The 72,089-nt window shown below is 37.2% G+C and overlaps 6 protein-coding genes across 6 annotated transcripts; 4 read left to right on the top strand and 2 right to left on the bottom strand.

The window, feature by feature from the left end:
• The first annotated feature begins 18,344 nt into the window (after positions 1-18,344).
• On the top strand, positions 18,345-22,548 carry LOC105055748 (uncharacterized). The gene is made up of 2 exons (XM_010937715.3): positions 18,345-18,628; positions 22,168-22,548. Exons 1-2 carry the CDS (start codon positions 18,500-18,502, stop codon positions 22,267-22,269), a joined length of 231 nt encoding a protein of 76 aa, XP_010936017.1. The 5' UTR covers positions 18,345-18,499; the 3' UTR covers positions 22,270-22,548.
• Positions 22,549-24,209: 1,661 nt separating this feature from the next.
• Positions 24,210-25,352, top strand: LOC105056790 (chitinase 2-like). The gene has a single exon (XM_010939105.4). The coding sequence runs from the start codon at positions 24,222-24,224 to the stop codon at positions 25,164-25,166; it is 945 nt and encodes a 314-aa protein (XP_010937407.3). The 5' UTR covers positions 24,210-24,221; the 3' UTR covers positions 25,167-25,352.
• Positions 25,353-25,883: 531 nt separating this feature from the next.
• Positions 25,884-27,341, top strand: LOC105055741 (chitinase 2-like). The gene has a single exon (XM_010937703.4). The coding sequence runs from the start codon at positions 26,267-26,269 to the stop codon at positions 27,176-27,178; it is 912 nt and encodes a 303-aa protein (XP_010936005.1). The 5' UTR covers positions 25,884-26,266; the 3' UTR covers positions 27,179-27,341.
• Positions 27,342-28,488: 1,147 nt separating this feature from the next.
• Positions 28,489-42,468, bottom strand: LOC105055717 (uncharacterized). The gene is given in 16 exon segments (XM_073251977.1): positions 28,489-28,959; positions 29,112-29,383; positions 30,450-30,662; positions 31,020-31,277; positions 31,461-31,628; positions 33,561-33,626; positions 33,703-33,722; positions 33,822-33,881; positions 36,370-36,430; positions 36,514-36,690; positions 36,814-36,871; positions 36,967-37,084; positions 37,218-37,256; positions 37,367-37,436; positions 39,845-39,947; positions 41,301-42,468. Coding segments are annotated over 16 exon segments (1,920 nt in total). The 5' UTR covers positions 41,393-42,468; the 3' UTR covers positions 28,489-28,814.
• A 361-nt stretch (positions 42,469-42,829) lies between these two features.
• LOC105055732 (pentatricopeptide repeat-containing protein At2g42920, chloroplastic) lies at positions 42,830-44,469 on the bottom strand. The gene is given in 2 exon segments (XM_010937691.4): positions 42,830-44,434; positions 44,437-44,469. Coding segments are annotated over 2 exon segments (1,638 nt in total).
• A 3,869-nt stretch (positions 44,470-48,338) lies between these two features.
• On the top strand, positions 48,339-55,696 carry LOC105055709 (GDP-mannose 3,5-epimerase 2). The gene is made up of 7 exons (XM_010937650.4): positions 48,339-48,478; positions 49,734-50,150; positions 54,014-54,107; positions 54,217-54,346; positions 54,466-54,598; positions 54,912-55,119; positions 55,228-55,696. The coding sequence occupies exons 2-7, from the start codon at positions 49,735-49,737 to the stop codon at positions 55,381-55,383; spliced, it is 1,137 nt and encodes a 378-aa protein (XP_010935952.1). The 5' UTR covers positions 48,339-48,478; position 49,734; the 3' UTR covers positions 55,384-55,696.
• The last annotated feature ends 16,393 nt before the right edge of the window (positions 55,697-72,089 follow it).

Genomic DNA, 72,089 nt, shown 5'->3' with positions numbered 1-72,089 from the left:
ATCCTTTTGGGCGTGAGAAGAGAAGGGGCGTGGCTCTTTGTGCGTGGAAAAAGTTTCACGAGAAACCTTTTCTCGTGTATGTAATGTGGCGCACAAAATGGATAAGGATGAAAGGGCAAGTGATAAGTTATCCATTCAAATTCAAACATGCTTTGAATTTGAATGGCTAACTAATTATTTTATCCATCCATATGGTGCACAAATGAGGACGTGGGGAAGGGTTTTGCGTGAGAAAAATTTCACGAGAAGTTTCTTCTCGTGAATTCAAATGGGTGCAAGGAAGTTGGGTGACGCAGGGAATTTAAAACAAGGTGGTTTGATTCAAATTGAGCCAACCTAGTTTAAAATAGGTTGAGCACAATTAGACCAAATTAAACCCAACATAATTAGACTTAATTAGGCTTAATAAAATCCTAATCATATCAGAAATTAACTAAACCTAACCCCTGATCAAATCAGGGACTAAACCACCTTAGCGATTAGATCAACATTTAACCTAATCGGGTCAATCCAAACTGAATCCAATTCAATTGGACTTGATCCAAAAATAATTACTTAATCAAATTGAGTTAATTAGTGATTAAATCACTAATTAAACTTCTCATAAATATTGAGTCCAAATTCGATGGGCAATCAGGCATCAGAGACCATCGATATGAAACCCTGATCAAAGAGTTCAAATTTCAAATTCAAAATTTGAAATTCAAAATTTTGACCCCGGTACCCAAAATGTGTGGAACTCATGATTAGAGAATCCTAATTCTCAATCATAGAGTCCCAGATAGATAAGACTCATAATCAGCCATCAGATCAGAAAGGAACCTCTAATGTGTGTGACCCCGCAGGTTCGAACCTAAGCCGGTAGCACAGGAACCAATTTTTGTACTAATCGAAGTGACCATCTAGCAATGGTACCCGACGATCGGATAGGTTGAATAATCGCAATCGCAACATTCAGAACCTACGTGAATATGATTACCGTATAATTCATCCCTTTTGACCCCTGTGTTTAGGATGACTCAGGGTTAAACTGTCAACCCTGATGATATCATCCGAATCGTGCTCAACTCAATTAGTCCTGTGACTCCTCACTAGGACTACCCTGGCCAAGGTTTTGCTAAATTGAAACACGACTGTACACAGCTCCTAAACTGGAGTGGTCAATCCCATCTTGACACACGCACCGACAAGTCAAGTACTTGACTACACCCAGCAACCTTCCATCACTGAATTAGAAATTCAGGTAGTCCAGTGCCTAAGTGCAGTGAGTTGCTTGCAAGTCACCGTGGCGGTCTCAGGTCGGAGGGACATTTATACCCATATCCCATCGGAGCAAATCTTGACAGCAGAAATAGCTCCGGAGTTGGTCACGTTCAGTGCAGATGTATCATTACATCTCACCTGTATGCCATACCAGTGTCTCCACACTCTTTGGTTATGAGGACAACCAACCCATATGGCACACAACGACCTATGCTCGATAAATGTTGTCGTCCTTGGTAACAACGTATCATTTGGTCGCGAACATGTTTAAGGACTAAGCGACAAATCCTCCTTTGTCGAGTCTAAATAGTCCTAAGGACTTCACCACAACACAGGAGTTCATTAGAAGATGAAACATTTATGATGAAAAAATACCAAAATAACTTTTATTTATTTATAATTAATGTACTAATACAAAAGGAGCACAACCGTCAACAGGCTGACGATTGACTTTGGGACACTATTCCCAACAATCTAAGTGCGAGGTTGGTGAGGCTTGAGTAGGGCCAACCATAGGGGTACCTATGGTGAAGTATGAATCGAATCTAAGTGCTCATCGTCCCTGTAGAAGCACAACCACAAACTAAGAAAAAGTAACCTATCATTACTAAGGTACGTTGTTACAAAAGAGAATGGGTGAGACTAACCTAAAAAGTATGCTCGGATAGGCCTGAGCAACATCTACAAAAAAAAAAAAAGAAGAGATGGAGAGAGAAAAAAAAGAAGAGAATGAGAGATAAAGGCTACCTAAGGCCTAACCGGCAGTTTGGAGAGCGGGTTTCTCCTCATTGATAGCGGTTGGGGTCGGGGTGACAATCTCAACAACCTCCATGGCCTTGGCCTTGATGACTTCTCAGGCCTCGGCCTTGGCAACAGCCTCCACCTTGGCCGGCTCCACATTGTTGCTATCCACCTAGGGAGAGGCACTGGACCCGAGCCTGGTAGTCCATCACTCTACAGTGAACTCGGCCTTCTCCTTCTGAAGCTCGACTGATATACAAAACTCGACAACCACCCACCTCTTCGCAACCTAGAGCTCCTCCTCTCACTTGACTACGGCACTATGGAGGGCCTCGATGACACAGCCCTCAGCCCGGGCCGCCTTCCCTTCAACTTTATTGACCTTGATCTTGAGGTTACACACCTCCTGGCTAGCTTTGAGGAGTGCACTCCAAGCTTTATCCTTAGCCACTAGTGCATCAGTCACCTTTACCTTAATAGCTTGGGCCCTAGCCTTGGCCTCCTCCGTGGTCACCCTAGACACCTTTAGCGACTTGACAAAATATTCGAGGTAATGGATGAGTTGAAAAAGAAAATGAGGTCAGAACACAAAGACAAAGGAAGAGGGAGATATGTCAGACTTACTTGAAGGATCAAATTATAGGAATCTTTAATGTGGAACCCTAGCTACTCAGCTTTCATGAGCTTCACATCGGTTAGAAGAACAGCTGACCGAAGAAGCTCCTGAGCAATCGTGTAGTCTTGCAGACCCGATCTTGAACCTTGCAACCCTTGTCCGACCTTGGTAGGTGCCAACTGAGGAGTTAACGCTAGGAAGCCGGCCCGACAAGGGGAATGATTAGAGGACCCCCAAGGTCCTGCCTCACCTTGGTATACTGAAAAAGAAGCCCCCTGAGCTAGGGGCCATGATCCTAGAGTGACGACTACTTCGAGGAGCCTAGCAATTTGGACCTCTGATGATGAGGTCCCCCTCCTCAGTGCTGTACCTCATCTCAAAGTGCAAGAGACCTCGACAGCTGACTTTGCTAGGACTGCCTCGATCTTGCCCCATTTGGATACCAGGGACTCGATTACGATCTTCTTCCTCTTTTGGGCTGCACATCGAACCATCTGAAGCTGCTCGAGCTTCATATTCAAAACAAGAAAGAAGAAACCAAGGTTAGAAGTCATTTTATTCTACATGAGCTAAGAGCTGAGGAAAAACTATACTATTAACGAGCTTACCACTAGGATCGGTAAGGCTCAAGCCAACCTTGAAAAGGGTCTACTTGGAGAAAAGCTCCTGTAAGGTTGGAACAACACTCCCATAGATAACCTCTAAGGATCACTTCTCGAGATCGGATAGCCTTAGAGTATTGCTCAGTAACCTTCGAGGTTGATGCCATGTGGTGTCGAACCCCCATGGCTATCAGAAGAAACAAAGAAGATATGCTCCTTCCATCCATGGATGGAAAAAGGAGCACCTCGATGAGATATTTTTTCATTCGAGGAGAGATGTACCACCAGCCGATCTCCGTGGGTGCTCTTTAAAGATGAAGCATGTCTGAAAGAGATGGATGGTCGGATTGACTTCAAATATAAAATAGTGGGAAAGGAAGGTGACGAGTAGCTATCATGAGTTTGGTGCTACCGAACACAGAATGATTTAGAAAGACCTAAAAGTTTCTATGATGAAATGATAGAAGGGGAGCCTTAGGCCAGCCCTGAGGGACTCCTCATACATCCCAACCTGACATGGAGGGGGCTCGGCCATCCAGTTGTCAGAACTAGCGAATGAAGGTGAACTTAGGCAATTTCATGCATGTATTTCAAATTTTTTTCGAATAAATTATCGTAAAAAGTAAATAGATTAATCATATTAATCTAACATGTATATGATCAGATCATTAAATCAACCTACTCTAGGATCTATGACATAATATGTTACATATAAAATTTAAAATAATCACATGATAAAATCTGCATGCATGGATGTAAGCAGTAGATCACATCTACTTCTAATCTGAGTTCAGAACTCGATACCTGAGCACGGATCGATGATCGTCGCTACTGAGAGATATGGTAAGAATGATCTTTGCTGGTTGCTCGTAGCTGCATATGCATCCAGTCTCTACGAAAAATCCACTCAAAGCTCCGATCTGATCGATCTTCTCGGGAGTGCTAGCTCGCGTGAAGACTTTCTTCTTGACTGATTTGAATCTTTTCTTCAAATCTTTAAAAATTTTTTAGAGATTGAAGATGGACTTCTGAAGAAAAAAAAGAGGTGAAAGAAAGATGGAGAAAAAATTATTTTCACTCTTGTTTTTCTCTCTTCCCAAACCCTGAGGTAGAAACTCTAAAAGATTAGATTTTGCACACACCCCAAGGGAGAGGACTCTCCTCTTTTTTATTCCAAGAATCACACCCAAAGCCCCTCAATATGGAAAACTCCTTCTTTGATCTCTTACACGCACAAAAATGAGAAATAGAACCCTTTTTATTGGCATGTAATAGGGTTGGATGAAAAGTCCTAAGAATCTTGGACTCTTCAAGATATATCGCCCTTCCACAAATTTCACACCCCAAAAGAAATAAGGGACTCCCCTTCCATTATTTTTTCATGTGAAATCAGATCCTAATCTGATTTTTCATGATAAAAATCCTCCTCAAAGTGTCGCATACATAAGGAGAAAAAAATAAGTTGGTGTGTGAAGTAATTTGGATAAGAACAAATTCTCTTAATAAGAAATATTTTGAAATTTAATTTCAAAATCTTTCTTTTATCAAAACCAAATCAGACTCAGCATGGAGAAAGGGAGGGTGGAGGACTTCTTTGGCATAGAGAAATCTCACACAAAATAATTTTATGTGTGAGGAATGTGGCATCCAAAACTTGATGGCACATGGGAGGAAGAGTCCAACCCTATATGGACTCTAGATTTTCTTATTTGAATTCAAACCAAATCACATCTGACTTAGCCTAAATAAAATATATAAAATCTAATCTAATTAGATCATAAATTTTTGATCAAATCTCAATCAAATTAAAAATTAATTGAACCAAAATTTTGATCAAATCAGGGATATTTCTCTTTTAGCGATTAGATCATCTCATAACCTAATCGGGTCAAACCTAATTGAATCTAATTCAATTAGATTTTATTTAATCCTCTTTGCTCAATTAAATTGAACTAATCAGTAATCTAATTATTAATTAATTTTTTATTAATTTACTAATACTTGGTGAATAAATTTATTGTAACTTTTGCATAAGGTTAACCATCAATCGATTTGACGATTAAGCCCTTGAATGATTCTCAATCGTTGATCAACCACATGATCAGTCAAAAATTTTTTTTGAGTGTGACTCCATAGGTTCGAACCTAAACTGGTAGCACAGGAATATATTTTTGAATCAATCGATGTAACCATCTAGCAATGATAACCCGACATTCGGATAGGTCGAATGATAGCGAAGCAACATTCAAGAATCTATTAATGTATAGTTACTGTATAATTGATCCCTTTGACCCTAATGCTAGAGGATGACCTAGGATTTAACTGTCAATCCTAAATAAGTCATCCACATTGTATTCCAATCTTTCAAATCAATTACATAGATTATCCGGACTCAGATTTTGCTAAATTAAAATACATTGATACATTAACTCCTACTAATTCAGAGGGGTCAATCCCATCTTGACTCATGCACCGACTGGACAAGTACTTGACTGTATCCAAAAATCTTTCGTTACTGAATTTAAAACTCAATTAGTCCAGCACTAAAGTATAGTGAGTTACTTGCAAGTCACCATGATGATCTCAGATCAGAGGAACACTTACACCCATGCTCTTCGTGAGCTACTCTTGACAGCAGAGTGCTCCGCAGTTAGTCACATTCAATGACGATGTACTCCTATATCTCACTTGCATACCATACCAGTTTCTCCATACTATTTGATCATAAGGACAACCAATGCATATGGCACACAACGACCTACACTTGATATCGCTATCATCCTAGTGTTGGGAATAGTGTCCCAAAGCCAATCGTCAGTCTGTTGACGGTTGTGCTCCTTTTGTATTAGTACATGAATTATAAATAAATAAAAATTATTTTGATATTTTTTCATCATAAATGTTTCATCTTCTAATGAACTCCTGTGTTGTGGTGAAGTCTTTAGGACTATTTAGACTCGACAAAGGAGGATTTGTCGCTTAGTCCTTAAACATGTTCGCGATCAAATGATACGTTGTTACCAAGGACGATAACGTTTATCGAGCATAGGTCATTGTGTGCCATATGGGTTGGTTGTCCTCATAACCAAAGAGTGTGGAGACACTCCTATGGCATACAGATGAGATGTAATGGTATATCTGCACTGAACGTGACCAACTCCGGAGCTATTTCTGCTGTCAAGATTTGCTCCGATGGGATATGGGTATAAATGTCCCTCCGACCTGAGACCGCCACGGTGACTTGCAAGCAACTCACTGTACTTAGGCACTGGACTACCTGAATTTCTAATTCAATGACGGAAGGCTGCTGGGTGTAGTCAAGTACTTGACTTGTCGGTGCGTGTGTCAAGATGGGATTGACCACTCCAGTTTAGGAGCTGTGTACAGTCGTGTTTCAATTTAGCAAAATCTTGATCAGGATAGTCCTAGTGAGGAGTCACAGGACTAATTGAGTTGAGCACGATTCGGATGATATCATCAGGGTTGACAGTTTAACCCTGAGTCGTCCTAAACACAGGGTTCAAAAGGGATGAATTATACGGTAACCATATTCATGTAGGTTCTGAATGTTGCGATTGTGATTATTCGACCTATCCGGTCATCGGGTACCATTGCTAGATGGTCACTTCGATTAGTACAGGAATTGGTTCCTGTGCTACCGGCTTAGGTTCGAACCTGCGGGGTCACACACATTAGTGGTTTCTTTCTGATCAGATGGCTGATTATGAGTCTTATGTGTCTGAAACTCTATGATTGAGAATTAAGATTCTCTGATCATGAATTCCACACATTTTGGGTACCGGGGTCAAAATTTTGAATTTTAAATTTTGAATTTGAAATTTGAACTCTTTGATCAGGGTTTCATATCGATGGTCTCTGATGCCTGATTGTCCATCGGATTTGGACTCAATATTTATGAGAGGTTTAATTAGTGATTTGATCACTAATTAACTCAATTTGATTAAGTAATTATTTTTGGATCAAGTCCAATTGAATTGGATTCAGTTTGGATTGACCCGATTAGGTTAAATGTTGACCTAATCGCTAAGGTGGTTTAGTCCCTGATTTGATCAGGGGTTAGGTTTAGTTAATTTCTGATTTGATTAGAATTTTATTGAGCCTAATTAAGCTTAATTAAGTTGGATTTAATTTATTCTAATTGTGCTCAACCTATTTAGATTAGGTTGGCTCAATTAGGTTCAAACCACCTTGACTTTCTCCCTGCGCCACCTCACTTCTTCTGTGCATATTTAAATTCACGAGAAGCAACTTCTCATGAATTTTCTCTACGTAGAAGCCATCCCACGCCCACCCTTGTGCACCAAATATCTGGATAAAAATAAGTTGGTTGGCCATTCAAATTCAAAAGAAAGTTTGAATTTGAATGAGCAACCAACTAATCCATGCGCCATGGTCTTATCTTGTGCACCCCATATTTTACACGAAAAAATATTTCTCGTATAAACTCTCCACGCACAAATCAACTCACGCCCCTTCTCTTCTCACGCACAAGTGGATAGGGATGAGTTGGTTTTGCATTTGAATTCAAATTTGATTTGAATTCAAATGTGCAACCACTTATTTTTATCCTCTCATGCGGATAAGACACGTTCGACGTTGTTTTAAAAAGAGAAGAAAGGTGAGACGTGCGTAGAAATTTTAGGAGAGAAACTTTGGGGCGTGAGGAAAGTTTGTGCGCAAGGTGAAGGTCCAAAACCTTTCGAGAGAAAAAGAAAGAAAAGAAAGAAAATTGAGCGCAGGGTTTCTAGTGTGTACCCTAGGGTTTCAACCTAGGTTTTGGGAAGTGAGATTGGTGTGCCACGAGTGTCGTGAGTCCACCAAATTTCAGGAAGAGATCCATCAGCCTCTCAAGCAATCGTGCAAATGATCCAGAGCATCCGAGGAGTCGGTACACATTGATCGAAGGAGTTCGATCAATATCTGCCATCAAAAGGGTGAAATCACGAACTAGCATTCATGAGGAGCTGATCAGACGGGAGCTTCGTGTGGATGATCCGCAAAGGTCAGACATTTGTGTGGCTGTGACGTGACGATCAGAGTCCCCCGACGGTGATCAGATTACGGTGATCGACTACCCGCAAAAGGTGATGTGTTCTGAACACAGTACTGTAAAAGGTTTACTGATTCAAATTTGAATTTCAAATTTAAATGCATGCTGTTGTATCATATTTAGATCCTAGTGTAGGATTAATTAGTATTAATTAATGAGATTAATTAATAATTTCGCTGTAAAATAGTAATTTTGAAAAAATTTTAAAATTACCATTTTGCCCCTGCACAAAATTTTTGCTACACCTAGTAATAGCATATCATTTGGTAGCGAATCAATTTAAGGACTACACGATAAGTCCTCCTTTATCAATCAAAATAGTCTCAAAGACTTCATCACAACATAGGAGTTCGTTAGAAAATGTAACTTTGTAATGAAAAAAGACCAAATAATTTTTATTATTTATCAATTCATATATATTTTTAATTAGTACAATCGTCAAACGATTGATTTTAGGACATATTTTTCAACAACTCCTATTTGGACTAAAGTCAATCGATATAGTATCATATATCCATCTTTAATTTATCATCTTAGAACTCCTAAATATCGAGACTTTAGTAAATAGATTGGTCAAGTTCTCCTTTCCGTCAATCTTCTAAAGATTGACGTCACCTTAACAAATTTCTTGAATAAGATGGTAGTGATGCAAAATGCTTGGTAAGCTAATGGGACTTCGACTCCTTGGCATGAGCTATGGCTTCGGTGCTATGCAATACAGTAGGATCATCTTCGGAGGGTGCCACTCCTAACTTGCCAGTGAACCTGTATAATCACATAGCTTCCTTGCAAGTATCGAATGCTGTAATATATTCTGTCTCACAATTTGAATTTGGCTATATTGCTTTGCTTGAAATCTTTTCAGTAGATTGTTCCATTATTTAGGATAAGGATATATTCCGACATGTTCTTGCTATTATTATATCCAACTAAAAATTAAAGTCATACTCTACAAGTTTTAAGTCAGATTCTTCATAATTGAGTTACTGATCCTTAGTATTTCTCAAATACCTAAGGATGTCCTTCCAGTGATTCTAACTCGGATCTTGCAGTTATCCACTCACTACCCTAGTGAGTATTCCATATCCGATCTTATATATGGTGTACATGATAGAATAAATTTTCTTCGTAAACACTCTATGTATGTTGGACTGAAATAATCCAAGCAGCCTCTTAGATCTATCTCTATAGATCTTCATCTTTAAGATGAGGGATGCTTTTTTCAAGTCTTTTATGGAGAACAATGATAATAGTGAAATCTTTATTCCCTGTAATATAAGGAATGCCATTCTCGATTAAGAGAATTTTATTTACATACAAAATAAGAAATACACTCATAAAACTATTAATCCATTTGTATTTGCAACATTCTTCTTCATTCTCAACGAAGTTATGTGTTTTGATCACTTATCAAAATGTACGTTCCAACTTCGAAATACTTAGCATTGCCACAGGAAAAAATATCTCTCTATGGTCAATACCATAACATTGACAATATTCTTAGGCAACCAAATGGACTTTGTAGATCTCCATCTTCTCATCTGTGCTCTTTGATCCTATTGAAGATCCAGTTACACCATATGGGCTTTTTCTTTTCGAGTGGATCAACAAGTATCCATGCACCGTTGATCATTATGGACTTTATTTCAGACTCTATGGCTCCAAGTCATTAATCAGAGTCGGACCTCTGCATGGCATCCATGTAGGTGATCAAATCTTTGTTATTCTCATCAAGTTCAACAGGATGACATCTTGAAATTAAAAATCGAAGTATCTATCTGACGGACGTGGTACTCTACCGGATCTCCTTAATGATACCTCTACAATGGGTTTTAGGTTTGATCTAATCAAATCTGATTCTATGGGTTTACTGAATTGGGTCAGGTCTTCTATCTATCGAACTTTATAAGTTTCACATTAGAGGCATCAGTTCCTTCACCAAGGTATTTTTTTTAAAAAAAAAATATCAAACAACTTTTATTCTTTAGCATAGTAGAAGTTATATCCCCTAGATTCTTTGGGGTTACCCTACAAAATAATATATATAGGATCGAGATCTAAGCTAATCGATCTACAAATGCTTGATATAAAACAAATACTCCCAAACCCTAAGGTAAGAAAGTATCAGCTTATGCCTAGTCTATATCTCATATGGAGTCTTTGCAACTGATTAATTCAGAATCCAGTTCAGAACATAATAAATAGTCTCAAGAGCATAATCCTAAAAGGAGACTGACAGACTTGTAAACCCCATCATGGATCGAACTATGTCTAACAAAGTTGATTCCAATAAGAGAGAATATTATTCTCTTCTAGATATGTCAAAAACTCATCGAAAAGGCATTCTTCTCTTTGGACTGATCAAAGAGTTTAAATACTCTTCTCAGTTCATTTTTTTTATCTTATTAAGAAATTATTTAAATATTTTAAATTATTTAAATTTATGACAAATATGTTCGTAGATCCAATACATCATTATGTATCAGATTTAGAACATCATTAGCTCGTTCACTTTTTCTAACAAAAGGTGATTTGGTCATCTTACTAAAGAGATAAGATTGACAGATTGATAATGATTCACAATCATTGACTTTGAGAATTATCTCCTGTTGATCATATTCTTGTTTATATGATCGAGCCTAAATTGCCAAAGATAGACTTTCATGACATTATCTACTCTAAGGAGTTTGTTTATTATATACAGTATACTAACAAATTATGTCAATATTATTTCTTAGTTATCTATATAATTTTGACATCATTCATAATGATATCACAAAATTATTAGACAATAGTGACAATCACTAAAACAATATTGTTAGAATTGAAAATAGGCTTGATGATTCCTAAAATCAAAATTAGAACATAACTTTCATCTTTAATGTTCAGGAAGCTCTTGCTATTTTTAAACTTTCTACTAACCTGATGTCATTGCAATAATTTGCATAGACTTTTGATATCCAATATCTAGGTAGTAGTATCACAGATAGAGAAATCATAAGGTGTTATCATATAAGTATCTTATCCAGCAATCTTTTACTGATTTCTCTTTCTTAGCCTGTTCAGATCGAGGAACTTTGTCAGATTAGGTTAATCTTAGACTCTTTTGTCAGTTCGAACTTATTAGCCCAAACGCGACTCTTTTGCATCTTCTTTTTCTTTTCTTTTTCAAAGATTATTGTCCATCGAAGATACATCTTTAGAGGTACAACTCCTTTAATATTTGAAAAATTTTCTCCCTGAGTATTATCAAATTTATAACTAAATTCATTTTCTTTACTGCTCTCAAAAAAATACCACATGATGATATGGTCATTTGGCTACTTCTGATAAATGTCTTTGATCGCATCATGTATATTGGATATGAGAACATCAGGTACTGAATTCATAATCATATTTAGGATCCATTCGTATTTTAGAACTATTTACAACTTTCGATACCATCTATTAAAATTGGGTCCTATAAATAAATCACTGTCAAACAGTGAATGAAGCAACGGATATCTAGCTATAACTGAAAGAAAAATACAAGACCTCAATATTTATGAATTGATTAAGCCTAAAGATGATTTGGACTTTAGTATAAAGATTCTTTCACTATTTTATACGAATTGATAGCCTCTATCTCCAATTCAAAAAATTACTTTAATCTCTTAGTGGGTACTAAAATCTACACAGACTACATATAGGCCCGAGGATGGCTCGATCAACCCATATGTACCTATGGATAGTTTCTCAATCAATTATTTTTTTAAATAATTTTTAGTAGTTAATTTAGTCACAGATTTTATTTCAGTAGGTGATGGACTTCCATTGAAAGTTTCGATTACGTCAAACTATTAATATGAACCTACTCAGTGATTCTAACCAATGAATGATCAGGCCCAAGGATGGCTTGATCAACCCAACCATCATCAAATGTATAACAGAATCATCATATGATGAATGATAATTTCATCATTCAGAGAGAATACTAGATGGATGGCGCCTGCAATATCAATAAAAAATAATAGACCCATTATAATTCACCTTAATGGGAGGCTATGATCTACTTATCCTCATAACTAGCTCATTTTATGAACCTAATAATTTAAAAATTTAATTAATTTAGAGAAAAGAGAAGAAGAGATCAATCAGTAGACCACAAGCCTTTCACTGACTTCACCAAATCACTTAATCATATTAGGATCATGCTGATCGAATTGGCACCTAGATCAATCACACTGATCAACCTTAATAGTATGGATCAACTCGAATCACTTTGCAGTCTAATTATAACCTAATTTATCAAATTGGCCAGGTAAGTGAGATCGATGGGAGGATCTGCTAAGCTTGCCTTAGACACCATCAAAATGATCAGATAAGCCGCTCCTAATTAAAAACCATCGATCGAAATGCCAAACTTATCTTAGACATCAATTGATTAATTAGTTTCGATTTGACAAGCCTAATGATTCAGATTTAACCATTGAGCTATAATCAAGGTCTATTTTGTCTAATCAAAGATATGGACTTGACCATTTACAACTATTATATTGGTTCTAGATAAATTTTGATTTAATTTAATTTAATATTTGATTAGATTTAATCAATTTCTTTATATAGTCCATTAACTCTTTGATTCTAATCTTGGGTCTAACCCAATTAAGAGGATCTGATTTGAGCTAACCCATACTCTCATATTTTATGTGAATGACATTATATTTTTAATTCATAATTTTAGATTTAATTGATTCTACACTTAATTCTTAATTAAGTTTCAGCATCAACATAGATTTAGATTTAGGTTTGAAATAATTTCAATCTTTTTTTTTGTAAATAATTTACAATAAATTTTATGCAAAGATTTTCTGTTCAAAAACTGGATCGACTCAATTAATATTGAGCCAACTACACAAGAAGACTGGGTTAACTCAGTTTAAAACTAAGTCGGCTCAATAATTATACAAACACGATTCATGGAGTTTTAGATCATATCTAAATTTTTTTATGATTCAAAATTTTATTTTTTCATAATTAAAATAATTTTAATCATATAGATTAGATATTTTATTTTTCATATAATTTTGTATCAAATACAACAAACTTAGGGTTTCAAGATTTAAGATTTTGTAAAAAAATAAGTTCTTCCTTTCGTATTCTTCTTCATGAGATCTAATCATATGGCACTCCTACATGCCATAAGAGCACTCCATCAGATGAGAAATGAAGATCTTTAATTCTTTCTTACTCCTATGATCGGACGGTCCGGTGATCAATCCAATCCAAGTACTTGCTAATCGGATCATCTAATCTAATCATATATTATATATGTTTGAATTTAGATCTAATCTAAATTATATCAGATCTGATCATAATCTTAGATCATATCTAAATCAGATCATAAATATCGTATGTAATATAAAAAATCAGATTTTATCAAAGATTAGCACAAACTAGGATAATCTTTTCACTATAAGGGATAAATCCTACGGTAGGATAATCTTGTATCAGTTTGTGCGATCAACCATTAATTAAATTTAGATCAAAATATCACATATCAGATCTAAATAAAATTAAAATTTAAATTTAATATACACATATAATATATTATAACGAATCTAGGCTCTGATACTACTATTAGTGAATGTAGGTGATTTCATGCATGTATTTTAAAATTTTTTTGAAGAAATTATAGTGAAAAGTAATAGATTAATCATATTAATCTAACATGCATATGATCAGATCATTAAATTAATCTACTCTAGGATCTATAACATGATATGTTGCATATAAAATCTGAAATAATCACATAATAAAATCTACATATAAGGATGTAAGTAGTAGATCACATCTACTTCTAATCTGAGTTCAGAACTCGATATCTAAGCATGGATCGATGATCGTCGCTGCTGAAAAATATGATAAGAATGATCCTTGCTGGTTGCTCATAGCCGCACATGCATCCGACCTCTACGAAAAATTCACTCGAAGCTTCGATCTGATCGATCTTCTCGAGAGTGCTAGCTCGTACGAAGACCTTTTTCTTGACTGATCTGGATCATTTCTTCAAATCTTTGAAATATTTTCAGAAATTGAAGATGAACTTCTGGAGGAAAAGAAAAGATAGAAAAAAGATGGAGAAGAAATTATTTTCTCTCTTATTTTGCTCTCTTCCCAAACCATGAGGTAGAAACACTAGAAGACTAGGTTTTGGGCACACCCTAGGAGAGAGGACTCGCCTCTTCTTTTTCACGTCAAGAACCACACCCAAAGCCTTTTAACATGGAGAATTCCTTCTCTGGTCTTTTATATACACAAAAATAAAAAATAGACCCCTTTTTATTGACGTGTAATAGGGTTGGGTGAAGAGTCCTAAGAATCTTGGACTCTTCAAGATATGTTGTCCTTCCACAAATTTCATGCCCCAAAAGAAACAAGAGAGGCCACTTCTTTTATTTTTCTATGTGAAATCAGATCCTAATCTGATTTTCCATGATAAAAATCCTCCTTAAAGTGTCACACACGTAAGGAGAAAAAATAAGTTGGCATGTGGAGTGATTTGGATAAGAATAGATTCTCTTGATAAGAAATATTTTAAAATTTAATTTCAAAACCTTTCTTTTATTAAAACCAAATCAAACTTGGCATGGAGAAAGGGAGGGTGGAGGACTTCTTTGGTGTGAAGAAATCTCATGCAAAATAATTTTGTGCGTGAGGAATGTGGCATCCAAAACTTGGTGGCAGATGGGGAAAGTGTCCAATCCTATATGGACTCTAGGTTTCCTTATTTGAATCCAACTCAAATCACATCTGGTTTAGCCCAAATAAAATATATAAAATCTAATCTAATTAGGTTCATAAATTTTTGATCAAATTTTAATCAAATTAAGAATTTATTGAATCAAAATTCTGATCAAATCAGAAATATTTTTTTCTTAGCGATTAGGTCATCTTATAATCTAATTAGATCAAACCTAATTGAATCTAATTCAATTAAATTTTATTTAATTCTTTTTACTCAATCAAATTGAGCTAATCAGCAATCTAATTACTAATTAATCCTCTATTAATTTACTAACACTTGATGAATAAATTTATTGCAATATTTGTATAAGGTTAACCATCAATCGAATTGACGATTAAGCTCTTGAATGATTCTCAATCGTTGATCAGCTACATGATCAGACAGAAATTTCTTTTAAGTATGATCTCATTGGTTCGAAGCTAAGTTGGTAGTACAGGATTAAATTTTTGAACCAATTAATATAACTATCTAGCAATGATGACCCGACATCCGAATAGATCGAATGATAGCGAAGTAATATTCACGAACCTATTGGTGTATGGTTACCGTATAATTCATCTCTTTGACTCTAATGTTTGAGGATGATCTAAGATTTAACTGTCAATCTTAGATAAGTCATTCACATTATATTCTAATCTTTCAAATCTATCACATAAATTATTCGGATCCAGATTTTGTTAAATTAAAATATATTGATACATTAACTCCTATTAACTTGGAGGGATCAATCCTATCTTAACTCACACACCGACTTGACAAGTACTAGACTGCACCCAAAAATCTTCTGACACTGAATTTAAAATTCAGTTAGTCTGGTATTAAAGTACAGTGAGTTGCTTGCAAGTCATCATGATGATCTCAAGTCGGAGGGATACTTATATCCATACCCTTCGTGAGCTACCCTTGATAGTAGAGTGCTTCGTAGTTGGTTACGTTCAGTGACGATATACTCCTATATCTCACCTGTATGTCATATTAGTGTCTCCACATCATTTGATTATGAGGATAACTAATGCATATAGCATACAACGACCTACACTTGATATCGCTATCGTCCTATTAATAGCATATCGTTTGGTCGCGAACCAATTTAAAGACTATGTGATAAATTCTCCTTTATCGATCAAAATAGTCCTAAGGACTTCATCACAATATAAGAGTTCGTTAGAAGATGTAATCTTATGATGAAAAAGATCAAATAATTTTTATTATTTATCAATTTATATATATATATATATTTATAATTAGCATAATCGTCAAATGATTAGTTTAGGACATATTTTCCAACAGCGAGCTCCAGCTAGAACCCAGACCTGAAATCAGAGGCATACAACCTCCAAGTCCTTGCGAGCAAGAATGGATGCTATCCTATAAGGGTTGAAGGTCGGCCCCACTCTCACCTTGGAACCATCCGAGGTGGCATTATGGACCTGAGCTGCGGAACCCTAGTTGTCTGATGAGCCATGGTCAGAAAATCAACTTCCTATTGAAGTACCAAATCAGGTCATCTCTATTGAGGAGAGTCAAGGAAATAAAGAACTCTACAGACAAAAATCTATAAGAGTCAAAGCTCGGAGCTAACCTACAATGGAGAAAGCCAAAAAAGAGAAGTGAGCGAGCAGCTCGGGGTGGTTGACCTCGAGTTCCAACCTCAAGGAGATCAGATCGAATGGAGCTCCAGTTGAGGTGGTCGATGGTGATCACTAAGAACCCTCATGCCAAAGGCAGCGTCTCCTCCCAGTGAAACAATAAAAGTGAAAAATGAAGGGGGACTAGCTATTTATAGGAGCTCAAACACCTTCGGTCAAGTGACAATTAATTTAGCCATCATGGATGGCTGCCAAGTGGTAGCTTGAGAATGGAGCACATGATCTCCCATGGATCACCAGCATCAACGACCCAGATCAGCAGAAGCAGCGACTTGGACGGGCAGGACCATGACATGTGGCACCCACTCTTCACTTTGCCATTTCACCCATCGAGGTGCATTTATTATGGTCACCCCATCTCCGAACATGGCTCGACCTCCGTCAAGATCTAATTCTTTTTGCTCAATCTCAATTTCAGCTCAGACTCAAGAGTCGAGGACAAGTGCTGGGGATGTCACCCAACCTTGGTTAGAGCCGAAGCTCCTTTGAGCTCGGTTAACATCGAGGACATGTGGTCTGACCTTGCTGACTTAGCCTCCTCAATCGAGGTCGAGGAGGAGGCTGCTCGATTGAGGAGGAGGCTGCCCAATTAGGCAAGCCTCCTAATTTAGAAGGAGATCAATGTTCTAGACACAGTGCACCAAATGAGATAACCATAACCACGTAGGAGCAGATCCATATGATAGTCAAGCAACGGCTAGCCTGCTGGGATGCGATTTTCTTCAACATGATTCAACACCTATAACAGCCACCACTCAAAGTGGGAAGGGCCGCTACTCCCTCTCTATAAATAGAGGGAAAAGGGGGGGCTAGATAAGTCTCAACCCCTTATGAATATTTTTTTCTCTCTCTCTTCTCTGATTATCCACTGGCTTGTGCTTTAAAGGGTCCTTTCTGAAAATATTTCTCTAATTAGGAACTTTGTTTGCAGGTTCAATCTCTACTAGTCGGATGCATTACCCACTTTGGCTCACTCCAACCCGAGCCAACATCAATCTCAGCTCACCATCCATCAGATTCAATAACCTTAGGATCAACTCGAAAATCTAGTTTAATCTCATCAGAGGGAAGAAATAAGACATCTTGATTAAAAAATAAAAAATATTTCACAACTATAAATTTTTTTCATTTATCATGTTCATGTGTATGTTACTCATTATTACAAAAATAGCGATCGTTGTAAACCAAATTGGTTTTTGGAGGTTTGGATTATATTTTTTTATTTATTTATTTTTTTTATTTTGTTAGATGGCCCTTATAATATTATAATAGCGCTTAGTTTTTTTTTAATTTTTTTTTGTTAAACAATGGCTGGTTTTTTAGTTTGACGTATTATACCGGGCATTTTTATTAGACGGCATGTGATTATTAAAAATTTATTCATAAAATTATTTGAAATTTATTAATTATATTATATTTTAATATAAATAAATTTTAAAATTTTGTACTATTATATATTTTATAAAATTATTAAATATATTATTTTTTAAATAAAATTTAAAATTTTACTGTAATCAATAAATTATTTTGAGTTAGGAGGATGCAGCATATGTTTTTGAGAAAATATAGCTGAGAAATAATAAGGAATCGGCAATTTATATAATTAAGTCGCTTGGCTTTGGGAATTGGGCGGCACATAAGCATCACCCCGCGGTTCCGGGCTTATCCGCAAGGAGACGACCCAGATCGGCGGTGACCTGAAGCACTCGAGAACGGCGGTTTCTGGTTGCGGGAGGTAGAGTAGAGCGGGAATAGCGGGATAGCGAGGAGATGTCGTCGCTGGGGACGTCGAGAGGGTTGTTGGAGATCGGGAAGTTCGCGGTGTACGTGACCATCCCGATCGTTCTCACATACGCCGTCGCCACCGACTCCAAGACCCTCCACAAGATCATGGGATTCGTAGGCCACCCTTCTCTCTCTTTATTACGTATATTTCTATTCCTCTATCTGTTCCAAATTTATTCTGTTATGGTTGCGGGAATAGGTACTCAAAGATGAGATCGGGGGTTTGGAAGAATGCTTCAGATTTTAGGGGTTGGAAAAGCTATGAAAAACAAATAGTTGTTAGGATGGGATTCTGGGAGCATCCCACTACCTTATAGTGCATACTTATGGTGGGTTCATTCGTTCTACATTTTTTGATATGTTCTCCGTTTCTCTCTCTCTTTTTTTTTTTTTTTTCCCCCAAAAAAGAAAAAAAAAAAAAAAGAAAAACAAAAGAAAGAAGAATGTAGGCACTTAGGGTTCAATCGCATTCCAATCGTTTTTGAAAGGTTTGTTTGAATCTGAACTGATTTAGCATGAGTATTGGGGACTTTGAGGACTGCCTTTGTGGGTTCGAGAAGTAAGAGGGGCAAGCCGCGCACTCAGTATATAAAGTTAACGAATGAAAATGCTGAAGGAATGAGAAAGCGAGTTTTATTATTATTCTTATTATTATTTTAAATGAGAGAGCTAAGGAATGATCATGAAGAGGTTTTGCCTGATGTCAATAGCGTGGAGACAAAAAAAAAAAAAAAATAGTTGGATGATGAATGATGAAAATACTCTGTTCCCCTCCTTCGTGGTGGAAAATATCATGCGGTATACCACTGTAGAACTAATTTCTTGAAAATATTTTGGGGATGTTAGCAGGAAACAATAATTCTGGGGATCCAACTAAGCACAGTAGAGCTAGATGGAAAAAAAGATTCGCATGTAGGAGATCTGATGAAAGAGAGTCTATTGACCTTGAGAGTGAGTCTGAGGAGAATAATGAGGAGATTGTTTTTGGGATGGAGGGAGTCGAGAACTGTACAGGCCTAGACCTGATTGCTTCTTGATGATGTTTGATAGTTTGAGTATTCCATCAGAAATTATAAATGATATTTGTTTGTTTTTCTTTTCCTTCCTCTTTTGATTATGGGATCAATGCAATTCTTTTTACCTTGATACCCTCTTGAAAACAAGAAGGGTCAAAGAATTTTACTGTTAATTGGCCTGTTCGAGGATGCATATAAATTATTGTGTTGGACAACTGCCCTTCACTTAAGGGAGTTCACAAAACCTGTACCATACCATCACCCTACCTAGTCAGATGAGTATTGATGTTATTGCTATGGAAAGACGGCAAACTAAGAGCGGGGGAATTGTTCCAGTGGGGAATGTTTGGACGTCAACTTTGCTGATTGGATGTCATTGCTACAAAGTGGAAAGAAGAAAAACTAAGAGTGTGGATGCTTTTAGGATTTCTGTAACTGAATTCTCCTTAACCCTCCAATTATATCTGATGATCCATGGTGGACCTGAAGTCAACTTTGCAGATCAATGTGTCATCTCCTGCCACATCTTTTGCTGGAACCCTCTTTCCTTATATATATTGTTGGACTTCTAAGTGGACTAGGTGATATCTTTCTTTCTCTTCTATTTACCTTGTAGCGGCCCTTTGCACATTACATTAACTCCATCTAATATGCTTAAACCTTAAGATATATAATAGACCAAGTATTTTCCATAAGAAAGTAGAACAAGCCATAGGATGTAGCACATATCTATCAATGGGGAAGGAGATTTCAGTTACATGACATATGTGTCAATGAGGAATAGGCCTTTGTGAGATAGCATTAACAAGTATGAAAATGGCTAGATAAGATGTGGTGGACCTGTGCTCGAACCGTCTCCTTCAATTTTTCTAATCCTAGTGCCATTCCAGAAGTTGATGAAAGAACTACTGTATGTGCTTGACTAGCTTAGTCATCCCGAAAACTGCGCCCCCCCTCCCCGTGATTCCACTATTTCTCTTTCTGAATCTGGTGAAGAAACTGTATTTTGATCACCCGCTACCTCTCTCTCCCCTACCATGTTAGATGGCTCATTCATGAATGACTTTCCTTTCATGCATGCTTGCTTCACTTTCCTTTCATGCATGCTTGCTTCTATCAAGGATAACTTGAGCCTAAGGCATGAAATTTCACAAATATGAATGCAGACACACATGCACTCACAGAGAGAGAGAGAGAGAGAGAGAGAGAGAGAGAGAGAGGCAGAGGCAGACCTTTTTTTCTTTCCTAGTCAAGACTGTACAAGAACTTTTCGTGGTAATTAGTTGACATGTTTTCATAATTTTACGTATTCTATTTTGATTTTGAAAAATATTTTTCTAGTTTCAATTCATCTTAAATGATTCCTGACCTAATGCTCTTCTCTATTTTGAAAACATGCAGTACAAGCCAATTGCCTACTATTCGTTGTTGGCTTTACTGTATCACTAATGACTCTTTTATGGCAGTAGCTTCAGCTTATGAGCGATGAATGATACTCAGCTTGTCAGCCACTAGGGAGTTTTGTCATGTAGAGCATGAAACTTGTATTGAATATCATGAGGGTTAATAGTAGGAAATAGTGTATATAGTGTATGTATTTTACATCCGTGCCTCTATGGGAATCATATCTCTGATGTCATAGAGCCCCCCTATTGACCCTTGAGGATCGCAACCTTCAAGAGGGTTATGTTAACTGTCTCCTTGAAGTCATAGAATGACTTTACACCTATCCTTACAGGCTTTTAGGTTGTTTTGCAAGTCCATCCTGAAGTAAAATTTTGAGACTCTTACTCCTTTGTGCTTCTTTTGTGCCTGTTCAAATCTCAAGGCTTCATGCAAATGTGCCTTTAAACACAATCAATAGGATTTAGCCTTTTTCCTAGCCAATAACTAACATCTCATTGTTTCATTTTCTTTCTAGGTTTCACATGTCTGATTCTTGATTGAACTTTTAATGCTTTTCCTTAACTATAACTTGTAGCAATTTTTTTGGAACAAAAAAAAAAAAAAAACAGAGTCCAGGTGCTCAGGATATAATCATACACATAACTAAGAAGCTTAAAATATTTATTAGTGTTGACTTAGGACATTGAACAAACACACAAAGCAACTATTAATGGCTGAATTGGCAAAGAAACCTTCTACTTTTGCTTATTTATGTCAGGATATTTGTTTCTCAATTGCCTATATATTATGATTCATGTAACTCATTATTTCTTGCTTTTATCGGAATCTCTTGGAAGTATTTGCATGAAATGTTGGAGTTATGAAATTCTTTTAGGAACTCATGCAGACTTGGAGTGTTGTCTAAATGGTTTTAATCATGATCAAAATTATGTTGGCATGTAGCGAATCATGGATTATTTACTTCTATGAAATCACCAGAGAATTTGCGAGTTTCGTGAGCTCTATTTGCTCAATTTTGCATTTGTATTCACATTGATCTCATAATTCAGTTTATTAAAAGAGCATGGACTTTCCTTATCTTGATCCAATAATTCAGAGAAACTCGGATTTGGAACACTTCATAGCTTGGATTTTCATTTTTAAAGTAGGAAAATCCTGTCTATCCTTAAGAATGAGAATTTACTTTGCTTTATAATTATTTGGCGAGTGTTGATTATGTTTTATATGCAGCGTCATTATGTGGTTTATCCTCCTGAGGGTCCTCGGCCCCCATCACCAGAGGAACTACGAGAGATGGCACGAGAGATGGCTCGCAAGAAGAACAACAATTGAATGAGCTGCTGTTCAACCGTGATGGCAGTGGTAAACTTTATATGCTATTATGCAGTTGAAACTTATAGAGGTTTAATAGGTTATTGAAGTTATGATGGGCCTTTGCTCTCGAAAAAATGAGGGTCATCTACTCAATCTCTAGCCTTGAAGGTGCAACTTATCAGCAAAGGAATTCCTAAAACATCTAGAATTTTCTGTGTTGAGTACATTCCTGTATGTATTATAAATAACTGTGAAAGACCACTTAAATTTTTCAAATAAATATTCTTATGAATGGCAGGGGGACTGTTGTCACAGAGCTGGCTTGTGAATTATTTGGTTTGTTAAATTCAGAAAAAACGCAAAAACCTAACCAAAATTGTCAGGGAAACTTGAAAAATAATAATAAGTAAAAAATGTACAGGATGCAATTTTATTGATATATGGTAAATAGAGAAACAAGCAAGGAAAGGCCATGGTGACATCAACATTACTACGACAGCAGCATAAGATAATGCTATTAATATGTAATCTAAGTGTCTTTAATAAATAACTTGTGAATAATGTATAGAATTGATTAGGTATCAGGATATTTCAAGAATGATCTGTAGACTGCATTGCTTGAAATGGTTCAAAAAACCACTCAGCCAAAGAAAAATTCAAAAGTAGTTCATAAACCTTTTTAGTACTTGAAGAGCTATTGTGGCTATTGTTATATTCTCCAAGTTCGCAGCATTTAAGACCCACCCAGCATATTGATGTAAGCAGATCGGGTGTGAATATACTAAAGGGTTCTGGAAATTTGGCTGGTTGTGTACTTGGAATATGATCAACTTGTGGAGCTTGAATCAGATAATAATGATGCTACATTACTTCTAAAATTTTCAGCACTGCACTCGACGTTACCAACTGCTAGACGCAAAATTGCATGCTGAGTTTGCAGATTAATTTTATCTGACTTTCTGCTTTAATTCCAAAGAAAGTGGAATAATTAATTACTGGCTCCTGTTTATCCTCCTCTTTCACTTGATTGGTTTGTTGAGATTTTCGTTTCATTGGCTGATATTTGTGAAAACTAACCATACTTGACCATCAAATGACCAAAATTGGTGCAGTAATGGCATATAACTATTTTTCTGTAGGGAATAATAGCTGTTCATTTTGACAAGCTAATAGATCAGTTATGAGGTCTCTTAAGTGTGTTTTTGGAAACAAATCATTTAACCATTTAAAACATATTTGTTTCTCAAAAACTAACATATTTCTTCTGGCAGTTATGTTTATCAACCAGCATAAATATATTGTTCAGTTTCACGAATCCAGAGGTTGTTTGGCCATTCCATGATGTGAGATTAACTGAAAGAAACAAAATTGTTGCTTTAAAGTGCCACAGCTACAAATGAATAAAACCACCTTGTTGCATTTGCCATATGAAATCTTGCATGCTGATTCAATGTGACATTCTTATATCAAAAGCTGAAGGCTTCTGATTTTACCATTAGATCTGGTTGCGTGATACTTGCTATGGAGGTATAATAATCTAAGGAAGCTTAAGATAAGAAATTTCATCTTAACGAATCAACAGCTGAAACTTTGAATGAGCCTAACCTTGTAATCAAGTGGAGAAAGAAGCCAAACATTAATCTATAAGCTGGCGAGACACCTTATTTTTCCTTTCTCACTGACATCTTCATCTTCACCCATAAACAGTTGGCTGCATAAGTTCCATCGTAGAAATTCTGTTAATGAGTTGGAGGCCAGCAGTGACCAGATCCTTTGAAATATTATAACCAATGGTTTCTAGGCGCCCAAAAGATTCTCGCTGGCCTTTGTCCATATTAGTTTGGGAGATAGCTCTTGTAAGATGTGTTTTGAGCTGAACAATGCTGGCCCGACAATTGTCCAAATCCAACACTCCATGCCCTTCAGAAGTTTCTATAAATATGAGCACCATGAATGCACTACTCAGAACAATGTCTTTGCCTTACGCTCCAATGGCTCCCTGGAACGTCCCTTCCTCTCTTTTCCTCCTCACACTTCTTTCACTAATGTGCTCTGCATCCCAAAGCTCCAGTCTCTTTAGAGAGTATATTGGAGCAGGGTCTAATTGTGTCAGCTTCTCCGATGTCCCCATACATCCAGGCGTCGATTTCCACTTCATTCTCTCCTTTGCAATAGACTACACCACATCCAAGCACCCCACTCCCACGAATGGAGAATTCAACATCTTTTGGGATGATGACAACCTCACCCCCTCACATGTTACCTCCATTAAGCAAAGCCATGGCAATGTGAAGGTTGCTCTTAGCCTGGGGGGCGATAGCTTGGGCGATGGCAATGGCGATGTATACTTCCATCCTTCCTCCATCGATTCATGGGTTGCCAATGCCGTCACCTCGCTGTCGAGAATCATAAGCTCATACAATTTGGACGGCATCGATATTGACTATGAGCACTTCATGGCTGATCCTGATACATTTGCTGAGTGCATTGGACGGCTGCTGACAATACTAAAGAACTACGGGTTGATATCGTTTGCATCGATAGCTCCTTTCGAAGATGATGCGGTCCAGAGCCATTATTTAGCTCTTTGGAGGAAGTATGGACATGTAATTGACTATGTCAATTTCCAGTTCTATGCATATGATGCGAACACGACCGTGTCTCAGTTTCTGAGATACTTTGAGATGCAGAGGTCCAACTACGATGGAGGGAAGATATTGGCGAGTTTGACCACAGATAAGGGCAGCAGTGGAGGACTGTCGCCAGAACATGGGTTCTTTAATGCATCTAGATTGCTCAAGTCGGAAGGAAAACTGAATGGTATCTTTATTTGGTCTGCAGATGACTCCAAGAGCAATGGCTTTCGCTATGAGAAGCAATCACAGGACCTGCTGGCAAGTGCCTGTTCGTATTAGTCAGCTACTAGATTTTATCTCTTTGAAGTGTGGAATTGGGCTATGTACCAAAAAAAGTGTGAAATTCGACTAGAGTCGATCTAGATCCAACATACATTGGACCTGATCCACACTAAACCATTCTTAAAATTGAGAATTGATATGAGTTCCAAGCTAAGACCTGATCTACTTTGATTGGTATGAATATAAAGACATGTTGACTGGATAGGACCAAAATGGTCCAGAGTAGATCCCGAAAAAATTAATTAAAAAGATTTAGACCGAATTTAGATAATTGAATCTACCTAAAATTGGACCTAACCCATCCAAGTCTATATATTAGATCCTGGTTAAACTATAAGCACTTCAGGTTTGATCCTAGTTAAACTGGATGCAGACTTAAGCTAACCAACATAGCCTCATTCTCTTCCCTTTATACCTAGAGGTACTCCATATTACTGAAAATCATACGACCGTTCTTGATCTTATTATCGTTGGTTGAATAATGTTTCAACTTATTCCGGGTAAATGACAGATATATTATGATGAACTCACAAGCTATTCATAATTAATTCAAGAAAGCTTTAAATTAGTTCAACATTTCTATTAAAAAAAAAAATTAACAATGTCGTACGCTGTTACTAGTGACCAATGCAAGTGTGCCCAAGACCAATTGGACTCGAGATGGGCAAGCAACGCCGTAAGACACGATGCCTGATAACATGCTTGCCATGTAATAATCCACAGATTAAGCACATCTCCTGCAGCCCTTTGCAATACAATACATGTGGGCATGATATATTTTGGAACTACAAACTTGAAAGAACGTGACCTACACGATACCACATTGCTACAATCCAAAAGTTTCAGCGTTATCGTCCAACTTCGTTTGCCGGTACCCCTCTTCTAAAGTTACCGTACCGTTGTATACTACTCAATAACAGACAGACTACTAGTGGAGAAACCATCCAAGCTAGCCATGCATCGGTCCACACCTTTCCCCTTCTGGACATCCAAATTCACAAGCTCCATGCCTTTCCATCCACCACTGAAGTCTATAAATAGAACAACATTGAAGTCCATTCCTCACCGAACAAAAGAACACCATCACTTGCCTTCAAATGGCTTCCTCAAACCTCCGCTCTTCCCTCCTCCAACTCCTCCAAGTCCTCCTCATCCTTCTCGCACCAGCATCAGCTGCTGACTCCAATCTCTTCAGGGAATACATCGGAGCCGAGTTCGATGGCGTCCGGTTCTCCGATGTCCCCATCAACCCTGGTGTCGAATTCCACTTCATCCTCTCCTTTGCAATAGACTACACCTCCGATTCCCCGACTCCTACTAATGGTCGGTTCAACATCTTCTGGGACACCGACAACCTCTCCCCCTCGCAGGTAGCTGCCATCAAGCAGAGCCATGGCAATGTTAAGGTTGCACTCAGCCTTGGTGGAGATAGTGTTGGCAGTGGCTCAGCATATTTCCAGCCATCTTCCATAGATTCTTGGGTCCGCAATGCTGTCAGTTCGCTGACAAGAATCATCAAACAGTACCATTTGGATGGTATTGATATTGACTATGAGCACTTCCATGCCGATCCCGATACCTTCGCAGAGTGTATTGGGCAGTTAGTGACGAGGCTAAAGAACAATGGTGTCATCTCATTTGCTTCCATTGCTCCTTATGATGATGATGAAGTCCAGAGCCATTACTTGGCCTTGTGGAGGAAGTATGGGCATGTCATAGACTATGTCAACTTCCAATTCTATGCCTACGATTCAAGCACAACGGTATCTCAGTTTCTGAGCTATTTCGCACAACAGAGCTCCAATTACAATGGAGGGAAAGTATTGGCAAGTTTTGCGACAGATGGAAGTGGAGGGTTATCGCCAGAAAACGGCTTCTTCCGTGCATGCAACACTCTCAGGAAGCAGGGGAAGCTTCATGGCATCTTTGTTTGGTCTGCAGATGACTCCATGAGCGATGGTTTCCCCTACGAGAAGGAGTCGCAAAACATGCTGGCGAGCTCTCATTAATCTCAGTTAACGTATAAAGTTTCAGCTATCATGCATGAAGTGCTGTAATTGGTGTTCTTGCGAAAGGTGTTGAACCGAAAATAGTAAACTATACATGGAGTGAATGAAGAAAGCCTGTAATTTGGTATAAATTAGTATTATGAAGAAAGAGTGCTGCTTCAAATTTAAGGTCTGCCATAGATTTCTTCTTTCCTTTTCAAGGTTCGATATAGGTCTGTGTTCATGTTTTCCATAAACCTTGTGGTTAATTAAATCCTTTAATGAGAGGCATCTCTGATAACAAGCCGTCATTCCTTGGCACTCATTTATAAAATAACACATGAATATAAAAGCCCTTATGCATACGACCAACTTGTTGCAACTAGGTTCAGAAACAAAGGGGGAAAAAATTGAACAGCTTTTTTTCTTGCCTGCTATCCCTTTCAAAGTTATCCAAGCTCAAACATAATTGAAGTCTATCTTTTTAATGAACATACAATAATTTAAGTGTTTTTACCAAAGCAATAGACCATACCTGGTATAGCCCTTCCCCTACATTGATGACTATCCAAATCCTGGCAAAGGTTTAACTTAAACACAAATGTTGGTACAAGTACTTACCAACTTAGTAAGTTGGCACTCCATGACCAGAATTTATTATTCTGCTGCCAAAAAATAGTTTTATTATTCTGCTGTAAGAAGCTTGGTTAGACAACTTAAAGCTGCTTGTCCTGAACTGATCCAAGGAATGGTTCAAGTGGAAGTCCTCCGCCGAATTCACACAATCTTCTATGGGGAGCGATATGATAGGCTTCAAACATTTACCTTCGAAGATTTCGATGTTAAAACATGATAGAATCACATGAGTGGCGTAGAGCACATACCCTGAACAAGAGAAAAGGTTGCTAATCAACTGATTGGCAAGCATGATTATCTTCAGCATCAGTCTACCCAAAGGAGCCATAAGACCTTGCTATAAAATTCTGATAGATGGTTCTGCTAGGTTCTTCGATAGAGCATTGTAAGCCTAGGCTACATGGTAAAATAAGCTATGATGGGTTTCAAACTCAATAGAGCATCTCACACAGCACAAAGAGCAAGTATGAGAAGCCATAGCTGGTAGATGTTTTTTGCCTTCTAATATTTTTAATATGTTTCAAGTTTGAGCCTCATATTTTGACAATCAGCTGTCAACTGACTACCAACCACCCTTCCTTTTCATTAGTGTCCAGGCAAACATCTATGGTTTTTGAGAGGAATATACAGAAGGCTGCCCATCTAAGTTCCAAAGACCTTGCAGCAAATCCAAAATATTAAATAGATAGAGCACCTAAAAACAACGACCACTATAATATTGATAAGTATTGATATAGTTCCAGCAAGATGAACTGTAACAAAGAATATGAAGTAAACAAGACATTTGTAAAGAAACATATATATTTCAGATAAAAAACCAGAACAAATGCTTACAGCTATTTGTCCAATGCTTTGATAATTTCCTCTCTCTACCAATAATAACTGAATGCCCCGAAAAAATCTGAACTCACTGGCAGGGCACCATAAAAATAAGGCCCATCCAATGAGATGAATGATCGTCATGTAGCAGATCTCCTGGGCAAAAAAGCTGAATGATGCAGACTTCCTTCAGGCTTTGTCTTCAGTCTGATCTTGGGCGATTGGGACCACCTTTATGAGGTTTGTTATACAGCGGTAACAGGGAACGAGTGCCACGTTTCCTCCTCCCACAACACCGCCAGTATACAAGCAGAATCATCAGCAAAACTCCAATAGGAATTGCCCATCTGTCCCAGTTAAGACCACATAAGAGAATGTTGAAAACTAAATGCACTTAGTTAACTCATATGAAGTTTATCCCAGTGAAAAAATAAGCATCATGATGCACATTCTGTGTTAAAATAAATTAGGAAAAAACAACTTGGTCAGGAATTCGTACCTATCCAGATCAAGAAAAGGGCTATAAACTATAGTTTCCCAAGTAGCTACAATAAAATGCCAAGCAGGATTATAGTACAGCGACTCTGCTGACCAGAACATTCTTGTATATGTCTCCAAGAAAATAAACATCACCCATGCACCGATCTCTATCAAAATGAACTTGATGATGAACCGGCCCACTACAACCATAACAAGGGAGAAAGCCACTAACCAATTGAAAAGTCTGTTGTTGTAATCCTTGATAAAAAGAGAACGTGACTTTCCAAGCATCTGACAGCATGCATAATTTCACAATTAGGTGTAACTCATGCAACGGATATCAAAAGACTCTCAAAACATCAAAAGATATGCAAAGGCAGTTGGATGCAGCTCTGGCATGGAACACAGGAAAAAACAATTTTGTCTCACACTCATCTTATCAATTATCATTGAGACTGGCATCTTAAAATTACGTCTCAACCCATTTTTATAAAAAATCAGAAGCCAGAAGACACACATGCACAATCTATATATATATATATATGTATGTATATATATGTATATATATATGTATATATATATATATATGTATATGTATGTATATATATATGTATGTATATAGATATGTATATGTATGTGTATATATATGTATATATATGTGTATATATATGTATATATATATGTATATATATGTATATATATATATATGTATATATATATATATGTATATATATATATATATGTATATATATATGTATATATATATATATATGTATATATATGTATATATGTATATATATGTATATATATATATATATGTATATATATGTATATATATATATATATATGTATATATATGTATATATATATATATATGTGTGTGTGTGTGTGTATATATGTGTGTGTGTGTGTGTGTGTGTGTGTGTGTATAGTTTTTCAAAAGATCTATCAAACTCTGGAATGAATGATTTGATCACTGAATATTCGATTCTTCTTTCAACTTATATATATATATATATATATTAAGGCTAGGAAGACAAAACCAAATGATTTTTTTTTTTTGAGGGAAAAAAGCACAGGATATCTAGTTAACTTTATAAACTCTTATCCTGGTTTAAATTTACATTTTCCATCAAATATCTGACAGATAAGTTCTTCTATATGCTTCCTAAACCTAGAGAACAGTTTCCCTCCCTTTTTTTTGATAGAAAGAACAGTTTTCCTTCAGTTGTCTTACATCATTTCAATGTATACACATTGGCACAACCCATCCTTTCATCATGCTTGTCTAATAGCTATTTATAGTAAAAATGACGAGATCATGTGAATATAGGAACAGGAAAGAGGGAACTCTAACCTTCATCATTCTCTTCTCATAAGCTTCCTTTGAAGGCCCAACACAGTCTTTTTCAAAACTTTGATTGCACCGAAGAAAACCAGCATTAAATTTTGCCATAGAAGGAAGTCTCAAGACTTGAAGCTGATCCATTAGATCCTCGCACTTTGTGTACAAGGCCTCACACAATTTTGATGACTGATATTCATTTGCCAGAAGGATGTTTCTATAAACCTGCATGTGAGAATACCAAGCACAAACTTTACTGAATACAGTAACAAATATAAATAGATGCAAGCCTACAGTGCAAATAAAAGCAGAAATAAAAACACCGAGGCCCAAAATCAGATGGTTCCATACCAATTTAAAAGTTAGGATGCTTAAAAATTCAAAGTAATTTACGATTGCAAATTTTTAAACACTAGACATAACAAGTTTTTGGAAATTCAAGTATGAAGCTTCCCAAAGATGTAGAAAGACAGGTGACTTTTATGTGCTCTTCTAGGCTTATACAGAAAATAAACTAGTGATCTGTTTCATATATAAATCTGCTAAACTACACCATGCTTGACATAAAGTACCCAAGTGCACCTTCTCCATTTCATCATCAAGTTTTAGGACAGATTGTTCAGCATGATGATGGCCAAAATGCTGTTCGTCAAAGAGTTTTCTTGCTTCTTTTTTTGACTCATCATGAGCCTGCTGTAATTTGTCCACTGGTACTGGTAGACCCAACTTGTCAATCCGTTGACTGTACAGCTTCAAGCAACGTTCAAGAATCACCTTATTAAAAACCTCAACAAGAGAACCTGTTGATGGAATTTCTCCTTTGTTCAAGGCTTCAAGAATCTGAAACAACAACATAAGCAATTATAGAATAAGATAGAACAGAGTGAACAATTTTGAGCTATTGTGCTTTTAGTTAGAGCTTATAATTTGCTATTATAGAAGTTCACTATCATATATATTTAATTGTAGTTGTAGTATAAACAGGAAATTTAGTAATAAGCACAAGTTTCACCAAAAAAACACCTGTTTTAGAAAAGATACGAACTCCTTTCCATTCAGAGGTTTACCCTGCACAATTTTTGGATGTATAATGGATGCAACAAGTTGTTTCAACTGCTCCCTCTTCTTTACATACATTGGATCAAGTTCACTATCCTTCAATTCACAAAGCTTTGTTCTTTGAAGATGAGGCTGCCACAAATTTCAAGCACTTAGTTATGAGAATATTGAGACATGACAATGGTGCCATGGAATATCAAGACATAATATCAGTTGATACCAACTTATGTAACACATAACATCTGTGTTTCATGATACAAACAGAGAACAGAGACATTTCCAGTTATACACTGACCTTTGACCACATATTAGGGGTTTGGATCCACTTAGTAACCAGAGTTGACAAAGTGTTTTATCATTCATCTACTTGCTCTCTCTTTTCTCTTTTTCTTGTTTAATTTTTCTTTCTCCCTTTTTGTTTCTTTTTTTTCCTTTTGGTTGGGTTGGGGGGGGGGGGGGGGGGGGGGCGCTGTTGTGGGGTTGTGTTGGGATTATTGGGTTGGGTACTTCTCCGATAAACCACATCCATAGTCAGAGTGAGCTTTTCTTCAAATCCCTTCTTTAAATCTCTACTTAAAGATTTCATAGTCTCCCTCCTCTTTTTGGATCTGACACAGACTTGAACTCCTCTCCTTATCTTTGGTATCCTATACTGGTGCATGACTGGAATAGATGGTACAAAAAAAGCATGAACATTATGATCTACATGCCAAGATAGTACGTAAAAAAGGAGAAAAGGCATGAACATATCGCCTTCTCTTGTTCCATATCAGATAACTAGATTTAGGCACGTCCCTTGCATAGAGAACCGTCAAACATATAAATCATACATAATGCTGGATCCTGAATAGTTGTGTCGACTTAACAAATTGTTGGATTTTCCAGTTGTTTGAATATCTATATATAACAAGAGCTCCCTGAGTTGGCCATGTCGAAACCAGACTCCAGGAGTTAAGTGTTGTGGAGCCCATCCATTCATCAGAAGTTGAATAAGTGGTGGTCCTGGACTCCTAGGTTTCCCTCAATCGGCAGCAATCCCTGCTCCACTGCCACGTTCCCCTCCCCCTCCCACAACTTTGCCCACTCTCCAAGGCCCTTAAAAGCATGGGGACCACCTCCTGCACCAGCCTCCACCAGCAAAGGCAAGACGTGGTGAACATTCGAGGGATGGTGGTGCAGAAACAGGATAAAGGAGCTGCAAGCCATGGCCAAGTACTTAGAGGACCACAAGATGGGGAAGAAGAGGAATTCATCTCACTCAATTGACTCACATTGAGGCATGATTTTCTCTGGTATATATGAGAGAAAGCATACCTTTTGACATGGTTTTTTTGGCAAGCCAAATATTTTTCCCTCCAAATTCCAGGAACTTCTGTACTTGCCACTGCATGCTAGCATTGGAAGTGGCTACCAGCTTATAATTTTACAGACTATCTTGGCTGGTCATCTTGGAATTGATGGTTGAAAATATTATACAGATTTTTCTTGGATGCCATAGCAAAACCCCCTCAACAGTGCTAACAGCTCATTTATACATTAAAATCAAGTGAGGCATATGCAAAAACCTTCTTTATATGTGGGGAATTTAGATACTAGAAAACATTCATACATTGTGATATTTGTTGGGGGCTAATGTGGACTAACATCCAATGTAGCAGCAATCTCATATTAGATTGAAAATTTGAAATAGATTCTTATTACTGTGTTAGCATAATTCAACAATCAATATGCTATGCCCATCAACATAAAAAGCAGGATATATCAGCATGAAGATATATAAACAATAACCAGAATATCAAAAGAAGCTGGTTATGACTTACGAGGGAAGTTCAAAAAAAATAAGGATACAGCAAAATCAAAAAACTAATGCATGTAATTTTTTATACATAGTATAAACTACAGCCAATGCTTATGAGATTTGAACCATTTCAAACAATAAAGACCTGCATCATACTGAAAAACTAAGAAAAGGCTTTTCTGAAAAGTTAGGAATCTTAAAATGCATGACTAGTGACACCAGAACAGAGCATTAGAAAAACATTAAGAGAAATAAGATAAGCATACCTGTGGTAAGCTAAAGGCTGTACTATTATCACCCATAATCGCCAAGGACTCTCGAATTTGATTTACCTAATTTAACAACAAAAAAAATATACGTTCTGAATATTGTTCAGTCAACAACATGACAGTTTGGATGGTAGGATACCTGGTTGATGTTTTTGTCTCCTGCAATTGCAAATAAAATGTACAATCAATAATTAATATGACTTCATGACATATCCATAAAAACAAATGATCATGAAGAAGGAGTTAATTAGATCTAACCATTATTATTGGGGACCCGCTGAAGAGCTTCATTCACCATTTCTTGAACAGACTTCCCTTCTGTATCATCAAAGACAGAATTTGCTGAGTTGCACAGATTTAGCAATACAGGCTACCGTGCCTTTGCAATGAAATAAAATTAAGAAAAGTGATAGAGCAAGTCATGCAGTAAGGAACAGAGGGGTGTAAAAACATCTTGAAATTCTATTTAATAAGAGGCTTGATTCTCTGAAAATTATAGATGGTAACCATATTTCAGTCATGTACTTGCCGTTGCTAGACTTCAAAATGATGATTAAATAAGTCAAGCTTTCAGACACATTCAGACAAATGTAAAGCGTGCAATATGCTTTTGAAAGCACATCATCTTGCTCATCAGATATTCTGAGAAAAAAGATACATAGATTTTATCCACTGGTTGGTTAAATTCATGGAGCTCATTAACCATTATATAACATAATTATGCCCATGCTGTACAGCTAGCATGGCCAAATATGCACTTCCACTGACCGACCACTAATATAGAGTGGCCAGTCTGTTTGGCCCTCATTAATTGTTTCTGTACCAAATAAAGGAGACCAGACTGTACCAAATGAAGGAGACTGGACAATGCATGGACTGTTTATTTTGTGTGTCAGCCTAAAGTCCCCTCACACTTCTCCAACTCCGCTTCATTTCTTTATCATTCATCTTCCATCTCTATCTATATGCCTTTATTCTCTTAATGCTTTTTTTTCATCCCTTCTTTACATTTCAAAAGTTTTATCAAACTAGAAGTTCTTAAATCAACATATTCTTGGTCCTTTGATCATATATCCAATATCTTTTTCTCATTTTGGGGATCTTTAATCTCTAAATTGCATGAGTATGTCTAATTGTATATTCTTTTTCGATTAAGGCTGATTCTACATCAGCTGGTTCGCCTCCTTTTAATCACATAACTGGTTCCATTGATTTCATGAGTACATGAAGCAATATATATATATGTTTGTTGAATCATGAGCTTCTACACTATTCATGAGCATTGCTGCTGACCTTATGTTATTTTCATGATCGCATATTAACAAAGAATAAACCAGCCACTCTGCTTTACAATGTGAAGAGATGAGTATTGTGATCAATTTTTTCCTCTGGCTCCCATAATCTCTCCATTATATCTTTTGATGGGTAAAAATCATGGTAAGGCAGTTGAAATGCATACAATATCCTCTAGTAAGAATGATCATTGGAATCAAGTTTTTTTTCAGACAACTGATGAGACAAAAATATCTCAAGAAGGACTGGTGGCACTATCTCTGTTGACAGATTTATAAGTTTTCTTATGATAACTATAAAGAAAAATATCTACATCTTATGCTCTTGAAAAAGAATATATAGAATTTGACAAGTGGCGTCAAACATAAGTTCCAGTGTTGTATCTATGAGGAGGTTCAAAGATACAAGGGATACCTCGCCCAAAAAGTGTATTTACTTAACAAACACATAACCAAAACTTTTTAACAATTCTTCAATTTTTTTAACTATCTAACATAAGTGACCAAGCACAACATTACTCACATAACTTTGTTGATTATGCAAACTTCTACCTATCAAATATAACACCTAGATGGTACATGAAGTAAATAATGCCTTTAAATTATTGTTTTTAATTTTTCCCATCATACCAGATTTTCTGAAGACCTAGCAAATGTTTAAGATTTTTTTTTTTTTTTGAGCTGAAACACAAAAATATAAGCTAAAGAAGAGAGAGTTGCAGAGAATATCTGCAGCAAGTTATGTAAGAAATGAGTGGCTTAAAGGCACTCTAATAACACTTAAATTGTAACCAAGAGATGTTTGTGTAGGTGGAAAGTGTCTTTTGAGTAAAGTAATAGGGGGAAATAATGGAATAAAGAAGAAAAAGTCATCAACTCATTGAATGCAAGTTGAATTTTATTAGAACTTGAATAATCAAAATCTTCTGATAAATTGCATCATATTAAGTTGCCTTCTTACTTAGATTCATTTAGGTAACAAAACCTCCAATGTTGATGCCAGAATTTGTTGTGAATTATCAAATTCAGGTCAACATTTGATACGAGGATGGAAAAAATGCCTTCCCAATACAGGAAACTCAGAAACCAACTTCGAGACCATGACATTTTTATTTTCTCTTTTTCTTTCTTTTTTCTATTCCTTTCTTGCTTTTTTCTTTAAGGTAGGGTATGACAGCCAATGTAGGTTGTCTCATGGTCTTTTATAGGGAGTGCGGCATCTAACATCACATTGAAGCAAGAAGAGATAAAGTCAAACAATAAAGATTGGCCATCTTACAACTAAGCATTAGCTACTACTGGCTACTAAGGAGCCCCAGGGGCAAAAAAAAAAAATTGAATCAATCTATCTATTGCAATGTGCAAACCATCCCTCATAGTGATCTAAATTAGATTAAACTCTAAAAGTAATATAAATCAATGACCATCTCAAAGAAATGCAACACAAAGTTGTAACAAATAAGAAAGCAGCTTAATAAAAAGAATCATTCCATAGAAAGGAACCATCAACTTACGCAGGAAATCTCGCTGGATAAGCCATAAGAGTTTAGCAGGCTCAAATGCAACATCCTGTCCCTATACAAACAACCAATTGTTTCAAATATATACTATTCATACATAATATCTACTCAATGCACTATGTGAGTTTGGTAGATTACCTTAACTCTATCACCATTGCAAGGCAGAAAAAAGACAGGAAACTTGTTAGAACAAAACAATGAAACAAATAGTTGCAACTAAACTCTTCCGAAAAAGAACTCACAAACAGACCTTCCATAGAATTCTTCCGCAATTTCAACAGCAAATGACAGACGAGATATATCAGCCTCGCGAATCTACAAAGTAAATCAACAAAAAAAAGGAGCCTGAGAACTAAGCACAACAAACTTCCAACCTAACAGGAAGTTAAACAATGCTGATTATAGGCCATGAAGATTTTGGTCAGATGGAGAACAAACCGTCTCAGGCAGGTTGTAGATAAGAACAGAACTCATAACCGTTGCCAGAGCAAAGATCCTTCAATGCACAGAACACAAATTGGATTAACTGCATGCCCCTAAGAAAAGTCACATAACCAGTATCAATGAAGATTTCTAGAATCAGAGTGTCACCTATCATCATATACATTTGATTTTCCAACACTTTCAAATCCCTCAGTATCGAGATACAGCACTGACACCTTTGTTCCATCAATAACTGATTCCACCGGGCTACCCCAAACCCATATTCCTGCATCACAAATAAGTTTTCTTACTGTAGAAAATAATTTAAGCATGATACAGAACCAGAAATATTGGACAAATATAATGCTACAAGAAATAGCTTCAAATATGGGAAATAAAAATTATAAATATTGATTAACCTTTTGTCTTCGTATCACGCATATGTCCAACACCAAAACCTGCATATAAGTATTTATTAGCAGGTTAAGAGAAGGATGATTAAAGATTCTTACTAGTCCATATTTATTTTAAGTTTCATAAAGGGAGAGAACAAAAACAGTGATTGCACCTTCATCACATTGCAGTGAAAGAAGTTGATTAAGAAGAAAGGATTTTCCTGACCGATAGGGACCAATAACCTGGGATGGCAATTACATCAAGTGAAAGTTAAAATATGTGATATAACATAAGCTACTGAAAATTTCATAAAGAAGCAAAAAAATAATACCAAATTTAAATGCCAAGATCGGTAACTCATCAAGAGAGTGATACAGCAGAACCAAAATTGCAACAGCGAAAATGAAATTCCATCTAATAGCTTTAGAGTAAAATCATTAATAATCCATGGCAAAAAACTAAATCTGGTTGAAAACAGCAAATGGCTTCTGGAATTATGGCACATCCAGTGGTTGGACTTACCTGTTTTCCTGTAAGAAGAACTGGCAAATATAACAAGAGTATTAAAGGAAACAACTTGCTGAAACAAAGACTTCCAAGATAATTACTAAAGAATTGATGCACCTTCTTAAGATGGACAACCTGACTGGTGGCTATCTTGGTGACAAGGAACAGTTACAACCAGAAACCATAACAATTATGCTATATCAGCTCAATTGGATCAGCTTCACCAATCCATCTTCAAAAAATTGTTCATATAAAATGGCCACATCCTCTGGTAATGTTGGATGATGTGGTAACAATGTCATATTTGCAAGAGAAGGCCTCATGGTAAAAGTTATCTGAGCTCAAAGTCTATTGGAACTCACCAGCCACCCCAGTGGTCCCCAAATTATTAGGAATTAAACAGGTTCAACCAGAATGTGGTTTGACTGGGCTAATTCTGAAACTTGGTTCTATATTCTATATAATTATTAGAGCAGATATAGAAGCATGGGCCATGGTGCCTAAATGGAAAAGATAAAATTTATCAAATTACTCTAGCCCTTGTGACAGTCCTAATTGTGGCTGTGAACTAAGATAGATTATGTTGACTGTTTTAGAATTTAATTATCAAATTTCAAATTAAAATAGAGCAGCTGTTGCAACTTTCTTAAGTTTCCTTTAAAAACAAGATAAGTCACCATTAATAGGTAGAAGAGTCCATATGCCCTACTCTCTACTTCCATAATGTTTTAAAATGCAGACTGTCTTTTAACATTGCCTTCTCGCTGGCCATTGAATAAAGTATCGTAGAAGTATGTCAATTGATGTTGGCAATAGTCATGCATGTGGAAGCCAAAATGGTTAATAGGAAAACTCAAACTAGATAAAAAGGTAATCACTGTAATGTAGGGGACATATTCAGTTCATACTCTGAGGAATCTAACCTCCCAATCAGAATGCATGAAAAGAGGAACATGATGGCATGGATGACACTTAGGTAGCATTTGGTGACCGAAATAGGATCACCACGATGATCTAGGATCACTAGTAATCCAAATCCTATGATAATCTGATCCATAGTAATCTAAGATCACAGTATTTGGTAGGCTATGATCCAGTAATTAAAGATCCCTAGGTATCCATGAGTAATCGATTTGATATTTCATAAGAATTCAAGATCATTGATCATATAATAAAACTATCCATAATATATTTCATAAAAATATATTTATTAATAAGATATTCTTACTCTAATTTAAAATTATCATTGAATTATAATATGACAATAATATGATTAATAATACATTATAATGTAATATATATAGATATACATATATATATATCATAAACTATAACATATAATATCAAATATAATATAATATCAGATATATAATATTGATAAAATATATTAACGGTATATTGATATATCTTTTTTTTACTAGATTGAGGGATATTTTATCCTCAAATTTTAGCCCAAGATCACTGTTCGAGAGTGATCATGGATTTCCGGCCTCAAGAATGGGTATCCCATCACTGGGTTAGGGAATGATTTAAAGAGTAGAGGTGATTTAAGAACATTGCCATATAGGATTACCATGGTGTAATAAACACGGTGATATCATCACCTCCAGCTACAACGTTCTTGATCTTGGATGGATCACCCTATACAAGACACCCCCTTAGGAGATGATCCGGAAAGAATAATTTTCTTGCAATTTGTTGTCATCAATTCAATAACCAATATGCAATCCCAAGCATGATGAATTTTGGCTCTTAAATTTTCTTTGTTCTCTGATCAGCAGTAGAGAATATTGGAATAAGACCATATATCAAAATATTATTGTAATTTACAAGCCCTATAATTGGCTTTCACAAATCACAATGCCAAGAATTCTGCCAAAAAAGTAATAAAGTTGCAATAAATATCATTTATAATGGATGATAGGTTCTCCCATCTTTAAAGAGGGAAAGGTTACAAAAAATGATAAACACATGACGCAATTAGAAAAGTACAATAAGTGTTTAGTCATTTATTTAAAATTGTTCAAATGTTCTCACATGCTTAATTACTGTAAATAATAATTTTTGTTAAAAACCAATGCCTAACAGCAAGCCTGTTCTAAGATATAATTATAAGAGATCTCCAGAAAAAGTTACAACGTACAGCGACGGCTGCTATAGGGGTCGTAATTCTTTCAATTGCCTCCAAACCCTCCCTTGCAAGATGCAGTTTAGTATGACCAGGATCTGGCTCCACAATTGGAAATCTATAAAAGCTCAAAGTCAATACACATTGCCCACAAAAGTAGTTCTACTTCAGCATTTAACCAGAAGAGTTATTGACATCAAAGTTAAGCAGCAATAGTTATGAACAATGTGGTAGCAAAATGTAACAACTCTGTTCTCTATAAATGAATTGACATAAACTATGTTAAAGAAAAAAATCAATGAAATTGTTCGGGGATATGAAGGACAATGCATAGAAGCACTGTGCAGGAGTGTTAAAAATATGCAAATCAAGAAGAGTGCCATATTCTCTTAAAAGCACAAGCATATCAAGACAAGTGTGTTAGATATGCTAGGTATCTAAGAACTTGGAGAATTGATCCTAGGTTACTGATGGGCACAATGGTGAAAAATGGTGTATCATCTGAGCAATTAAGCTCGTCGGAAAAAGAATTGATCCTTATTGGAGAGTTAGTTGATGTGGAGAGTGTTGTTTGGCCAAGAGAAGGATGCTTGGTCTGTCAGCATTGAAGGACAAATTTGTTGGTCCGATCGGTGATTCAACATTGATGGCACAATGGAAAATCATGGCAGGTCTCATTTACAGAGATAGCACCATGCATGGCAAGAAGCAAATATTTGTCACAAAGTATATTTTTAGAGGTGCAGTGCATATTACTTTCAATTAGTTACAGCTTGCCTTGAGGAAGAAGATTTATTCAAGCCACATTTCAAAGAGCGACAAATTTTAACTTTGGATGGTTTTACATTCCTTGTTGGACTTTGTGAGTTTCAAAAGTCAAGATGATATGCAGCCCAGACATGCGACTACTTCCAAATCCTTATAAACGTCCAAGTGAGACCTTTTTAAGATCCATGGCTGCATAGTATCTTCATATCACAAATCACTCTAACCAATGAAACACAAAACAAAAGCAAGTAACACTACACATTCAAAAGTTATGGACTTTAATTCTATAATCCTTCAAGTAATGAGTAAAATATTCTAATTCCATCAACTTCAACAAAGCGCTGAATTCTCTAATTATTTTAAATTTTGACTAATTTCGTAATGAATAAAGAGACAAAAGGACAACACTTAAGAAAAGACAAAAGTCCAAATTTTTGGGCAGATATCAATTCACCCTCAGACAGGACGAAGATAAATTATCTAGACCGTCCCCGAATTCAGTTCAAAAAGACAGAAAAAAGGTTACAGAATTCAGTTCAAAAAAAAAAAAAAAAAGAATTAAGCAAAGCAAACTCATTATCTGACAGCAAAAACTAATCTTTCCAACCGAAGATATCGCAAGAAAAGCAAACCGTGACATCAAACAAGAACAACGAATAAAAATAATGAACTCCAATGCAAATTTCAAGAAAATTCCGCTTACGCCCGCCGGAAATCCGCCGGTTCAGAAGATCCAGATGTCAAGAACCAACCAAAGATCAACCAGATCGACAGAACCCAGCTCGAGACTCGCATCTCCGCCCCTCTTCTCCCGATCTCAGAAGTGATGCAACAAAACCGCAATGATCCGAGCGAAGACGGGGGTAATCAGACCGAGGAGAGCCCAGAAAAGGTGTTTTCTTGGAGAGGCATGAACCAAGAGATCTCCTGGTGAAGAAATCGAGCCGGAGAGGAAGCTCAGTAATCCAGAAACCCTAGTTCTCGTGAGAGGGAGAAGGGATCTGGGTGGGGTTTCTTCGAAGAGGTGGGGCGCGGAACTTCGCGGCGCGCGCGCGCGCGAGAGAGAAGGGAGAGTCGGGAAACCTGAGAGAAATTTGCAACGGAACTTTTTTTTTTTTTTTTTTGATAACAGAAATTTGCCACGGATTGGAGTGGAACGCTGGGAAAGATTGGGGTGTTTAGGCCCTACGACTCGGGAATTATGTGATGATTGGGTTGTAAGGGAATGCGAATAAAGATTCTCTACATATGGCTCTATGCCAATATTGTAGATTCTGTTATTATATATAGGCCCGCTTCTTCAGAAAGTATGGGAAGAGATGCAACATGAAAATTTAACAGTTGGACAAGTCCACGTTTAGCATCATTTTTAATTTTCAAGTTTTTTTATAAAAATAAAATTATTTTTTTATATTTTAAAATAAAAATTAAAAAATAAAAATTATTTAAAGTATAATAGTGGAAGTCGTGATGCTGATGGTGGATAGTTGAATAACAGTGACGAGCAATGGTAGGAGGTTAATAAAGATGATGGTAAAGATAGGGACATAGGTGGTGATGATAGTTATAGATTGTTTTTATTTTAAAAATAAAAAATAAAAATTATTTTGAAAAAAAATATTTTTTAAAAAAATTTAAAAATATATTTTAAAAAAAATTAAAAAATATATATATAACCGAATGATATTCCAATCCTGGCTTCCCTATTTTCACAAACATAATATCAAACAGACCTAAAAGATGTAAGAAAGTTTTGAGAAAAAAAAAAAAATTCCAGTGAACCTCAAAGAGAGAGAGCTCTAAATGGAATTAATCAAAATATTATTAGCTTTTTCTTGAGGAAATTATAGATTATTAGCATCAAACTGACCATGCTGAAAGGTTTGTGTGTTTTTGGTTACTGGACTAAACTCAGGCCATGCTGCCAAATCTTCTATTTGTATCAACCCATGATCAACTTATTATAACTTTCCCTCTCAGAGCCTTCTCACATGATGAACTGATATAAATTTCTGGCTGCCATAATAATGCTATAATTCTTCAAAGCAGAGCCTGACAACCTTAGTCCAAGCATAAATTTTCCTCAGACTGCCTTTTCTGTTTTTCTGGCAACACCCTCAGACTACCTTACAGTGCACAACCACAACAATAAGAAGAAAAGAATCAATGACTGCCTTGCTTGACCATCTCTTGGCAACTCACAAGCAATTCAAATTTTGTCCTTTTATCCCTCTAAGCCATGCTTCCTAGTTCCAGAGCCAGCCCATCCAATACTTCATAAATTTCTTTGGCCTTGGGATGCAACACTCCACCAGCCACAAACTCTTGTGCCACACCCTCCACCTCAATCATACTACACCCTGGTTCTTTCCTCACCCACTTCTCCTTCATTCTTGTCCTTGTGCTCATCGCATCACTGAATTCCCCAGCCCCTGCAAAGGTGTTCGACAGAAGCACATACCCGCCGCTGTCCCCAGAATCCAATTCCATGATCCGTGCCCCAGCCCGTCCACCAATCTTAGTGTTCCCATGAATCCTACAAGCTGAGAGCAATGATCCCCATATAATAGAATCAGGTTTCATTGGCATTCTTAGAATCAACTCTTCGGCCTCTTCGAGAAGCCCCGCTCGGCCTAGCATATCAACCATACAGCCATAATGCTCAATGTCTGGTTCAATGTTGTAGGCATCGATCATTAGCGAAAAATAGACACATGCGTCATCCACCATGCCTGAATGGTTGCAAGCAGTTAGAATACTAACAAAGGTAACGTTATCCGGTCTTAAGCCAGAGGATTGAAGCCTGGAGAATAGCTGAATTGCTTCTTGGAAACGCCCATGAACTCCTAGGCCTAAAATCATAGAGTTCCATGATGATAACCCTTTCATTGAGGCATTCTCGAATACTTGGAGACCCTTCTCTATGCTGCCACATTTGCAGTGCATATCTATTATAGCTGCGATCACAATTGGATTAAGTTCGATACCGTGCTTTTCGATGCAAGCATGAATCCATTCTCCTTGCTCCAAAGCTCCTAAACTAGCACATGCACCTAACAAGCTCACCAGAGTATTGGCATTAGGCTTCACTCCTTCCTTCTGCATCTGATGAAAGAGATCCAGTGCCTCCTTATTCCTCCCATTTCTGACATATCCGCTGATCATAGCACTCCAAGTCACCACATTTCTGACACACATCTCATCAAACAAGTGTCTCGACTCATCAATGAGGCTGTTCTTCGCTAGGCCCATGATCATGGAGTTCCAAGACACTACATCGAAGCTCGAGCACTCATCGAACAACCTTGAAGCTTCAGTTATATGGCCACAATTCGCGTACATGGAAAGCATCGAGTTGCGTATATAGGGATCGGATGCATGCCCGAGCTTCACTACCATACCATGGAGCTGAGCGCCATGATGGGCTAGGCCAAGGTGGGAGTAGGCCACAAAGATGGAAGGATAAGTTGTCCTCTGAGGCTGTGTGGGTGAGTGTAGCATGTCGACGAAGTGGGAGATGGCCAGGTGGGGAGTGGAGCTCTGGGAGAGGCCTCTGATGAGGGTGTTCCACATGAAGGCATTGGGGTGTGGTTGGTGGGAGAAGAGGAGCATGGCATAGTTGAGGTCACCATAGGGGGAGGTGGCACAGAAAGCTAGGACTCTGCTGATGGCTATGGTATCTTTGGCCAGGCCAGTTTTGATTATTTGTGAGTGGAGCTGGTGGAGGTCTCTCATGTTGGTGCACTTCGTTTCTAGCATGGAGAGAGGGGTGTGGTCAGTGATGAATTTGGAGACGGAGGTTGAGGAGGGTATTGCGAAGGCGGATGGATGCATGTCTTTCTCTTTGCTATTTGGTGGGTGGGTTGTGCCATGGTTTGAGGTTACCAAGTGGATAGGATAAAGGTGGCTAATGTGAGGCTGCTATGAGTTCGAGTTGTTCTGTGGTGAGCATCTCAGCGGTACAGTGTATGCATCATAAGTTTTTATCATCAATATCTTCGTTCAAGTATCTTCCCATCAAAAAAAGCAAAAAAAGAAATGGTGCATTGACTTAATCTGCCACTGTACCTAAGAATGTTGCTAGACCAATTAACCTGTGGATCTAATTCACAATTGTTTCTAACTTGAATATTATGCTGTGTCTAGCCTCAGCCCATTGACATCTCTAACTATGTTGCTCAGAGAATTTAATCGATCAAGACTTGGATAGAGGCAAGTCTAAAGACATGGATTGGGCATAGAAGGTGTGCAGGTAGGTCAATAACAATATGCATGGCCATAGAAGACAGATGGTCTTCAGTGTAGATCATGCAGAAATATTGCATGCTTGGCTTAACCACCAATGTCCCAATATAGATCAGCCCATATCGCCTGAACTGGCTGAAAAGGGAAGTAGCTAATCTCCAATTCATCTTAACAATTGCAGAACTTTGATGGAATGACGAGAGGATTCTATATGGCCTACAACCTAATTATTCCCCTATATCCTCAAAAAGCTTATGCAAAAATATCTCTTACAATCATGTGAAAATATAATTCTGTTGTATCTTTCACGAAAATTACTCATAATCAACAATAATTTCTTTGAAGTTTAATGCAAGCTCCATTATTGTGTCTCATTGTTTGTTGAAAGAGCATGATTGATAACCAAATTCATAAATATAGAGCTCCAGATTGGAATATTCAAATAAACTCTAGCTTAGGACATGAACGAAACCACCCTGCTTTTGAAGCAACAGTGTTCTTCCATCTGCAACCATTTATGAATTGAGTAGCAACCGCAACAGCTATAAGATGCAACCATGTTTGAAAAATGCAACAAAAGTACATCAGAGAGATGGTAGAACTATCTGTCAGACATTCAAAACTCGGGAAAATTTGTTATATGTATCAACTAATTGAATTAAAAAAAAATATTACTTTCCAGATTTTTCTCCTGTTCTTCCCACCCCATTCTTTTCTTTCGAGTTAAAAAATGCTGTAGATCAGTTGCCAGATCACCGCTTAGGTCGCAAATTTCTACCGTGTCTGAATACTTGTTAAATAATGGACAAGTTTATTTGGTAAAGATGGAAAAAGATACTTAGCCTAGATAAGTTTATTCCACACAGAAGGGTGAAATAATTTTACCATCCAATACACTCTCCTTCGCTTCAGTTTTCACTTTCCTTTCATAACTTTATCCCCCATCCATGAGAGCACCAAGCAAACCACAAATAAAAATATTTGCCGATTAGTTGGTTACCGAGTGAATACCAATAACTAAAACTATTTAATGGATGGTTAGCTATTTGATATCCAAATACGGTTTTAATCCGAAAATTGGTGATTCACTCAACCAGATTGACATCATATTCTCGCTGTGTACTGCAAAATCCGACTGCCATATACGAACCAATCATGGAATGGTGGCCCTATACCAAATTCCACGCCGATCACATGCTGCCCCGCCGAACGGTATTTGGGCATATTCCGACGCTCTATTGAACAAGATATCCGCGTCAATCTTTGGATTCCCGCAACTTTCCAACGGAGTCCTGCCAGTCTGGTCCTCCGAAACCGGAGCTATCCACGCGCAAACAGCATCTTCCTAACGCTGCGCGGACCACGGCACGTGTTCTTGTACGCCCTGGCAGCCAACACTTGCTATTCACGGCGTTGCGCACACGGTATCCAAGACAAGATCTCCCAATATCCAACGCCATGTGAGTTCTGCACAGAAATCAACGTTGCGTCATCTCTCTCCATTTCCTTGGATTGTATCTGACACAACTTATCCGAATGGCAAGTGGTGGTTATACGGCCCAGTTTTTTGGTTAAGTACAGGTTCAATTTATTTCTACTTTGGGGCCCCTCAAGGTGCACATAAAAAATTTACTTTTTACTAACTTGGCGACTTGCCATTCAAACTAGAACGGGGAATTTTTTTTCTTGCACACAAAACGGGAGTAATGTATCCATAATTTTTTAGCTGAATCCTATTCAGTGCAACATGGGCAAGTGAAACAAGCAAAAGAAAACATGAATGGATGCCAATATGTTAGTTAAGATTTCGATTTGATTATTGAAAGCTTCTTGTTTCTCTCATTTAAAAGGAGATTCTGATCTAAAACAAGAGTAAATGATACATGAGATGATTCAACGGAACTTTGCATGGTAACAGTGATGGTATGCTTCACTTGACAATGTCAAAGTGTTTAAGCCGAATTTTTTGTAAGCCTATAACTCAGAAGATTTTGTATTGTATATAATATGGTAAGACATGTCATGCTGTGAAAAGAAGTTGTTATAACTTATAAGCTAATATCATTTCAAAGATTGTTATAGTAATTTTGGCTCCAGATCTCTTGTTGCGTTAGGCAAAAATATTATTTAGCCATCATTTAGGATTTTTATTAATCATGTCAACATAACAAAAATACTTGAATAGTTATTTGGCACTTTTATTGATCTCTTGATGAAATGTTTTTTGAACTAGAATCTTCATGTTAATTAAAAAGGCATGATAAACAAGCACAACTGCATTATATTATAACTTTCCCATCATCATTCATTACCAAATTAGTGGACATCAATTTCTATTTATGATGAATAATATCATATTTTAAAATAATTTAGTCAAGATTGATGGCGTGGATAATGTTAATAGTCAAAAAGGTTTATGATGACTTTAGAGATGACTAACCAGAAGCTATATTATCAAAATCTTATCCACACCATCCAATGAGCAAGTAGGCATTTATTATTTTGCATACTTAAGCCATCAAAACTATTAAGGGGCTTTTTTAGCCACTTAAATTGAACTTGATTGGTTCTTTCTCTCCACCTTCCCATAGCATTATACTATCTATAGACTTCTTTAGAAAATTAAGTTGAACCTTAATATATTATAATATTTTTTAAATCATCAATAATATTATTGCTACAACAATCCATTCGGATTTTTTTGGATAGTATCTACTATAAATATATTTAATTTGGTGATTAACATCACAAGGCCCATATGCCACTTTCAAATGCAATATCTCCATGCGGCCATATTTCTGCAAGTGGGTTCAATCATACTAGGCAATTCAATCAATTATTACCAATCCTAGCTACAAAGTTGATTATATTCAAATTATATCAATAAATATTTTTTTTTTTTAAAAAAAAGAGAAGACTAGCCAAATCCGACAATACAATAGCCATTCAAGTTTAGATTTTTTGAATAAACCATCTAATAATCCAAAATTCTACTTGCTAAATAGAGAGATGTAAGTATGGGACAAACCTCACTCGACATATCAATCAAATTATTTCCAACATATTTTGTTAGAATACCATTCAATAACTTTGTAAAGTTACTTACTTAAAAATGTAATAATTATAGACGAGGAATGTACCTGCTATGGTTTCGCTTGTTCCAGGACACGGGGGACACCATGTCGCGGTCTGAGCTCAGAAGTGCCGTGGGTCGAAGTAGCGGGGCAACGCACCGTGTACTAATGTCGGCAAACCATTCGCATGTAACATAAGCAAAATAAAATAAAATAAAATCTTTCCGGCGGAAAAGCTCCCACGAGGGTCCGGGCGGATCCCGGCTCGACTCGTGGTTCCAACTTCCCAACGACGAGCGGTGCGTAAGCGGATTAAATCTCCCAATCTCCACCGTCCGATCCTGGGGTCCACTCTCTCTAGGCCTATCCTGGTCCTTAAGAATCGAGGAAACAAACAAAAGTAAAGAAAAGGGACGCTTTTTTATTATATGTTTTATTCTTTATTTTTTTTTCTTCTATAAAAGCAGGCGGTGGAGCGCTGTAGGATTCAAAGATCTCCTTGGGTTCTCTCTTTGGCTTGCCCTTCGCACTCTCCTACTTCGTTGGAAGTTCTATTTCGGAGGTAACATTTCATTGGATTCTCGCTATGTATATGTTTTTATGTGTGATTTTAGTAGAATCTTGGTTTTCGGAAGAGAGATCCGGTTTGCTGATATGTTTTTTTTTTCTTGATTTCTCGTTTACTTTTAGATTTCTTTGGAGTTTTTTTTTCCCGTTATTATTATTATTTTTATTATTTTAGGCTCATGATTAGGTTTTCTGGGAATTTTTTCGGTTGGTCATGAGATATACGGTGTTTTGATCTGATTTCTTCTTGGATTTTTTGTTCACCGGTGCTTCACCAGTGATCAGGGTTTTCGATTTCTGGGCTTCGATTAACATATTTTTTCGCTTATGCTCTCAGGAGGTAAAAAATGCTTCTTTGTATCAAGCTTCTATTGGATCGCATGGAAAAAAGCATGCTTTTTGATGTTTGCTTTTTATGGGCTATTTCTTGTTCTTTTTCTTTGCTAGTTCTGTTGTGAAATCTTTCACATGATAGGAGATCCTATCTATATAGAGTAAACCTCTTTGTCAGCGTTATGGATGATTGGAAATTTAATATTCCTTTTTAGTATACCGAATCTGAATATTAGAGAGCTTATCTTTCTGCAATGATGATGATTGAGGTTTTTAAATCTCCGATTTAATTGTTATGCGAACACGGTATACTTTATATTAGATTAGAACTTTTCTCTTCGTAAAGAATCTTGGGATGATAAGGCTTGTTGGTTTATGGTTGTCATGTTGTCCGATTCAACTCAAAGATTTGGGTTGGACTGGCTGGGAAGGGTGCCAGTTGTTGGTATTTTTTTTTTCCTTCTGTCTATTAGCAGCTTGTTATTCATGGACTTTGAATCTTATGTCCCTAAATTTATTGGATACCATGCTCTGTGCAAGGGTGTACTTATCGTATCTGCCGCCACTCATTATTTGCTCCATTTATGCAGGATGCACGAGCAGCATGATTAAGCTGTGTGTCTTTTTCCAGTAGATTTCTGATGTAGTTTGGACCTTAGATTCTAGGCTTCGGTGTTGATTGGTTGCATTTGTGTTGCAGTTCTATTTGCCTTCTTGTTATTTTGCCCGAGTGATTTATAGCATAATACCTTGCTTTTTTAGTTATATTTTTCACTAAAAGGTTTGTTTTGTTCTTTAACATTCTTTAGTTTCTTTTCATAATTCTAAGTATGGTCTTTCATTCTTTTTTTTTTTTAAAAAAAAAACATCTTAGCACAATCATCTGAGAAAACTGTGTGGGTTTACCTTTGTTGCAGAATGGGTAGCACTGGGAATGAAAGAACCAATTATGGAGCATACACTTATGAAAATTTGGAGAGGGAGCCATACTGGCCTTCTGAGAAGCTCCACATTTCCATCACTGGTGCTGGTGGCTTCATTGCCTCCCACATTGCGAGGCGTTTGAAAAGTGAGGGCCACTATATCATTGCCTCTGACTGGAAGAAGAATGAACATATGAGTGAGGATATGTTCTGCCATGAGTTCCACCTTGTTGACCTTAGGGTCATGGACAATTGCCTGAAGGTCACACGAGGTGTGGACCATGTGTTCAATCTTGCTGCTGATATGGGAGGGATGGGATTTATCCAGTCCAATCATTCTGTGATTATGTACAATAACACTATGATCAGTTTTAACATGCTTGAAGCTGCAAGGATTAATGGTGTCAAAAGGTTTGTGGAGTTCAATTTTGTTATATTATCTTTGTCGTTCTAGGTTCAATTATTGCTTGTTATCTTTTCTTTCTGGATTTAGGTTCAAGTTTGCTAGATTTTTAGTTGATATTTTCCTCTCCCAATGACTTAGTTTGTTGTTATGTTGCTTATAATGCTAGCAAGTCCATCAAATGATGACAAACTCCATTCTAGCTTGGCATTTATACTCTAAAAAAAATATTGCAAGGAATCTAATGCTCAGGGCTGTCAAATGAACTATGCAGCTCGAGCTAGCTGGAGCTTAGCTTGAGAAAAGCCCAAATCAAGCTCAGTTTGATCATGAAGCTTGAACCAGTAAAAATTAGGCTTGAAATAAATTTCAGCTAAGCCAAAAATTGACCCAGCTTGATCAGGTTCAACCTGGTAAGGCTTGAGTATATTTCTATGGTATATAAAGATACGCAAACATTAATGTCATACATAGTGGAGCATCAGATAAAGGCTTTTGTGATTTTTTCTATTCTTTGAGTCTATTAAATCTTTAGTCGGATTTGGTTCAAGTTTGAATTCAATATCAAACCAAGCTGAAATAAAGCTGGAATCAAAATTTAATTCAAGATTTTCCCATGCCTGATTCAAGCTCAAATTGGTTTATGCTTGATTTAGGGTCACCAAGATGATCATTTAGGCTAGTTTTCAGCTCAGGTTGAAATATAAGCTTGGATTGATCCAAAATAGCAGTAAACAAATCAAGCTTGATTTCATATTCAAGCTTGAAATTAATTTCAACCCATGCTTGATGTGACCCAAGCTTGATCAAGCTGAGCTTGATCATACCCCTACTATTGTTGCAAACTCTTTGCTCCATCCTTGCAAGCTTTAAAGCTTGTTCACATGCACATATGGACTAGTCTACATATCATTGTGGAAGACAAAATTATAAATAATAATTTGGAATGATAAATTGATGGTTGAGAAGCTTACAATTATAATAAGTATAAATTATAAAGGTATAATTTTTCAATTATGGATATAGTAATTGTTTCTATCAGATAATTGGTGCATTTATTTCTCTTATGTATTATTGGATTTGCTATTCCAAAAATGACTCCATGCAAATAAATAAAGAGTATAATTTATGCAAGGACTAGTAACTTAGCCCTTCCAGCTGTCTTTGTCATGTTTAATTGTTCAAGATGCATCATAGGCAAAATTGTTACAATGTCAATCTATTAGTTTAGCAACCTATGGAAAGACTCTTTTTCTTCCTTTCGTTTGTTTTGCTGTGGATTATAGTTTCAGGTTCTTATTCGGGTCAAGTGTTAGGTGCTATCTTTTCCACTATCTTTTCCTCTTTATTAATGACTTCTTATTTGGGTTTGATCTATATTTTCCAGATTGTGATAACGAAAATAGGAGATAAACCATAAAGTTCCCTGTAGGCTAAAAATGGATCAGATACAGGTCAAATACTAGTACATCCATATCCATTTATGTTCTATTTAACGAATACAAATATGGTTACGGATATCAATTGGATGCAAAAATTCATATCCATATTTGTTTTAGATGGATACGGATACAAATCAGATATCAGAAATACAAATACGGATATAAATTGGATGATCAAACTGTATGACCACAGAACCAAAGATATTATTAAGTAGATAATAAATCAAATTAATAATATGTTAATGTAGTCATTTAATTTTCTTAAAAATTCATATGCTATATAGAATTAAATAAGATTACAAATGGAATCAGATATTCGGGTATAGATCGGATAGTTGTCTATCCATATCCATATCCATTTTTCTTTAACGGATGTATATATGGATATGGATAGTAATTGGATGCTCAGATTTTTTATCTATATCCGGATAGATTTGGATACGAAAACGGATCCGGATGAATGTTATCCGATCCACTTTCACCCTTAGTTCCCTGTTTGGTCTCCAAAACAAGAAATTAGCATTGTGTTTATGTATTTAGGCTATTAATGCTTAATTGCTTATATTTAAGAATGAAAGTCTTATATGAAATTAAGGTAGCAAAGTTAAGCTACAAGATTTTGATAACTTCATCTCATATGGCTTAAGATAGAGTATATTTTGTGATAGAGTTTCAAGATAGAAACTATCTTAATTACCTTGATTGGCATGTTCATAAGAAAGGGTAGGCGGTGGAATGGGGCTGAAAATGGGTTGGATATTATCTGACTATATCTGTTTCCTTATCTAGATCAGATTGGTTTCGGAGACAGTTCCTTGTATCCAATCAAATCTGGATACATGTTTATGAATTTGCTGGATATCAGATCCAGATCTGGATATCTGGTAAAAGAACATCTACAAACTACCTATATTAGGGGAAAAACCATGCAACACCACCTAAAAATAGCCACCATGAGAAAATACAGTGTTGTTATAGAATCATGGTTTATTGTACTTATTCAAAACTTTTCATGTTATAAAATATAGTCATTTGAAATATGTTGCAATATTCATATTTTTATAGTTAATTCTTTTCATAAAAAATCAATCCTTTTCCTTTAATAAAAAATGAGATATAAATAACTTTATTCTATTATTTATGATATTTTCAAAACTTTCTATATAAAATATTTAAAAATATCAAAAACTTCAGCATGTTCTTATATTTGTATATAATTTTATTTATGCTGCAATTAAAGGGTGACAATATATTTAGTATAGAACATATTTTAATACTTTTTACATTCTATATTTCATTTAAATAATTTTTTATTTTAATATAATTTTAATACAAATCCGATTGACCTAGGCCCTTCGTCAAATCAGTCTTCATGCAAGTTTAATAACTGTCTTAGGCAATTACTTGATTATTTTGCATCATGTGTGGTTGTGATAGTGGATTTCATTCTCATCTTTTGTGATTATATCATTTATGTTAATTTTTATTATTAAATTCGACTCAGAATCTCTTTTATAATTGAGTAATATCCGATTGATCTTTATATTTTATTAGAGAAAAAATATATATAACTAATATCCTTCTGGTATCTATATCTATTTAAAATAAATTCAGATATGTTTAATATTAGATTCATATCCGTATTCGTTTCATATAAATACGGATACCAATTAGGGTATCCATAATTTAATATCCATATCCATATCTATATTCTATGAAAAAATAGGGAACGAACATGGATATGCCAGTGGTATGTTGTAACATTTATTTCACAAAAGATCACACAATTAGAGAGCTATTTTCTAAGAATAAAATATCACTTGTTACAACTCATTGCACTTCATGCTAGCCATTGCTTTATCTCCATACTATGTGATATATATATATTTTTAAATCATTTAACAGAGCCCTGAAATTAATGGGGTACAGTTTGAAATGGGTATAGTGGATTTCCAAGAAATATAAATTGTCCACTAGGAGAGTTTCCTGGAGTTTGCAGTTAGAAGTTTGCTTCAATTGACATATCATTGTTGCTGACCAAGAATACTTCTTAATCTTTTTAAATATTTTTCTATTATTTAATAAATGTATGCTTCAGCTCTGACAATTGTGCTTGTGTTTTTTTTTATTTTAAGTTGGAGAATTTGTTATCCTCTTTTCTGAACCAATATTGCCGAAACAATGATGCACTGGAAATTGGGCTCATGGAGATCATTTTTTTCTTGTCTGCATATCTCATATGTCCTGGTTTGGCATCATGAGTTTTAAGAAAAGTTTTAATGCATAAGTTCTTTTTTTCTCCCCTGTCACTCTATGTTGATATCCTTTGTATTCCTTTGGGAGTTGGCTATTTTTCATGGCTTTGCGTATACTTTCTTGCCACTTTTCATGTACACTGATGTAAAGAATGTTCAAATGATGGCATGCAGGTTCTTTTATGCATCGAGTGCTTGCATCTACCCAGAGTTTAAGCAGTTGGAGACAAATGTTAGTTTGAAGGAGTCTGATGCTTGGCCTGCAGAGGTTTGTTGGTTTGAAATATCAACACTCTTCCCTTTGTACTTGATGAGCAACTTTTTAGCTTTACACGATCTGAACACATGCTTTTTTGTGAATATTGTTTCTTATGTAGCCTCAAGATGCTTATGGCTTGGAGAAGCTTGCAACAGAGGAGTTGTGCAAGCATTACACTAAGGACTTCGGCATAGAGTGTCGTGTTGGGCGGTTTCACAATATATATGGTCCATTTGGAACATGGAAAGGTAGCTTGTGAGCTATAACTCTATTTTGTAAGTTATTACTTGTTAATCAATCCAGTGATTGCATGACGGTCTCCTTGTTTCTGTAACAACTTCTGAGGCTTTACTATGATGCACTGTAGGTGGAAGGGAGAAAGCCCCTGCTGCTTTCTGTAGAAAGGCAATTACATCAACAGATAAATTTGAGATGTGGGGTGATGGAAAGCAAACACGATCATTCACTTTTATCGATGAATGCGTGGAAGGTGTATTGAGGTAATCAGTTGACTCCACACTTAATCCCTACTCAGATGCTTTATTTTTAATGTTTAAAATTGTATGGTGAGCCCAATAGTTTGATCCTGCTTCTTAAACTAGCAAAGCAAACAACAGATTTTACTTATTATCCTGATTGCTTCTTCAATTGCATTGAACATGTTCCAGTTTCTGGAAAATTTCATAAATAAATCAATAAACAGGGATAGAATTTGTTTAAATGGTGATATTTTTTGTTTGGTTTCTATATATTTCTTAAATAGAGGTTGTTCTCTTCTTAATTTCCATTTACTAATCTATTGTCATGCTTTAGATTGACAAAGTCAGACTTTAGAGATCCAGTGAATATTGGAAGCGATGAAATGGTCAGCATGAACGAGATGGCTGAAATTGTACTTAGCTTTGAGAACAAGAAGCTTCCCATCCATCATATTCCTGGTCCAGAGGGTGTCCGTGGCCGAAACTCTGACAACACTCTAATTAAGGAGAAATTGGGCTGGGCCCCTACCATGAAATTGAAGGTATGACAGAGTTCCTCTCATTTTTACTCATCCAGCTTGGTTGGTTTTAGCATCTCAGTAGCCTATTCCAGTGCCTTCATACATTGATTTTTTTAAAAAATTCCACAGGATGGGCTGAGGATCACATACTTCTGGATCAAGGAGCAAATTGAAAAAGAGAAAACACAGGGTATTGACTTGTCTGTATATGGGACTTCGAAAGTGGTAGGAACTCAGGCGCCTGTCCAGTTGGGTTCGCTTCGTGCAGCAGATGGAAAAGAGTGAAGTTGATAAAGCTTGCGTAAAACTATTTGCCTTGTGAGAGCAGGTTAGAGCTATCTAGTTTGGAAGTTGGGGAAGTTCTGGACATAGATCTTCTTATTCAGTCTGGAATTTACTCTGTTATTTGTTACTGTTTCAGAGTATATTTAGGGGTGTAATTTTTTTCTCGTCGTATTAGAAGTCTTTTTCAGGCTATGCCCTAGTTTTTTAAGATGTTAGTCTAGAAATGGCATGGGTGCTTGTCTGCATGCCTTTTTTTCCTTTGTATGAGGAAACAAATAATAAATCAGTGGGATATGTTCTCGTTATTATTTAATCTTTATTGTTAACAGTCTTTAGGCAAGCGAGTCTCCAGAAATCATCCTTGGAGTTGCCATGTTAGTTTAGAGCAATCTTATTTCTCTTGCTCTGGAAGCTGGAAGTCGAGCTAAAACGCCAATATAGACAGGAAGCATGGTCACCATTTGCTGGAATCTACCTCTTGTATTATAGATTTGGAAATTTTATTCTTTACCAGGTGGGGATTTATGACAGGTTTCTGCATGCTTTTATATTTTCTTTTATCTCTGTCTTTTAGCTAAATCAGGAACAGCACAAAGTAGAAGTAAGAATTCATTAACTAGACCATCAGAGGACAATAGCAGAAGTACTACTACATTGACTTGCAGTGTAAGCAATATAGATTCTGAACTCCAAGAAGCAGGCTAGGTATTGCCCCTTGTTTTTTTTATTTTTTTTTATTTTTATATATTCCCGTTCAATCTCCCTGCGTTTCTATTGTTGGCAAGAAGATGAAGGCAAAGCACTTTGATCTTACTAAAGCATTGTGATTTGATTTAAACCACACTTCTCAGCTTTTTATGGTATAATTGTAGTGCCCTGTTTAACACTGCAAATTTGTTAGAAGAATTGGTTATTTTATTCTTAAAAAATAAAAAGAAGTCAAAATCAGGAATTGATATCTGATTTGCCGCTTTGATTGAACGAAACGAGATACGGATGTTATGACCAGCGATTTATTCTAGAGCTCGGGTTCTCTACCGTACAGTACGGTGTACAGTGCACCATCCATCACGTGATGGATGGCTGCGTGCGGATGCACGCGCGATTTATTCTAATGTCATTGGTGCTTGTTCACAGAGTGGTTTGGAGTAGACTGGTTTGCATGTTTTTTTGGCATCTTTTTAGAGTCCTCTCAATCTCCATCATATGGTAGAATTTTGTGATATAGATGCTAGCAAGGCTTTCTATTGCCAGTGGAAGGCCAACGAATGGGTTGATGGCAGGATGTTGATGTCATGTTGTGCAAATGGCTTTAGATAGAACATAGGTGCTGTTAAGTACGAACTCTAAAGATGGTCATGTCACAGAATTCGTTCTTAAAAATTTGGTTCCATTGCATGAAACCATGATCAATGCTAGAGTTTTCACCGCGTCCATATGTTCCAAAATTTTCTTGTTAAGAATTATATGTTGGATATTTGCTGTTTGGATGCCAACCAAGATCATGGGCTGGGCTTGGGCCCAAAAATAAAATTTTACATTGGCCCTATCCAAAGCCGGATTGAAAATGAATAGAGTTTAGGTCCGATGCTTGACCCGTGATCAGCTCTACAACCAACCAAACTAAGAGATTTAATAGATTTAAGATTGGTTTTAAAAAGCCCAGGTTGTTTGATATCTCGGTTCTTGGAAACATTATGCTGTACACCATGTACACCAATATGGACATGCATCTTCCAATTACCACATCTCATTCTTATGGAGGTCCATAGAAACAATACAAGGTGATTAGTATAGTGCATGACCACATAGTGTAGGGTATAATTTTTTTTGTTCTTGGAGAAGACCAACGGACCCACAACTTGCACATGATAGATTGTTTGCATTCACTCCGGCATGTATGCTTGGAGATGTAAAAACAAGTATTTAATGTGTATATTTTTAATGCTTTTCAATTTGATCTATGTAAATTAACTAGATGATAACTACACAAGAATTGATCCTAATTATCATCCTATGACCTAGATAGACCATACTTTATATTAGGGAGGGATCTTCCCCTCCATAAGCAATATTAACAAGTGCAACCACTATGGCCAAAATAGCAATGAGTAGGGATGTACATCATATAGGTATCATATAGGTTGGACCACGTCTTGATTAGGCTGATCTAGGTACAGCTAAACCCATATTTGAATCAAGGTTAGAATAATATACTCTTAGAAAGATTTACCATACTGTGTCGAATCAGATAGTATGAAGCATACCATACTGTACTGGATCAATACTGGCATATGGTATGGGGGCATATCAATATTCAGTAAGTTAAACAGACTTTATACCAATATAGTAATTGATTGGCACCAATATAGGGCTTGGTATTCAGATGATAAATTTTAATAATATAGTAATTGATAGGTACTAATATAGGGCTTGGTATTGAGATGATAAATCTTAGTTATCGATAATAAAATGGTGAAACTGTTGTGGCCTATTTTGAGGAATCTAAGGGGTTGTTTCAAGTTCTGTAAGGGGAGCACCATATAGATCAAGTGACCATAAGTGACTAGGGGATAAGGTATCTTACCTACATATAAGGTCTAGCTTTTTTTTTTTTTTTTGAAAAAAAAAAATCTTTCTATTCCTTCCCATACCCTTTCCGCCCCATGCGTTGCTCTCGAGGCTTTTCTAGCCGCCTATCTGGATACCGCCACCCACTTCCATTATCTTCAAGAGGCCCACGGCTGCCTCCTCTATCTTGGACTTCATCCCAATAGGCTTCTCCTCCTCCTCCTCCTCCTTTCTTTCCCCTCTCCCTCCCCTACGCTCTCAAGTTCCTCGTCACCGCCACCCTCCATCGCGGACTTTACCGTGCCATCCTCCTCCTCCACTGTAGCCCACGCTCCACCCATCTCCTTCACCGTCTCCGCTTTCCTCAACGCCTATAATGCCACCCGCTCCCTCACCATGACACCCCTGCCCATACCCAAGACCTCATCACCGGTGGCTTCGACACCGCTCTCGTTGTCCAAAACAATCTTATCTCTATGCATCATGTATATCGACTGCTCTAATTTGTTGCCCATTTACAAGATGTCTGATGGAATGTCTGTTTGAGATATTCTATTTTTCGCAACTCTTTCGAACATAAGAAACGAGCTTCGTTATAAATCAACTGTTGCAACTTAGATGCGATGCGAGCTAAGTTGTAGCGCAACTTCAATTATAAGGCTCTAAACCGCTCCTACAAGTTACCGGAGAAAACCATTTCAAAAACCACAGGTCATGGTATGGTCCCACCCCTCTGGATTGGCATCTTACGTAATATATATCATCAAGAATGCCACCCAGGTAGTTTTCATACCGGTGCGATTAAGAACGTGCAAAATAACATCATGTCAGATTATTTAGTTAAGACGGAGTTCAACACACGCGGTTCGTATCAATCGAGCCCAAGATAACATCATATTAGACAGCAAGCAACAGTTCAGACATATATACGGTAGTGTCCGACAACTAAAAACACGAGAAGGTAATAACATCATATCAAGACGACAGCGCAGTAGAAGATTAACGAGAAGTAGAAGTAGGAGGCCCAAGGGTTCAGCGTCCATGTAGCGCTGGCTCTAGGTGTTGGATGACTGTGGTTACTCCCAGAGCCATCAGGTTGGATCATTTTGGTAAATCTGATAGCCATCTTATATCCCCGCACGCATAGATTTGGTTTTGAGATGAAGTAGTTTATCCCTTCTTGCAGTTGCACCACCTGCGGCATGTTGGCCTGCAACACCCACGACTCCAAGGGCGCCGCCGCGAGAAAGCATGATTGGTACTCCGGCTCGCTTACTTTATAGAAATCTTGTCGCACCGCTGATATGAATTCTGCCAGAGGAATTGGGTTATGATATGTACTTAAAACACACAAAAGAAAACCAAGGAATTAAAAGAACAAACTTATTTTGTTCTCCTGGGTTTCAAAGAATTGCAGACTCCCCATGATCTTCCTGATCCCTTCAAGTGTCCAAGAGACCGGTAAATCCGTTGTGTAGCCAGGAGAAGTGAAAAGCACCACCACCAGCAGTAGAGTATAGCTCAGGTGAGCCATGGTTGGAGGAGCTCTCTCTTATGGGGTGGAAGGGATTTCAAGTTGTGGGTGTGATGTTTCTCCTGCTCTCCTATATATTTATAATACTTGGTTCTAAGATAGCAACGGGCCAGATATGAAGTTATAATTAAAAATTCTGTATCCATATTCACTTTGTACCACCTTGAGTTGGGCTGGATAAAATAGATAGGTTGTGACAAGCTGGGTTGGATGGGATTGGATAATTATAGCTTATAGCTATATTAAATCATATTATAGTGCCTATATAAATGAGAGAGATTTATAGTTTATTCCCTTATGATCTAATTTTTAAATCCTTGGCCAGTAATTACAATATATTCTAGTGAGAAATGGTTCATATATAAGTCAAATTAATTAGGAACTTAGAAACAAAACAAACAAAAATAATTGACTATTTTAATTTCCATAGAATATATGTGTGTATATATATATATATATATATCTAAGTTTTAATAATAATAAATTTTTAAATAAATTGGGAAAGGGACGACTGAGACGATTGGAACTATGATGGATATAATCTATTGAGTGAACCAAAAGGAGAAGAGATAGATTAAGATTATATATTATTGGATCGGATTTAGAATGGATCATACATACTATTATCTATATTTGATCTAAATTTATTTAAAATAATATATTTAAAATCTATATTTATTTTAAATGAATTGGATAAAATTTATCTTATTTAAATTGAATCGGATGATACGCCTGATGGATAGGCTAAAATTGCCATCTTTACAATTCCTAACTCTGCCAGACAGGCAGACAACAAAGACTTCTCTATGGGTATGTGTGCAATATCCTTGAATTTTTCAATGGTGCATACCAAGTCACCTTGAGTAGGGGTGAAGTAGTATAGATATTATCTATCCGGATCTATTTCGTATCCAAATCAATTAGGATATGGACAGAAATTTGAGGATCTGACTAATATTCATTAAAGAAAAACGAATATGGATATGGATAGACAACTATCTGATCTGTATCCAAATATCTGAATCTACATATAATCTTATATAATTTAATATAATAATTATTAATTTTAAAAAAAATATACCATCAAATAAATATATTATTAATTAGATTTATTATTTGTTTAATAATATCTTTGTTTCTATAGTCATGAACTTTAATTGTCTAAGTAATATCCATAATTATATTAATACTTTTAGTATCCGAATTGTATCTGTATCTGTTTAAAATAATATAGATATAAATTTTGTATCTGAATAATATCTGTATCTATATTTATATTTATCGAATAAAATAAATATGGATATGAATACGGTAATATTTGATTTATATCCGATATATTTTTAACCCTATCTCCGAGTCTTCTCATGTCCTTTCTCAAGGAAAATTAGGAACAGTTTTCATCGCAAGTGTGCAATAGTAGATACAGACGCACACATCACCCAAATATTTTAGAAAAATATAAACATAAATATTATACAATAATATATTTTTTCATCAAATTATTTCAAGATTTAATTGCTATCTATAATATATATTTTTTAAATTTTTATATTGCATTCTTAATCTGAAGTAAATCTTTAAATATTTATAATAATATATAATTTTATAAAATTTTTTAATTTAAATAAAATTTTAAATTTTATTATAACGCATATAAATCTCAGATTCTTTTATCTCAAAGCCAAGCAGCATTAGAATTTCTTCAGAATGTTTACATTTTAAATCTTTAACAAAATAATAAATTATTATGGGACTTAAGAATCAAAAAGTTAAGTCACTTTAACACAATTTAAGAATGTATTGAAAATTGAGAAACTAAGCCATTTAAGGCTCTTTTACATTGTTAATCTGTCCCTTTCAGGTCTTCTTTTGTATACCGAGAGTTAGGTTTGACTTAGATAGTGAAAGATTTTTCATTGAACACATCTTGATAGATGGATTTTTTTGTCTTTATTATTTTAGATTAAATTCAACATCAAAGCAATGGTTCGGACGTCATTGCTATCCGAGCATAGCAGCTACGATACCGTCATTACGGAGGCACATAGCAACTCTTAGCTGACCTTTTCAATCTAGATGACGAATGAGCCGAGCACTCTGGCGACCTTGTCAGCTTCGTATTTTGGTCGGATCTGTTCCAACAACAACAGATTCTAATTTAGAAGAGCTAATTTTATACTTTTGTAAAAGTATTAAATATCTTTTACTAAAGCCACTCGTTTTCATTATGTAAAATGCACACCAAATGATGCACGCGCTAGATAGGCACCATAAATTAAATATCCATACCTCTAAATAATGTAATTGTATGGAACTAAAAATTGGGTCTTCGAGTATTTGGAAAAAGAGTTATTGGCCTACATAAATGTAAGAAATGATTGTACTCCAAGTCAACCTGACGTACCGAACGGTGCAGTCCTTTGCATTATATAAAGAAAGAAGGGGTGCAAAGAGCTAGGATTTGGTCAAGGGAAAGAAACAATAACTATATTTTTCAGCCGTTGAATTGTTATAACATCTATAGGTTGACTCTGATTAATTAATTACTACACAAAATTACTCTGAATCCTGAGAAGGATGTAGTCAAGTAGAGATGAAGTGCTGAAGGCAATTTCTCGGCTGGTAGCGTCTATAAGATTCTCAATTTTATACCGAGGAGTCAGAGCTGCCTTTGCCGCCTCCGTGGGATTGTCCCCTCCTTACTAAGACACTAATCTTATCTTGGCTGGCCATTCAAAAAAGTCTTGTTGGGCGATAATTTGATCAGAAGTGGCTTCCAGGATCCTTTTAGGTGTACGTTGAGTGGAAAGGAGGCAGAAGATTGAAGCCATCGCTTCTTACTCGTGAGTTTTTCCTCAAGGTTTGGTGGGTCCTCTCTCATGCCCCAATCTAACCCCCTTATCATTTGAACTATTGACGTTACGGACTTTGGGGAGATGTGAAGAGAAAACAGTACTGTACCAGGGCTGTGGAACCGAGGTTGTCTTTTTTTTTTTTTTTTTTTTTTTTTTAACCAAATTTATTAAATCAATCTAGAATAAAAATAACAGTGTGGATAAAAAATATTAAATATTAGAAAAAACGACAGAAATATCTAATAAAATCATCCAAAATGTCCAAAATATAGATTCATAAGTGTTGGAAAAAAATTTGTATGGATCGAATTTATGAAAAGACCCAGACCGTGTGTCTAGCAGGCCCATCAACAGGGGTCTCCGATGACTCAAGATCAGCCACCACCTTCTCTGATGATTCAATGTCGGTAACTATTTTCGTCGATTAGTCCTCCGAGGCTGTTCGACAAGAGTATTGCTCGTCAACAGCGACTTGACGACCCTTGTATGTCATTACTGACCACTCATGCATTACGGAGCAGATCTTGATGATGGCATAAAGCAACTGACCCCTAATCATTGTTGACTAGTCCTCGTCCCTAGAGCATCCAAGTTGGCAACTCCATTCAAAATGCGAACCCACCAGGCAACAGCTGTTACTGGACCGATAAGACAAGTACAATTGTCACATCTAAAAAATATTGAGCGACAATCTCGTGTCTAATGAATTGTATTCTGATCATGCGGAATCGTACCAACTAACTTGCCAACTGAAGCTCCAACTCTCCATCATAAAGGAAATAAAAAGTGGATCTCAAAAAAAGGTACGCAAGAACTCTGCTTCTCACATTTTTTCTTCTATTGAATGAGATTTTGACTTGAGCGTCGGAGGATCCTCGCTAGAGCCACCTCTGGTTTATACTTTTTTGCAGGTCGTGCGCCCAGGAGGTCCACCTTATCACCAACTCCAGTGCCCCAACGCTGGATGATTTCTCGCATCAATATATTAGAGGAAGTGTCCGAAGCATTTTTGGAGGAGCACAGACCGAGAGCAGACGTCATGCCACCAAAGCGAGTCTCATCTTGTCTCACCAACACCACCGCCCCCCGACGGATAGAGAGCCAGGCCAACGAGAACCAGGTGTAGCCACTAATGATGGAGACTCCTCCACCAGTCTACTAGTACTGGTCATGGCGGATCAGTTCAACTTGCTCTTCCAACAGGTCCAAACTTTGACGGCCGCCGTCTAGACAGTCCAAACCAAACTTGTACCTCCACCGATGGTGTTGTAGTTTGATTCTTGCACCTCCTATAGCGATGCCACCAGTAGCTCCTATGGTGGCTCTGCCACCCAATCTAGCTCCACAGCTACCACCACAACCAGAACAGCCACGGATGCCTACGTAGAGTTCAGAGAGGAGGCAAATCTACCAGAGCCGTCTCAAGACCCAGAAATCGGTAAGGCGGTGATCTCCCAATCCACGATCAGGGCATGGCTCAACCCCTGGTCGCCACTCTCTCCAGCATTCCAAAGCCTACACCACTCAAGATCTAGCCATCGAGAGGCAGTTTCGAGTGATCGATGAGTGGATTGATGCTCTCTGCAACCCCTACCTGGTGCAGTCCTATGATGGGTTCAGCAGCAAGCTATCCTTTGCCCCGAAGATAATGCAGGAGCCACTCCCTTGATACTTTAAGGTGCCCCAATTTAGGGCCTACGACAGGACTGCCGATCTCGTCGATCATCTAGAGACTTTTAAGGCGGCGATGCTCCTTCACGAAGCGACTGATGGCATCCTCTGTCGGGCATTCCCTACTACTCTCAAGGGGGTGACTCGACAATAGTATTTGAGCTTGAAGCCCACTTCAATTCACTCTTTTGAAGAGTTATGCCGGTCTTTCATTGACTATATCATCAGTAGCCGATGATAGTAAAAGCGATCCAACTATCTCCACACCATCAAGCAAAAGGAGGGAGAGTCGATCCATGCTTTTGTCAGCCATTTTAATACAGTGATCCTAGAGGTTTGCGACCTAGATTAGCCGATTGCGATGTCTGTGATGATGGGCAAACTTTTGAAGAACGATCTTAAAAAGTCGTTAGTGAAGATTGATCCTCGAAATTATCCTAATATGCTTGTCCCTATAGAGAGTTATGCCCGTATGGAGGAGGTCTTCGCCGAAAAGGCCTCTACCAATTCTGCTGTGGTAGGACAGAATAAAGAGCGCTTCCCAAAAGGGGAGGAGAGAGCCCGCCAGCACTCCCGATCTCCATTTCAGAAGTAGAAAAATGAGGGCACTCCTCGAAACTGTCGATCCCGAAGTCCTCAAAGAAGGAATCGGCAACCTTCACTGTCAAGGAGGTATACCAACTACACCCCACTGAACACACTTAGGACTCAAGTGTTAATGCAAATAAGAGAGCAACTCCCAGAAGTGAGGTAGCTTCGGATACTTCCATATTGGAGGGATCACATAATAAGTATTGTCTGTACCACCACGATCACGGCCATGATACAGAAGAGTGCATCTAACTCCAGGATGAAATTGAAGACTTCATCAGGTGTGGTCGTCTTGATCGCTTCATCCTGCGAAGGCAGGAGCGACGAGAAAGACAGTGAAGGTCTCCTCGGTTGGATGAGCAGCCATGGCAAGTAGCACCACGGGAAGATCAAACTTCGATTGGCGTGATCAATACCATCACCGGGGGGCATGGAGCTGGAGGGCTTAGAAGGGATGAAGAGGCATCAAAGAGGCAGAGGACTGGGGAACTGATAATTTTCATTGAGGAAGATGCCCGAGGTGTTCAGTTCTCACATAATGACGTGGCCATTAAAGCTTTAAATATCGCAAATTATGATATATGCTGTATCTTGATAGATAATGGAAGCTCCATCAATGTATTATTTTATATGCTTTTCGAAGATGGGGATACCTGCCGATCGATCGGGAAGAATGGACTCCCCACTCATCGAATTCATTGGGAATATCGTCCTTATTCAGGAGATCATCACCTTGCCCATAAAGGTTGATCGATCTCCTACTCAATCCACTGCACGAGTAGACTTCTTGGTCATCCGAGCATCTTCGGCCTACAACACCATTCTCGATCAGCCAGACCTGAATGCGCTCCGAGTTGTCGTATCAACATACCATCTGAAGATGAAGTTTTCGATAGCTAGTGGAGTTGGAAAAGTCCGTGGAGATCAGGACCTGGCATGACATTGTTACAACATCGCTCTTCAAGGAGGTTGCCCCACTGAGTCATACCCAGTCGAGGGGCTGGATACTCGTGACAAGTTGGTAGAGGAGCGAGGAGAGCCCATCAAGGACCTTTTCTTAATTCCACTGGTGGATGGAAACCCAAAATATATGGTTCAGGTCAGATCTAACTTGGATCAGGTAATGAAAAACCAACTAACCTCCTTTTTGCAGATGAACTCGAATATCTTTGCTTAGACGTCGGTGGGCATGTCATGAATTGATCCTTCAGTGATCATGCACCGACTGAACGTAAGCCCAAAGTACTACCCGTTCAAGCAAAAGAAGAGGTGTTTCATCCCGAAATGATAGAAGGCAATAGCCGAAAAGGTGGACAAGATGCTTCAGATGAATTTTATTAAGGAGACAATCTATCCGAAATAGATAGCTAATGTGGTCATGATAAAAGAGACGAATAGTAAATAGCGGATCGGCATCGACTTCACCGATCTAAATAAGGTTTGTCCAAAAAATAGCTATCCTCTGACGAGGATTGATCAGATGGTTGATGCCACATCGGGCCACGAACTCTTATCCTTTATGGATGCTTTCTCCGGTTATGACCAAATCCAGATGGCGCTTGAAGATGAGGACAAGACCTCCTTTGTTACTCACCAAGATCTTTTTTGTTACAGAGTGATGTCCTTTGGCTTGAAAAATATAAGTACAACTTATCAACACCTCATGAACAAAATCTTCAAGAATCAAATCCGATGAAATATGGAGGTGTATGTGGATGATATGCTCGTCAAGAGCAAGTCCAGGAGAACCGATATAGACGACCTTGAAGAAGCCTTCGCCACTCTATGAAAGTACAGGATGAAATTGAATCCAGCCAAATGTGCTTTCAAAGTAACCTCTGGGAAGTTTTTGGACTTTACGGTCTTCAGCCAAAGAATTGAAGTCAATCTGGAGAAGATAAAAGCCATACAGGAGATGACTCCTCCAAGAACAATCAAGGAAGTGCAACGATGCTTTACGAAAAAAGTTACTGTCCTGAATCGATTTGTCTCAAGGTCGGCAAAATGATGCTTGCCCTTCTTTCAAGTCTTGAAGTAGTTGAAGAACTTCCAGTGGACTGAGGAGTGCCAGAGAGCATTTGCCGACCTCAAGGACTACCTTAGTTCTGCTCCATTGCTCAATAAGCCTGACCCAAACGATGAGTTATATCTATCCCTTGTAGTTTTGTCTGTTGCTATGAGTACCGTGCTGGTTCAAGAGCGGAACAAGATATATAAGCTGGTCTACTACATCATCCGAATACTGAGGGATGTAGAGATCAAATATTCGAAGTTGGAAAAGCTGGCCTACGCACTCCTCATCATAGCTAAGAAGCTCCGATCCTACTTTCAGGCTCACACCATTATCCTCTTGACCAATCAGTTGAAGGTTATAGATCGCACTCCAAGTCGATCAAAGTTTGCATAGCGAAATTCAAAAATTTTTCGACCCAGCACCTGAAACATAGATCAAAAGACAGATCGTTAGTCCAAATTTAGCATGCAATTAAAAGTATTAGAACAATACTCTTCCCCATGTGTGTGAAGATGATCTCTGCAATCGATGATCCGTGGTTATATTAAGGTCCGCTTTTGAGCCGCGTACGTGTCCAACCTCTACAAGTATCCACTCGGACCTCTATTTAGGATTCTTTCTCCAGATCTGATCCACCTTCTCCAAGGTGGATTAGGAGCTCTAGATCAGCGATGATCTGATCTCTAAGGTGGCTGTCGAATCAACCTTTGATGCAGCCTTCTCCTTCCTTCAGTGGGACAATGCATGAACTCCTTCAAGCGAACAAGGAATCAGCCCAACACCTTTGGGTGTGAGGTATTGAGGGAGCCTACTCTAGGTGTGTGGATATGGAAGAGAGGAGGAGGTGGAGAACTAGTAGGGTTTCAGGGTCTCAAAAATAATGAATACCAAACCCTTTGCAAGGGGGGTTTTTATAAACCCTTAAACCCTAATCCATGGAACATGGAACGGCCCCATTTGAAATCAAATTTTAGATGGGGCATCCCCAAAAATTCTCCACCAAATTCCTTCTCATCCATAAGGTGCGATGCCCATATTCTTTTTCTCATTTCATTGGTGAAATATTTTCATGAGAAGGAGAGATAGCATGGGGTGGTTAGCCATTCAAATTTCAAGTGGATCATATCCCTTATTTGAATTTGAAACCTTTTCAAATTTAATCTTTGAATTTAAACAAGGCAACCACCTAATCACTAAGTTTAAATTTGAAAATTTCAAATCTAAATTTAAAATTTAAATAGGCAATCTCCATAACTCCCTATTCTTATTGACATGGGATGCATGCCCCTGGATCTCATCCAGAAGGGGTGTGCGTCCCTTCTCAAGGTGAACATACGAAGAAAAGGGAGAGGGTGACAACATATTATCGCCCCTCCTTCTCATCCCTTCTCATACACCCATTTGACTTTCAAATAGGTGTAGGTCCTTTAAAATTTGAATCAAATTCAAATTAGACTAAAAAAGATTAAATGAAACCAACTCTTGGTGCCAAATTAAGAGCTCAATTAGATTAGGCTAAGCCTTATCTAATAGAAAAATCCAATCTAAAGAAACCTGGGTCAAATCATGTGCTACCTTGAATACCTTAGACCCAATTGGATCAATTGTGTCTAATTTAAACAATCTTAGACTAAAGTTATTTGTTGTGTGACCCTATAGGTTCAATTTTGTATGATAATGGGATATGTTATAACTCTATCAACAACATCATCGAAATTTTTTTTGATGGATCGAAACTCTTTTCAATTCAGTCAATTAGAATTATCAATCATCAAAATAATTTTAATTGATCGCACAATCTATCAGTGACATCTAGCAATATGTAGTGGCAACCCATCAGAATTGAAAAAGAATCTCTAGGTGCTGTTATCGTGAGATTCGGTTCTTCTACCATGAGTCTCGAAAGGACTGAGGTCAAGGTTAACTCATCAAATCTCATACCTGTCATATGATAGAATCATTCGATTCGAGTTCGATGTAAAATTCAATAGAAACTTCTTTCTATTTTTCACATTGCTATGGCCATGGATTTTTGGACTCAAAATCTCATGAATTATATAGGACTACTCCTCTATCGAGGTCAATAAATTTTATCTTAGTGCAATCTAATTTTTAAAATAAATATATTACAGCCAACATATACCTCAAGGTTCCGTATGACTAGGAGATCGATTTATAGTGTAATCAAACTACAGTACCCTTAAGGTGAGCTGCTGATGCACCTTAGGTTAGAGAACTAGACACACAACCGTAATTATGAATAAGTTACTGACGAAAAGATAAATATCCTTGTGACTGTTTCTAATTGGTTACGCTCAATACCTTTGTTCTTAATAAATACCTATACTTTCACTTCGATGTCTCCACACTGTAGATTTAACTCATCTATCCAAAAAAAATGATCATACATCAATCTTTCAGATCGATCACCATCTCCATAATGATTCTATGATCGAAAGTAATTTATGAGTTAACTAAGATTAGTACATATCTCAAATTCTCAACTCTTGAGAATATGTGTTATCTTACCCATTAATCCAATGGATGATTCACAGACACTATTAAACATAATATGAGTAGAAATAATCTAATTTTATTAATATCAAAATTAAATTCTAAATTATGCCCTTAGAAGTATTTTACAAAGATCAGCCAATCTAGCTTCTAGGACTTACATCTAACACAATCAGTCGATAAAGTGCATCCTTCATCGATCGGATACATCCTGATGGATTGCAAAGTGGGCGATTGAGCTCTCAAAAGTATCGATCCCGACTATCCATCAAGGCACAAATCTTAGTTGACTTTCTGACCGAATGTACTATCCCAAATGAGCCAGCTGAGGAGGAAGAGCTGGAGCCGCAAATCCCAACCGACGGGAGTCCATCGGAGATTGACGACAACTCTTGAGTGATATATGTAGAACGGCTCATCCAACTCCTCAAGATCTGGGGCAAGTTTGATTCTTATCAGTCCGAAAGGAACAGTAGCCGAGTATGTCTTGTGCTTTGAGTTTCCAGCTACGAACAATTAGGCTGAGTATGAAGCCTTGACTGTTGGGCTCTGAATAGCTAGAGGACTAGGGATACAAGACTTGAGGGCTTGCAGTGATTTTCAATTAGTTGTCAGATACATTCAGGGCAGCTATGAAGTTTGAGGAGAAAATATGATAAAATATCTCCAAAAAGTTAAGGACCTGGTGTTTGCTTTTAGCAAGTTCGAGATTCAATGGGTGCCCATATCAGAGAATTTGAGGGTAGACTTATTGTCCAAACTAGCGACGTCGGTGCCATCCGAGCTGCCAAAAAAAATATTCTTCGAAGAAATAAGCCGACCAAGCATTGAAGAGCTGACAACCGTACTATAGATTGATGATCGAACCTTCCTAGATTGATCTATTAGTCGGCTATCTCAAAGATGAAACCCTACCTGCAGATCGAAAAGAAGCTCGAAAGATCATATATCAATCGGCCAGATATCTCCTTTACGAGGAAAAGTTGTATAAGAGGTCTCATTCACTGCCCCTTCTGAAGTGTCTGTGACTATCCAAAATCGACTATGCTCTTCGAGAAGTATATGAAGGGATCTGCGAAAATCATATCGACAAGAGGGCACTGGCTTATAAGCTCCTCAGACAGGGCTACTACTGGCCGACCATGCAAAAGGATTTTGAAGATTATGTACAACGGCGTGATAAGTGCAAAAGAAACTCTATTATACAACGACTGTCCACCATGCCGATCACTCCTATCTGCGCTCCTTGGCTATTTGCGCAATGGGTAATGGATATCCTCTATCCTTTTTCATAGGCATCAGGTTAGTGCAAGTTTCTACTCATCCTTGTGGATTACTTCACTAAATGGATGGAGGCTGAACCACTTACCGGCATCACAGAAGCTAGGACAGTAAACTTTGTCTGGAAGTTAATTATCTATCAGTTCGGACTTCTCCAAGTGCTGATTATTGACAATGGGCGTCAGTTTGCAGGGGACAAATTTGAAGGATTCTATGAAGAGCATGGGATAGCACATCATCTCACCTCCATCGCCCATCCTCAAGCTAGTGGTGAGGTCGAGGTAAAAAATCATACTATCTTACGAGGGCTGAAGATCAGGTTGGACAAAGCCAAAGGATCATAAGCCGATAAGCTTTATCATGTACTATGGACATACCGGATGACCCCAAGAGTCCCCACAAAGGAGACTCCCTTCAACCTAATCTTTAGGATGGAAGCAGTGATACCAGTCGAAATTGGGGTCCCATCGGTAAGGACAGAGAATTTTGATGAGCAGACCAACTCATAAAGTTTGCATGCCAACCTGCATCTACTTGAAGAGGCCAAAAAAAAGGTGCATGTCTGAATGTCAGGTTATCAACGAAAGGTCACTCGATATTACAATGCCAAGATTTGAAACAAAGTCTTCAGAGTCGGCGATCTGGTGCTGTGCGTAGGGTGAAAGTATCATAACCAGGGAAGTGAGGCAAACTAGCCCCAAATTGGGAGGGCCCATACCAAATTAGGGTCATCAAGCCAGAAACTTACCAGCTAAGACAACTTGATGGAATAGCACTCCTCCGACCGTAGAATTCGGAGAACCTCCGAATCTATTATCGGTGATATATCACACAACCCTTCTCAATGAAATTTTTTTTTTCTAAAAGACATCGGCTCTTTGTCTTCTCATCAATCTACAGGAGATATATGACGGCCTTTGATTAGTCCTATTATTGAAGACCATACAATGATCTTTGATCGATCCTATCATTGAAGACCATACGACGGCCTTTGATTGGCCTTATCATTGAAGACCATATGACGGCCTTTATTCGATCCTGTCATTGAAGACCATACGACGACCTTTGATTGACCATGTCATTGAAGACTATACAACGGCCTTTGATCGATCGTGTTATTGAAGACCATACGACGGTCTTTGATCGATCATGTCATTGAAGATCATACGATAGTCTTTGATCAATCCTATCATTAAAGTCCATACAATGGCCTTAGATCGGCTCTGTCATTGAAGACCTCGATGATTAAGAGACGGGGGCTAACTTACAGGACTCCCAAAGGTCGAACTTTGCTCTTCAACAAGTCAACACCCTTAGTTGTACGAGAAGTGAAGGAAATCATAAAAGGACCTCTGGAGGGCTAACTTATAGGACCCTCAGCTTACAATATGATGGCTTTTGATCAGCCAAGTTGGTTGGAAAGAAGATGGCCTATGATCGACCAGTCACTGAAGATAACGATGATCTCTGATTGGTCAAAGAAAAAGAAATTGACAAATTCAACAGTATGCACCCATGATACACAAAGATATTAAGGAAAGCAAGATAACCTTTTTCATTCAGGTATTTACAAGAAAAAAGATGGTGCCTGAAGCACCACCTTATAAAAAGAAAAAAAAAATAAGAAAAAAATAGAAGAAAAGATGAGGGAGTTCAATCCTCATCTGAGGAGAAG

Source organism: Elaeis guineensis, chromosome 2 (assembly GCF_000442705.2).
Source record: "Elaeis guineensis isolate ETL-2024a chromosome 2, EG11, whole genome shotgun sequence".
In the NCBI taxonomy this organism is placed as follows: Eukaryota; Viridiplantae; Streptophyta; class Magnoliopsida; order Arecales; family Arecaceae; genus Elaeis; species Elaeis guineensis.
Note: the sequence above shows the minus strand (reverse complement) of the source record. Positions and strands in the feature narration are given on the sequence as shown.

Excerpts from the sequence above, each read along its gene's own strand:
- LOC105055748 (XM_010937715.3), top strand. The coding sequence starts at position 18,500 with ATGTCGTCGCTGGGGACGTCGAGAGGGTTGTTGGAGATCGGGAAGTTC. Across the intron at positions 18,629-22,167 it reads TCCACAAGATCATGGGATTC|CGTCATTATGTGGTTTATCC; the intron begins GTAGGCCACCCT and ends TTTTATATGCAG.
- LOC105055709 (XM_010937650.4), top strand. The coding sequence starts at position 49,735 with ATGGGTAGCACTGGGAATGAAAGAACCAATTATGGAGCATACACTTAT. Across the intron at positions 54,108-54,216 it reads CTGATGCTTGGCCTGCAGAG|CCTCAAGATGCTTATGGCTT; the intron begins GTTTGTTGGTTT and ends TTTCTTATGTAG. Across the intron at positions 54,599-54,911 it reads TGCGTGGAAGGTGTATTGAG|ATTGACAAAGTCAGACTTTA; the intron begins GTAATCAGTTGA and ends GTCATGCTTTAG.
- LOC105055741 (XM_010937703.4), top strand. The coding sequence starts at position 26,267 with ATGGCTTCCTCAAACCTCCGCTCTTCCCTCCTCCAACTCCTCCAAGTC.
- LOC105056790 (XM_010939105.4), top strand. The coding sequence starts at position 24,222 with ATGTCTTTGCCTTACGCTCCAATGGCTCCCTGGAACGTCCCTTCCTCT.